Genomic DNA, 60,786 nt, shown 5'->3' with positions numbered 1-60,786 from the left:
CCTTATGCCGAGTTCAGAGTGCATGATTTTTAAAGTAGTCGTGTCACAGATCTTTTCACACTGCATGACTATCTGGGGTAGCATTCCTTCGCTGCTGTGTTCACACTGTAAGATGGATCGGCGACAAGGGGTTTCACACTGCATGACTTTATAATAGGGAGAATCACAGACAACTTTGCCCCGGTCTGCAAACTACGTCTCACAACCAAACACACACGAAAAGTGACATTGAAACAACACAAGGTCACGCGTACAAGACCGGAGTTCTCACGTGAGACTGAGATTATTATTAAAAATGGTTGCCTGCAAGAAGCTTGCCATGCAAATTGCATGTGCACTCATTTGCAGCGAAAAGAAAAAAAGAAAAGAAGCCATGCTAACTCCTCCCCCAACTTTCAGCTGGCCTGGATGTTGCTCTCTCATTGGCTGTAGGTAATCCCCGGTGTTATTTTCAGTCAGAACACATTTTACACGGCATGATTTTGAATCGCCGACAGGTCCAGATATTTAGCATGCCAAATATCTCACGGGTGTCGGTGACTCATCGGCGATTCTCTCAGATCATGTTTTTGATAGTTCACACTGTGTGATTGTCACTCGCATGAACGAGCACCGATTTGCCTGTGATTTCGGGCATTTGTCTGCGATTTCTCAAAACCTGTCAGAGAGTCAAAATCGGGGCTAAAATAGTGCAGTCTGAACTTGGCATTAATGTATATACCATCGAGACCATGACCTGAAATAATTCAAACGTTTTGAGACAGCGCCACCTGTTGGCCAAAAGTGATAAGCCATTAAATCATAGTTCTAGGAGTACTACGATATTTTTGTGTTTGACTAAATTCATCTTAAAATGGTTTCTTTTACTCATTGTTGTGGTTGGTCTGGTGCTTCATCAAATAAAAAAACATATACTGTATATAGGCCACAACCAACTCTATTTAATTCACTGTGTTTAATGTAAGATTTAATTACATTGTTTTAAGATATTGCACTTTCTACTACTAATGCATTCAGTTAATCAGCAGTTTCTATGCAGCCTATCTATCTGGTTTTATTACACCTACCTTTTATGGTTATTAGAACTTTAACATTTTTAGAGTTATTAGAACATCGGACATTAAACTATTGTTAAACTATACTATAACAATCTAAAATGACACTTTAAATCATTAAAAACACTAAATTAAAAGTTAAAATCACTCAATTCAAAAATAAAATGAATAAAAAACGGACTACATTAATTACAGTTTATTATAAGATCTGATTAAACAACTAAAACAGCATTACAGCTTCACAATACTAACCAGACTGATGCTATTTCTTTCAGATGTCTACAGAAGTGCTTACCGAGAGTTAGCAGATGTTTAGATGCTTTTGTTTTTTTGGACACTACAATGATGGTGAACTTTGTAGTTTTAACATTAGCTTTTCATTGACTGTTGTAACTGTGATTTTAAACAGGTCTGTTGTGACAAAACAGGACTAAAACATAATGTTATATCAGTGACTACATTTTGCTAATGACATAATCATTTTTAAACACCAGGTTCATTGTTTTTTTTTTCAGTGTTTCTTCTCTTACCAAAGCGATGCTCTATTACCATATTATAATATTATGAAAAACCCAGCATGCATTGCAGCATGAAGCTTTGAATGTCACCATTGTTGAGATTCATATGCTGATTCTTGATGCCTGTGTGTTTAAAGGTTTTATGCATAAGATATATCATAATAGTTTCATTGCAAAGTGTTATACAGCCATTGTAAATAACATGAAACTAATAAAAAGCACACCATGTCATTATAAACTAGCCACTGAATGATGCAGATGTATTTTTTAGTAGTTAATGAAAACTAAAGTTGTTAACTAATGTTAACAAATTAACTTTATTGTAAGTGTTACCAAAAGTTAAAAGCAGTAAACAATGGATGATCTGAAATCTATTACAAATAATTTAAAATTTTAGTTTAAGCTATAATTGAGGCTACTTTCAAATATGACATTAGATAGCCATACTACAGTTGACAAGTTCATGTAATCTCACTTTCTTGCGCAGTCAGATACATTTTGGTAGTGTACAGGTCATAGTTATTGCCCATATTTTAAAGCTTATTACTGATAAATGTGGAATTCATTCAAGCTATTGTTTTCACATGCCAATTATAATGAAAATAAACCTTTTAATTGCTGTTCTATTGCTAAAAAGACATTATCTACATAAAGCTTTAAAACATTTACTTACTGTTCTTGTGAATCCTGGGTCTTCAGCAAAAGCACCACACATACAGTATAACAACACAGCAGACGTTGTCTCTCTGATTGGGCTGAAGATACTCTTTTATAGGGCTCTGAAATGAAACTGTAAGTCTGTCATCATGAGAAGTGGAGGTGAAGAATGTTAAGTTACACAATCATTTACAGAGACCATGAAAAATGTGATCTTTCCTGGGAAATTAATCATGCAAATCCCTTGAAGACAACTGATCAGATTTATGTTGGTGTGTTGGGGGAAGAAGTTTGTTGAACCTCACTTTTGATAGAAGGTTCTTTTCTAAGAAAAGAAGAAAGGCTTAATGTACGTTAGGTTACCAAAGACTAATAACATTAATTATAAAATAAAAACATTTAGGTGGATATTATTACAGTAATACCCTCAAAACTATCAAGTTTGTGGGTGAAAACAGATTTACATATTGCAAAATCATGAGATTAGTTGTGATTGCTTATGTTGATGTATTGACTTCCACATTATTTTAAATTCTAAACAGTGTCAGAAGTGATCTTTTTCACATATGGGGCAATATTTTGGGTCAGAGGACCAAATTACTAAAAATTTAATCTTTAAATAAATGTTGAAATATTTAAATAAATAATTGTTAATACAACATAAAACTCTTTAAATTAATTATTAAATTACCAAATAATAAATACTGGCACCTATTGCATCCACTGGCATTCTTATTATCCATTTGTATCAGTTCGATTTCTTCTTCTTTGTCTTATGTTTCTTTCACTCCTGAGTCTGACAGCCCATAGAACATTTGCAGGAAAGTTATGAAATTTGGCACACAGGTGGAGGACAGTCTCAAAATTAACCATAGCAAGTTTGGTGTCTAAAACTCTCTAGTGCCTCCATTTAGTTTCAATCATGCTTATGCTAATACATTTTTTGGCTATTTTTAATAGTTCATAAAACCTACTTTTTCTAACTTGCCCTACACGGTTTGTCTGATTTCCACCAAAATTGGCTCAGATCATCTTCAGACCGTGCTGGCAAAAAGTTATAGAAATCAAGTTGATTAGTCAATCCGTTCTTGAATAACATGTGAAAATGAATGTGGGTGTGTTTTTGGGGGGCAGTCATGGCCTAATAGTAAGGGAGTCTGACTTGTTACGCGAAGTTTGCAGGTTTGAGTCTCAGACTTATCTTTAAATTTTTACATTAAAAAAAATAATTTACAAACTCATTGGTGTATTGTTATACGGAACTCAGCATGTGTCTGACAGTACACCAAAAAGTTTGGGGCAGCGTCACCTTGATGCCAACAGTTATAAAGAAATAAAAAAAACAAAAAGCTAATAACATTTTATTAAATTGCCCTATTTTAATTAAAGTGTTCTCAATATATTCAAAGTCCCTTTAAGGCGTCATGTCACTCGGTGGCCATCTTTGAAACGCCTCTCGGGCATGCAAGAATAAATCCATGGTTAATTTTGGTAAGCATTGTTGGGTTTCCCACTGTTGTGGTCTGTGCATATTTGGGGGCCACAGGAGGCCTCTAGGGCGGATGAGGGAGCTCAGGGCACCATGGCGAGGCAGGTAGTAAAGGGAGCCATGGCTGAGCAGCCTCCATATCCTTGGCCTCAACCCTCAGCCTGGCCACTACGGCTGTATATTGTCCCCTCCGAAAAAGTCTGGGGAAGTTTACAGGACTTGGCCGGGTGGCTAGACTCGGGAACAGGCGGCGGGCTTGAGTAGGCAGCTGCTGTCAAACTTGACCTGCGAACGTCCGGCGGGCTTGACTTAGAATTCGGAACAGTTCAAGAAAAGGAAGGGATTAATCAGCTCGATCAGGGAAGAATCACAATCGGGAACTAACTTTTCCTAACTTTGTCACACATGGTCTTTGTGATATGTCATGTGATGATGTTAATCTGAAGATTTATTTTCCAAATTTTAAGACCTGCCAAGGACCAGATCATCTTTTATAATGTCCTGATACAGAAAACCATGGAATTCAATAGGGTGTCCTAACTTTTTCATATGACTGTGTGTGTATATATATATTTATTAGGGCTTTCAACATTAACACGTTAATGCATGCAATTAAAACAAAGCCCTTATGGCGTTAAAATAATTTAATGCAAATAAAATTCTGTCACTAATGTAATTTGCGTCACGCAGATGATGTTGGGGGCTGGGAGTTTATCTAGCATCTACATGATAAACTTAGGGACAGCCATGGCCTAATGGTTAGAGAGTTGGATTTGTAACCCAAAGGTTGCAGGTTCGAGTCTCAAGTAAGGCAGAGATTGTAGGTGGGGGGAATGAATCACCAGCACTCTCTCCACCCTCAATACCACGACTGAGGTGAGTCCCTTGATCAAGGCACTGAACCCCCAACCGCTCCCCAGGCGCCGCAGCAATGGCTGCCCACTGCTCCGGGTGTGTGTTCACTACTGTGTGTGTTTTTGCACTGTTCAGTAATGTATTATGGACATATCTCACAAATTCTTTCAGAAAGTGTAGATTGATTGATTGATTGATTTTATTTGACTACTTAAATATAAAATAAAATATGAAAACAGTACTCTGTGTCATACATTAAAATACATAAATATTCAGGGATAACACAATAAAGCCCAAAGACTTATTTCCATTGTGGTCCCTAACCCGACCGACCGCGGGGGGGAAGCTGTGGTTTTCCGCCTCGCGCGTGGATCCCACGTGCGGGTCTCGCTCCTCCGCCGGGTGGGGTCGCCCCCCCCCCCGGGAGTCACGGCCGCTCATGGGGCTGCGTGCGGTAACGTCACCCCCCCCCCGTTGGAACTTTGTGAGATTGCGATGAACTAAGATGAGTGACAGCTTTTAATTATTTTAAGGGAGTTTGAAAATGAGTTAAACAAACAAGAAGTTAATATTAAGTGACATACATTTTCTGACTATTGCCTGATTTTGCTCTATTCCGTCAAAAATAGTTTGAAACAAGTCACAAGTGCACTGCAGCGCATCTCCATTCAAACACAGCGTTATGCATGAACGTGCATTTGTAAAAGAATCGAGTGAGTCAACGATCCAATTACCCATTCATAAAGACAGCCACTTGCTTTATTCCTGAATGAATCAGCCATTCGAACAAATCAAATTAATAATATGATTCAGTAATTAAATCAGTGACTTGGCACCTTCTACTGGCAGTTTTAGTTTCATTTTTAAATTAGCCTATATACGAAGGACCAGGCTTAGACAGAAAAGTGTCCATCACGGCTGTTGCGTACAGTGAGACTTGGAAACACTGGGAAAGTGTACCCCATGTAAGGGAACGCTACGGAGACCACATCCTACATGTAGGAGGTATTGTGTGGAAACTACACATGGACTAGCCAACCAGGCAGTGCAACATATGGAATGTCCCTGTGGTAGACTCAGTCTAGCCTGGGTGAGACCAATACTGAGCAGAGACAGCAGAACAGTTCTGCCAGGAAGACACAGACTCACCAAGAGGGGAGTCATACCGTGAAAGAATATACACGTGGAATTACCCGTAGGGGGTATCGCAACACATGGGTACCTAGTCTAGTACTAGACATGACTTTTTGGCATACACACAAGACGGGGTGACTTAAAAACCCATGCGAAGCCAACACTAAAGTGGTCTCACCTGGTAGACCTGGAGAAGGGCCATAGCATGCAGGGAAGCCTGTCCAGCAGATCTATAAGCCTTGGCTCAATTCGCATCGCAATAGCATGCTCAACTGGGGGGATCTCCATGTAACCGTTTGCTTCGCCATCAAGGGTGGTGAGGATGGAAGAAGCACTAGCTCTGTTTTGGGCAGAATAAGGTGCTCTCCAAGACCTAGTGACTTTTTCATGCACCTCCAGGAAGAAAGGCACTGGGAATGGTTGCTGGCAATCAGCATGAGGCACCCCCAGGTACCAATCGTCCAGCCTTGAGTGTTCAGGCAATGGCGGAGCCTGACACTCTTGGTGGCCCAGGAAAAAGCATGTATGTACCAACAGCACCTTAAAAAAGCACAAAACATTATTTGTGTGTCTGTGCACACTTGGGGAATAAAGCTAATTTTGATCTGATGCCTAATTCTGATTCTGCTTATTAGCTGAGCAATTTAGTGGCACCAGTTTTAGGTGCAGTGGCAAAGTCGCGAAATGTGATCATTTAGTCGCAGTCTGAAGCCCTGATTCAAAACCCCAATAATCCTGACTCGACTTGTCTTTAGACTTACTGTAGGTGCTTTAATGTACTCAAAGGGAATTCATAGCATAAACATCTGATAGACATTTTGCGTTCATGGCAAATTAAGTTCTCTGGTATAAACCAAGGGAATAAATTGAGAGATGGGTTTGGATTGGCCAAGTGTGGCATTGATGAAGACGGTTTGAACATGATCTGTCTGAACATGCAATCACAAACAAACACATTTTCTCTTGAAGTTCGTGTGAGAAAAAAAATTATTCTATGAGTTACATGGAATGTTGATGTCTTTTGTTTAATGCAGTGGTTCTTAACCACGTTCCTGGAGGCCCCCCAACATTGCATATCTCTGACACACCCATTTAAGGTCTTGGAGTCTGTACAAATGAGCTGATGATCTGAATTAAGTTTGTTTGATTAAGGAGACATGGAAAACATGGGCTGTATCCGAAATCGCCCCCATACCCTCAAATAGGGCACTATTTGAGGAAACGGCCATTTTAAGTGGTGTGCTGAACCGTAGTGGACGCTCTCAAGTGCACTCATTCAATCCCACAATGCACTGCAAAAATGAGTGTACAACCGATGTACACTCAACAGCTAGAGATAACCCATAATGCACTGTGAGAGTCGCGCCCTCTTAGCATCAGCCAACAAATTATTATATTATTTTTTATTTCAAGCTAAAACTGCCTGTACTCTGATTTTGCTGTAAATGTTTAAAGCAAATTGCTTTGTCAGGCTGGCTATACACCATAGGTGGGGTAAAATGCCCCCTTGGTACAAATCTGGTGGCTACGGTGACCTCGGAATAAGAAAGAAAGAAACTAATATTAGCGTAGATGACATTCTTCTTCTGATGCAACAAGTACATCAGGTGTTATGGAAAGTGTTCCCAGTTCCGGTTGACCTAATTACTGCAGCCTAACAATCCTTTAATGGTTAAAGAGATGGGTCTTTAATCTAGATTTAAACTGACAAGAGTGTGTCTGCCTCCCGAACAGTGTTAGGCAGATTGTTCCGGAATTTGGGCACTAAATATGAAAATGATCTGGCACCAGCAGTTGATTTTGATATTCTAGGTATTATCAAATTGCCAGAGTTTTGAGAACGAGGCGGACGTGAGGGACTATAATATGATAAGAGCTCGCTCAAGTACTGAGGAGCTAAAACATTCAGGGCTTTATTAGTAATTAGCAAGATTTTAAAATATATGTAATGTTTAATAGGGAACCAGTGCAGTGTTGACAGAACCGGGCTAATATGGTCATACTTTCTGGTTCTAGTAAGAACTCTAGGTTCCTAACTGATGACCAAAAATTGACCGAGCAGCCATCGAGTATTCGACAGTATTTTAGATTAATTACATGCAGAGGTTTTTGGTCCAATAATTAACACCCCTGTTTTTTCAGAATTTAGCAGTAAGAAATTACTTTCCATCCAGTTTTTTGTGTCAACTATGCATTCTGTTAGTTTTTCAAATTGGTATGTTTCACCAGGCCACAAAGAAATATAGAGCTGAGTATCATCAATTAGAGCAGAGACTGAGAGCCAGGCCTTCTCGTCCAACATCAGTGTGTGATCTCACAAATGCACTTCTGGAAGAATGGTCAAAAATTCCCATAAACACACTCCTAAACCTTGTGGACAGCCTTCCCAGAAGAGTTGAAGCTGTTATAGCTGCAAAAGGTGGATCGACGTCATATTGAACCCTATGGATTAAGAATGGGATGTCACTTAAGTTCAATGCGAGTCAAGGCAGTTGAGCGAACACTTTTGGCAATATAGTGTGTGTATGTATGCACACATTTATGTACCAACAGCACCTTAAAAAAACACACAAAAAAATTCTGTGTGTCTGTGCACACTTGGCGAATAAAGCTAATTTTGATCTGATGCCTAATTCTGATTCTGCTTATTAGCTGAGCAATTTAGTGGCACCGGTTTTAGGTGCAGTGGCAGGAAAAATATGTTGCAAAATATGACCATTTAGTTGCATTGTGAAGCCCTGATTCAAAAAAACACCAAAAACCCTGACCCGACTTGTCTTTAGACTTACTGTAGGTGCTTTAAATGTACTCAAAGGGAATTCATTACATAAACATAACGATAGACATTTTGTGTTCATGGAGTTCTCTGGTATGAACCAAGGCAATGAATTGTGAGCTGGGTATTGATTGTGCCATTGATGAAGACGGTTTGAACATGATCTGTCTGAACATGCCATCACACAAATACATTTTCTCTTGAGGTTTGTGTGAGAGAAAAAATATTCTATGAGTTACATGGAATGTTGAGGTCTTTTGTTTAATCTAATGTACATCAATCATTGGCATTAAATGAAAAATGCCTTAAGTGTAACTGTCATCATCTGGTGCATGCAGAGATCCGATTCAGTCTTGATTGACCTTAACTCCTATTACATTAAGACATTCAGATTAAGTATCATTACATTAAGTACATTATAGGTTTCAGAAACATTTAACCGCACTTGACTCCACCACACTGGTCTTGACAGTTCTTTCTACATAACATTGTATGTCAGAGTTTAAACACAATTCACATAAGTTTTAAAGGTTAGAAGGCCACAGTTCATTATATAAAATGCCCCCCCCCCCCCCCCCTACTGTTTTTCCCAAAATAACCACAAGATTAAAACAAGATTTAACACTTTTTTTATTGTAACTATAGACTACACTGACATGTAGCTTACAATGGTGATGTACCGGAGAGAAAATGAATTTCACAGTAAATGATCTCATTTTCAGCAGTAAGAAAAAAAGTGTTTTGAAGCTTGCTGTTTTGTAGAGCATCAGTTATATATAATATGAGAACAGTAGGGCCTCTAGATGGTGTACGTGTTTATTAAATAAAAATATAATTATATTTTCAGATTGACATTTTTTTCCTAAAGGGCACTGGCCAATTACTGTATTTATTCTGTTTAAATACAGAATAAATACAGTAACTCAGGCAGACCAGCTTGTTCACATTTTCTGGTGACAAACTAGATCTCCTCTTCTGCACAATATGGCCTGCTAAAGAAAAAAGTCTCTTGCATGGGACAGTTGTGGCAGGAGTCCCCAAGTATTTACCGGCAATGTGGGCCATCTTACCATAGACAGAAGTGTGCTCCGACCACCACTTCAGTGGACACTGATCTAGACTGGCACTGGGCTCTACCTTGTACCTCTCCACAGTATTGTCCTCTGGTGTCTCCTCATCTGATTCTGAGTCTGATCCTATCAGTAGCAGGGCTGTTTTCTTCTTGGGTGGCTGAGGGTTCTCCTCCCTGAGTGGCTGCAGAGCAGGTTCTTCTCCCTTCATCAACTCACTTAGCTTTGCCCACACTGGCTCCCTCTCTGCTCTGGGCAAGCACTTGAGGTCCTTAAATCGTGGATCTAGAGCAGTCGCCACCTTTGATGATTAAAAAATAATTATTATTGATAGAAGAAAATTTCACTTTCCAAATCCAACCTCCATCTCTTCATGACTCATTCATCTATTCACTGACAAATCTACTGGCTTAACAGTCTATAATGGTCAAACAATGCAGTTATCTTCTGGTCAGGCTGACATACCTTAAGCCATTCCAGGTTTATATTCTCCCTCCGCTGGTTGAGGTCCTTGGTGAAGGCAGCCTTGAATCGCACAATATAGGCAGGATCATCATCTGAGATCTTCATCGTGTGCTGGAGGTGGCACAGGGCAGGTAGAACCACAGAGCAGGATACATACTTATCCCCACCAAGGAGCTCAGTGATGTACCTACACACACACACACACACACACACACACACAGAGAGAGACAGACAGACAGACAGAGACACACACACACACACACACACACACACAGACAGAAACAGAGCAATAAATAATTCATGACTGATTCATTTAACTCAGATGACATTTAAAAGAACTTGTATGCCAATTCATGAATACGCTATCTTTGTAGACCATACCTGCATGGCTCCAGCAGTTTCTCTAGCTTTGCCAACTTCTCATATTCAGCATTTGTTGGGAGGGCCAGATTGTGCTTCTGCTGAGATAGCGTTGGGTGCAGTGCGTCTCTGTTGCGCCTCACACGCTTGATCATCTCAAGGGTGGAATTCCACCGTGTTGGAACATCTTGCACGAGTGGCTCCTGAACTTGTCCAAGGGAGGCTTGCTGGACATTCAGCTTGTCTGAGTTGGCCGGGCTGTGTTTGAAATGTCCGACCACTTTACGGCACTATGCCAGTGCACCATCAAAACCACCTTCCCGAAGTGACATTACAATAGCTCTCTGTACAACATGCGCAACACAGGGCAAATGCTCGAACGGCAGTATCCTCCCTGCTGCCACCATATTAGGAGCGCTGTCTGTTCCAATAGTGCTGATTTTGTCAGCTATCCCCCACTGATTAGCAACGTCGAGAAACTGCCTGGCACACGCTTCTGCAAAGTGCCGCTCCTCTGTTTTCATCACACCTAACGGACAGACAAAGTAGATCAGAATAAGTTCATTACTAGTAGTAAACAACTAGCAAACATAATGTGGTGGTAATTCGTGGTGTCGTGGTAATTAATAGGCTTAGTAATTAAATTAAATTATGTCATTTAAAATTACATAACGTAGCCTACCTAAAGCGAAGGAGTGTAGTTCCCAGCTGGCATCGATGAAGTGTACAGTAACGCCAAGGTAGTTATCGTTGTTGACAGATGTCCAACGATCCCCAGTCAGTGCTACACACCTCGCCTCTACCATCTTCTCTTCTTTTGCGGCTTTCTCTGCGGCGTGCTGGTCATATATTCTCCTCATGATAGTTCGCCTCGCAGGTAGTTTGTAAGATGGGTCACCTGTGGCAGCCTGGAGAACAAGCTCGAGCCCATCGTCTTCAACCACGCTGATGGGCCGGCACTTGGTGGCAATCCACTGAGCGAGGAGATTAGTTAGCTTGGCTGATAGAGCTGTGCTGACGGGCTTGCCTCGGTTGCACTCAAACATAGTAGTTTGACGATGACTCTTCCCCCGCACTACAGTAGTGCTTGGCCCGGCATCTTCTGCATTAGCTAAGGGATGCTTTGCGTTTAGGTGGTACTTGAGACTGGAAGAACTCCTACAGTAAACTAATTCCGCACTGCACAAGGTGCAAACAACCTTAGTCTTGTCGAGGTTTCCATTGGGAAGCTTTTTAAAAATAAATTTTCCCTGAAGCAAACCCGGCGACTTCATAGCTGCATCCATTTTAGCACATCTTGTTTGATGTGGTAATTTTTTCACAGTAGGCATACACACAGGTTCGAAGGCCCGTTCTCGCCCCCTACAGTGCAATTCGGCTAGGTATACATACGCACTAAAATATCAAGGTGAAAATCATCATAGCTTGCGTAGTATAGACCCAGCTCCCAACCCAACTTTGAGAATAGATTAACGGCGATATTTTTTTTATCGCCCGATAAGAGTCTCACGTTAACGCAGCACGTTAATGCCGATAACGGCCCACCACTAATATATATATAATATATAAATAAATGTTGGTAACTGTAGTTTGACTAAAAGTTAACAAAAAAAAATGCAATGACTTTTCGTTGACTAAAACTAGACTGAAACTATGAAAGATTCAAATGACTAAAATGTGACTTAGACTATTTTTTTCTCAAGATAAAGACTAAGACTTCAAAATTAACACTGCTCATGTCAGATATTTATGTATGTATGTACAGTCAGGTCCATATATATTTGGACAATGACACACTTTTCATAATTTCGGCTCTGTATGCCACTAGAATAGTTTTAAAATGATACAATCAAGATGAAATTGAAGTGCAGACTTTAAGCTTTAATTCAAGGGGTTGAACAAAAATATAACAAAAAATGCTAAGAAATTACAACCATTTTTATACACAGACCCTCCCATTTTCAGGGGCTCAAAAGTAATTGGACAAATAAATATAATCATAAATAAAATGTTCATTTTTAAAATTTTGTTGAGAAACCTTTGCAGGCAATGACTGTCTTAAGTCTGGAACTCATGGACATCACCATAGATTGGGTTTCCTCCTTTGTGGTGCTTTGCCAGGCCTTTACTGCAGCTGACTTCAGTTGTTGTTGGTTTGTGTGTCTTTCTGCCTTTAGTTTTGTCTTCAGCAGGTGAAATGCATGTTCAATCAATTTGAAATCAGAAGATTGACTTGGCCATTGCAGAATATTCCACTTTTTTACCTTTAAAAACTCCTGGGTTGCTTTTGCTGTATGTTTTAGGTCATCGTCCATTTGTACTATGAAGAGCCGCCCAAACAACTTTGCTCCGTTTAACTGAATCTAGGCAGACAGTATATCCCCATACACTTCAGAATTCTTCCGGCTGCTTCTGTCTTCTGTCACATCATCACTAAACAGCGGTGACCCAGTGCCACTGGAAGACAAGCTCATGCCATTACACTGCTCCACCATGTTCACAGATGATGATGTTGTAGGCTTTGGATCATGAGCTGTTCCAAGCCTTCTCCATACTTTTTTCTTCCCGTCATTCTGGTACACGTTGATTTTAATTTCAGCAGTCTAAAAAAAGCTTTTCCAGAAGTGCTCTGGCTTTTTTAAATGTTTTTTGACAAAGTCTTATCTGGTCTTGTTTGCACCTTGTGGTAAACCTTCTCTATTTTGCTCTGGTGAAGTCTTCTCTTGATTGTAGAATTTGACAGTGATAGCCTACCTCCTGGAGAGTGTTCTTCACTTGGTTGGATGTTGTAAAATCTTTTATTACCATGAAGAGGATCATCCAATCATCCACCATACTGTCGTCTTTTGTGAACATCCAGGCCTTTTTATGTTGCTGATCTCACCAGTGTGTTCTTTTTCTTCTCAGAATTCACCAAACTGTTGATTTGGCCACTCCTAATGTTCCTGCTATCTCTCTGATGCATTTCTTTTGTTTTTGAAGCCTAACAATTGTCTGTTTTACTTGCATGCAGAGCTCCTTTGACCGCATGATGGGTTCAGAGCAACAGTTTCCAAATACAAATGGCACACTTAGAATCAACTCTAAACCTTTTACCTGGTTAATTGATGTAGAAAAAATGAAGGAATAGCCCACAACTGTCCATGAAACAGCTTTTGAGTCAACCCCCAACTTGAAAAAGGGGGAAGGTACATATTGAAGAGCTGTAATTCCTTAACCTTTCTACCAATTTGATGAGACTGCCCTAAAATTAAAGCTCAGAGTGCGCACCTTAAGCCCATATTCATTGTATAACTGTAACTTGAATATGTTTTGGTCAACAGCTAAAATAATAAAAAATTGTGTCAGTGTCCAAATATATATGGACCTGACTGTATGTATGTATGTATTCATGCATGTATGAACCAAGAGCACCTTATAGGGAACCCTGGGTATTATGACTTTTATGGCATAATATAATGTAAATAATGTCTCTAACTGAAATATGTAGTAGAAAGGCACTGAGCAACACACAATGCTATTTCTACTATTCTACGCTATTTGTTCAATACGATGACCACAGCTAACTGAAAGTGCTTACTGGTGGCAATGGATATAAGCTAAAAACCAATTAAACCAAATACCATTGATTTTCCCCACAAAGAGTCTAAACACACCCAGATATCAAGTAAAATCTGCACTGAGAAACTCCTTCAGTGGCTGCGGCATTATGACAAGCGGCAGCAGTAGCTGTGCTCTACTAAAAGCCACAAAGACATCAGGTCGAACATGAAGGGAACACAGATGTGGGTCTTTAGGAAGTTTTATTTGTCCACAGGCATCCTCCTATTCTTTTCTACCCTTCTTATCTCTAGGAAAGCAGTGAATAATCACTTCTCTTGTTGAATACAAGATGGAAAATAAAATACAGATACAACTTCACATTCAGCTTTTGGTTGTAATTAAGACATTTTGTAATATAGACATTTTGTGTTCATGGCAAATTAAGTTATCTGGTATAAATCAAGGGAATGAATTGAGAGCCGGGTTTTGTTTGGCCAAGTGTGGCATTGATGAAGACGGTTTGAACATAATCTGTCTAAACATGCCATCACACAAATACATTTTCTGATGAAGTTCATGTGAGGAGCAAAATGAATAAATAATTGTGTGAGAAACAAATCCACAAGTTCTTTTGTTTAATGCAGTGGTTCCCACCCACATTCCTGGAGGCCCTCCAACAATGCATATTTTGTGTCTCTCCTTTGTCTGACACCCATTTCAGGTCTTGGAGTCTGTACTAATGAGCTGATGGTCCGAATTCATAATATTCGAAAAACAGTAGGCGAGAAGAACCCGGATGACTTACTGCTTTCCCCTGAATTCTACAGTTCGTATATCATGAACACAGTCATCATATTCGAAAAATCAACAACGTCAACATCAACATCAATGAGGCCATGTTGCACTGCTTTAGAGAAGAGGAAGAGTAATATAACATATTTAAAAAATATAATAATCACTTTAATCTAGCTTGCACTAACTCTGGGCAGATGACGTAGGACATCGGCGTTGTGCATGTGCCGATGAGTCTCGCACAAACCAGTGTTTGTTTACAGGAGCAAAGGGAGCAAAGTTTTCTTACTTTAGCAAATGAAAAACAGTCTCCTCTTGGTTTATATCGAAATAATCAAACAGTCCAAAAGGGTTTGACAATGGGTATGTAAATGATGACAGATTTAATTTTTTTTGGTGAACTCTCCCTTTAAATAATCATGATTGTTATTATTATTATATATAGCCTATATATATATATATATATATATATATATATACTTTTTTTTTTTTTACATACTTTGCTGGTTGTTTCAAAACCTTTGGTCTGTGGCATCAGTCTGATAAAAACCGTTTTGCTGCAAAATGGAAGCTTTATTTATTTATTGAATCTGAGGCATAAAGCACTTCTCAGTTCTCAGTTTACGCATTAATCTGGCTAAAAAATCAAAAAGTACAGTACAATATACAAGTTAAATCAAATTCTCAGACAATTCAATATACCTAGTCTTCAAACTGAACAACTGACTCAAATCAAAACATATATCCTCATTGTATTGCTTCATATACAGTTTTGCAGCTTCTTTATCTGGAAAAATCTTCTGATGTTTGCCTCCAGTGAGCTCTGCAAATAAAAAGAAACATACATTGACTTATTGATTGTCAAGGATCTGTTCTGATCACTTTGTCTCCTTAGTTTTTAATTTCTTATTTGATGTGGCAACTGCATTTTGCTGATTGTGTTTTGTTCTTTAGTCTATGTAGCCTTGTCTCTTACAGCCTTGATTTTCCCCAAATTTTCCTCAAATTTTTTTTTTCTGGAAAATTATGTTTATAAGTGTTAACTTTTTTAGACTGTGTCTGTTCAGAAACTGAACCTTGAGAAATATTCACTGTAGTAACTGTAGATTCTAAATAAACTAAACTAACAAAAATAGAGAAAAAAAAAAAAAAAAAAAAGAGCGAAACTAACAAAAATAGCTCACCTTTCAGTGTTTTTCTGATTTTTTTGATCAAAAGCAGAAGGATCTTTGCTATTTAAGAAGGCAATATTCATGTCTGCAGGATCCATGAGCACCTGGTAACACTTGTATATATACACATGGGGTGTTTGGATCTTTTGAAGAAATAAAAACACATTAAACAAGCATCAGCACAATGCAAAATTGAATGTACATGCTTTTCAACCCTAAATTTATTAGATATCAGGTGTTTCCCACAAACAAACAAGTACACAAAACAGTCCAATCTAAGATGCTTTGATTTGAAGCTAAAAAGAAATTGATGTCATTCTCATGATCTGTTTACAGTAAGGTGCATTAGCAATACATGTGACAGCATTTATTCATCTTTATTGATGTTAGTGCTGCCAGCAGTTCAGTAGATGCAAAAGATACAACTTGTCAATAAATGAAAAAATGCAAAAAATGCTTTACATTTCCTCTGTTCACAGAGGTAATCAGTTCACATGATAATGAAATAACTGTCATCTTTAGGCAGAACTGGATCTTTAAATGCAGCTGCACCTTTAAGTTCTCAATTTCATCTCCATCAGCTAAAGAACCGCTACACAGAGCTGCAAAAAAAATGTTTTTTTTTTTTAATTTTCAATAAATGAAACAAATTAATAATTTTTGACAAAATGTATAATAGTCTAATGCATCAATGTCAAAATGATTGAGATATAATTATTTAATATAAGTCATGTTTTATCATCATGCTGCGACTTACATAGGCGAATGCAATTAATGTCAAGCGCAAAAATGAGCACATACTTATAGCCTGTTGGAGACACATGATCACGTGGCCTTTTTATATAATAAACCTATTTAAATATTTTACTTATTTGATTCCTTTAATAGTCCATTTAAGATTAATAAGAACCATTCAAGACATGGTTATGGCCTTGTGCTAATTAATATATTTGGATTTGGATTTTAGATTTGAAAGCAACTAACTAAAGTTTATTTCACAAAAATGATCCAGTTTGTAATAGATATCAATTGGTAGTACAATACTTTTGTATAATGTATTCTGTAATGTGTAGTGCACAGCTTTCTTCATTCCATAAAACTGAGCAGGATTACAAACCTTGAAATTGAAATTAAAGTTAAAATAATTAATAAGCCAGTGTTTTTAAGCTATTCTTTAGCTTGCAGGTTGTTAGTTAAATTCATTATTGTTAAGCTTTTTAGTTGCGCTGTTAAAAAATATTTTACAGGATATACTTACTGTTCTTGATTAGTCTTGTAAAATCCTGAGATGCACCAAAGTTGAAGAAAAAATTATTTTACTTATCTGCTTATGAAACATTGTGTAAGTGTCTGCTTCATCTAAACCCTGTGTTTCTGATTGACTGACCTTTCTTGCAAGAAATAAACCTTTGAAAAGACAATAAGAGTGAATTTGTCTCTTATGCAGTGAGACCATTAAACATGAAAAATAAATAAATACTGTATAGACATTAAAAAGCAGTAACTAATAAAAATGGCAGAACACTACATTATTACTAAAACTTTCACATTAAAATGGAAAAAACAAAAATTCTAAATGTTTCAAATCTATAGGCCCATTTCAGTGAGTGCGACACTTTTGTTGCCACATCTGTATCATCCAATCTCTGAAATTTTTGCATTTATCTGGTACAGATTAAAGTCGATAAGTGTTTGTTTAAAACATTCTTAAATGTGCTGTTTTGTATAGTGAGATAAAATGCGTATTTGTTTATTTCTACATGTTACAACAGAGTTATTTCTGCCAAACTGCAGTGTTTCTCTCAACCGGTCTCTCCAGAAATCTTATTATAATACCACAATTATTTCTCACGCAATTTCACTTCATGATTGTGGTAACATTGTTTCATTTATAGAGCCTGCCTTATGCAGTATGTCTGATAAATGCAGTGAAGCTTTCTGACATATTAAAAGGAAAGTCAACGCCAGACAAAACCACTGCATGTTTAATGTACTAGTCTAGAATTAGGAAATATCTGCACTAGTGAATATGTGTCTGCTTAGCCAATTATAAAATGTATAAAATACACTAACCTGAATTCGCTGTAAATTCACAAAAGGTCTATAGTTATTTGTCATACTTGTTTTACTGGCATTGGATTAACAAATAAATGAGTTATACCTAAAATCATTTTCCTTGATTTTTCTGTTTTGTCTTGATTTTGTAAAATATGTTTGAAAAAAAAAATACGCAAAAGTGCATATGTAATATATGTGATGTGACTTTTCCAAGCAAGGATTTCAAAAGGCCAAACGGTAAAATCTTACATTTTAATATTTACAAATAAATGAAATCAAATCCCAGCAAACAAATAAATAGTCTAACATTAATATTCATGACATAGATATTAAGTCACTTTTCACTTTAATATATTTATCTGTAAATATTTGAATAAATGTACAAATATGTATTATATCCTCCTGAGACCCAAAGAAAAAAAGTGTATTTTTTGTTGTTGTTGTTTTTTGTGATTTCCTACATCCTTTGTGTTAAAAAAAACTCTACAATTTAGAGTTTTTACGTTTTTTTTTATTTATTTTTTTTTGTTTTTTTTTTACAGCATGTCCACCAAACTCAGATAACAAAACTGTACAGAATATGGCTGTAAAGGGATATTAATTCAACATTAATGTAACAAAAACAAAACAAAAGCCATTTTTTGCTTTTGTATTTGAAATTTTTCCTTTTGTGTTGAAATTCCTGGAACAGTTTAGTCTGAAAGAGAGCCGAAAAAAAGTGAAGTTGGACTCCAGTAGGGTCATCTGTACAGTCAGGAAAAGCAGGCAGCACAGGTGTGAATCTATTATGATGGGGAAACACCAATAAATGCAAGTTAATAGGAATTATAATAAAACTCCAAAGAAATGTATTAGGTCTTTGTGTTATGAGTTTTACTGAACACTTAAGTGCAAGTACAAAGTTTGCATTTTTAGTCATTTTGCATGTACATATTGCATTTGATCCCATGTGGTTAATCTTTAAGTCTCATAAATTCATCCTCATCTCTCTCCTCATCTGAGTCAGAGTCTCTCTCAACTGTCTTATAAAGAATCCTCTCTGCTTCAGTTCTGCCTCCTACAACATGCAGTCATTAGTTACATTAAGACGGTCCTGGTGTCCACTATAGTTGACATTTAAAAAAATGATATTTTGAAACACAATTTAACCGCTTTGAAAGCTAAAAGTATTGTTCCTGACACTTTAATAAACAAATATATATGTGATAATAATAGTATAAAAAAAAAAAACATTTAAAAAGCAAAATTTTACATATCTCTCTCCTTCCCATAAAATGTGCTCGTTTGTATGCTGGCCATTTTGGATGCAGTATAAGAAGTGGTTCTTAGCATGCCAGCCAATCAAATGACATATCACTAGAAAGCCCAGGATGTCCTCTACACAGTACAACAGGACTTGACAGAGTAGCTTAAAAAAATCAAAGAAAATTCATGAAAACACAAGGTCCACAACAGAGGACACAAGTCAATGGACGGGTCTCAGGAATATAATAGTTATTTTTGTTTATTCTTTAAATTCGTTTCTATTTATTATTATTATTATTATTATTATTATTATTATTATTATTACTTTTTAAAATGTTAATATATATTCACATTATTTAATTTGATCATAAGGTTTATTTAGCATGGTAAAAAAAAAAATACAAAATTAAAAGCAATTTCTAGTTTATCCAAGCTGAGGAAGTTGTCGCCCTCTTGTTGTCATCAGATGTAACGTCGTCTTTTCGCTTTCGCGTTTTGTGGACTGTCCCTCGCGGGCTCCCGTCGCGCGTCCGTATTGAGTTGAGTTCGCTGCAGAAACACGTGTGTTTCCTCACATCATGGAGTTTGAGGGCTGTAGCTGCTTCAGACAGAGACTCGTGTTGTCCACGCTGAGCGGAAAACGAGTGAAAATACGAAACATCAGATCTAAAGATGACAATCCCGGGATGCGAGGTGCGTTTTTATCACAACATCAAACATGACACACGTGACGTAGTATGGAATCAGTCAATAACACAGCTCTTCATCAGCTTCAAAACATGTTTACATACATTATATTAAATACATGATCATTACACAATCGTTTATCTACAGCATAAATTGTCGTGATGTACTTTTGAGAGTCAGAATCAATTTATGATTCCCTCTCTGATTCAGATTCTCGATTTTTCGTCTTCAAATTTGTAAAAATGTTTATTCTTTGCATTTTCTGCGTTCTTTCATCAGTGTGTTTACTTTTTTATTTATTTTGTTTTTATTCATGTATTTTTATTTTTAAGTAAAATACTGCTGCATGTTTGTTTATTATTTATTTGTTTGTCATTTGTATTCTATGTATTCTAGACTTATTTAGTTGCCTTTTTATTTTCTTAATAAAATAATACTCCATGTTTTATTTATTTATTCTCTCATTTATTTGTTTGTCTTTTTGTACTCTATTTATTCTAGACTTTTTTTGCCCAATTTATTTTTAAATAAATTACTTATCTATGTCCTATTTATTTGTTTATTTATTTATTTTTATTTGTCTTTTTGTACTCTATTTTTCAGACTTATTTGCCCAATTTATTTTTAAATAAAATACTATTCCACGTCCTATGTATTTATTTATCTATTTATTTATTCTCTCATTTATGTATTTGTTTGTCTTTTTTTACTCTTTTTAATCTATTCTTATTTGCCCAGTTTATTTTCTAAAATAAATACTACTCCAATTTATTTATTTATTTATTTATTTATTTATTTTTTTGTCTTCGATTTATTCTAGACCTCTTAGCCCAGGCAAAGTTATTGTCGCCATATTTTGACTAGATTTTTAAAACATTAAAATAATAATCTTCATTGTGAATGTATTATTTATTTATTTCAAAATGTTTTTTGATACTTAAATGGATGATCCCCTTAACTTCACTTTCCATTACACCTCATCAATCTAAAAGCATTGTATTACATCATCGTTTTGTAAATAATAATAAAAATAAATACATATGCAAATGTATTTTTGACTATAAAACTGGTTTCAGACATTTAAGCAGAAGCCTTTATATCAGCAACTTTGGACAATACCTTACATTTTTGTGTTTCAAACTGTGCATCTGTTTTTGCTCTGTTTTATTATTTGATTGACGTCTAAACATCAGATGTGTTTGTGTTGATCAGATTTTGAAGCGAGCTTCATCAGGCTCCTCGACAAGGTGACCAACGGCACCAGAATCGAGATCAACCAGACAGGTGAGTTTTACTGAACATCGATTGATTGATTGATTGATTGACAGGTGTATTGGTTCTGATGGCATGTGTGTTTGGACACAGGAACGGTGTTGTTCTATCAGCCGGGTTTGCTGTACGGCGGCTCCGTGGAGCACGAGTGTCACATCCAGCGCTCTATCGGATATTATCTGGAGGCTCTGCTCTTGTTGGCCCCGTTCATGAAGACGCCTCTCAGAGCCGTGCTGAAGGGTGTCACCAACGACCCCACAGACCCATCGGTGAGTGTTTGTCCAATAATCAGTGCCGTCTGGTCAGGGATGGAAACCTCTCACCTTTAGATTTACTTTGTCTCTTTAAGGGCAGACACTGCAGGCAAAAACAGTTTTTTCATGCACCTGTCCATTGTGAGATTTTGGGCTTTTTGGTGTTTCATAAAGTGTTTTTTTTTCAGACTAGTGGAAAGAAAACATCCAAAGTGTTTCTTCTATAGCACTTTATCTATTTGTGTCAATAGATATCAATTACAATACATATTTTTAAAGACCAAGTTTTTTTCTCCAACACTGAGCCATAAATCTCCACTTCAGTAGCACTTACACCAAACTTTACATTTTTATTCCTGTTTAACCTGAAGGTTTTTACAGAGGCATTTGTTTAAATATGATTTTCTTGATTTTGTATAACATTTTATTCTCCCATAATTGTAAAACAAATACATTGTTTTCTGTCTGTTCTGATTTTTTTCTGAATTATGGAGTGACAATATGAGAAATTCAATATCCCCTCTGTAAAAACATTATATATAAATAAACAAGTATTTTGAAACTGGCTTCATCCAGTGTTTAGATTTTTTGTACTAGAAATGTATGCAAATTAGCGCATATTTCATTAAATAATGCCTTGTTTGCATATTTAAACCTAACATTTAAAAAAAATTGTAAAACAAAATATAAATTACAGTTGAGTTGATTTTACTTCTAGCACTATAGAAATATATTTTTCTCCATTTCTTGTTACATTTATAAATTTCATGATGATAAAAATGAAAAAAGGGCTGTGATGAAGTATGAAGCTGTTTATTATTAAAAAAAATTATGCAATTACATTTTTTATGTTTTCATTTTAATTAAATTTTTTATTTTTATTTTTTATAATTTTATTTCACTTTCAAGACATTATTGTTTATCTTTTAATAAATTACATTTTTGTTCATATAACACTTTTTTTAGCCAGATTTTCCTAATTTCCCTAGTTTTCGTCACAATCCAGTATCGGTTGACTTTTGTTGTAGTGTGCATGTGTGGGGTAATACTTTAGTAATCACATTGATGTCTAATTATCGGTATAAATTGTCCATGTTTTCTAGGTGGATCTTCTGAAGAACACTGCTATTCCTTTGATGAAGAAGTTTGGCATTGATGGAGATGGTCTGGAAATAAAGGTCTGTCAGGAGTGTGTGCCAAACAAAAAAAATAAACATGTGACCCTGGACCAAAAATGTCTTAAGTAGCACAGGTATATTTGTAGCAATAGCCAAAAATACATTGTATGGGTCAAAATTATAATTTTTTTCTTTTATGCCAAAAATCATTAGGATAGTAAGTAAAGATCATGTTCCATGAAGATATTTTCCTGCTGTAAATGTATCATTTATTTTTGATTAGTAATATGCACTGCTAAGAACTTAATTTGGACAACTTTAAAGGTGATTTTGTGATTTGTGTGAAGTTACTTTTAGAAGTAATGCGTTACAATATTGAGTTACTCCCTAAAAAAGTAACTAATTGCGTTACTTTTTATGGAAAGTAATGAATTACGTTACTTTTGTGTTACTTTTTAAATCTGAGCTTTTTACAACAAATCTATTAATTTGCCTGCTGCATTAGTTTCCCAGTGAATGAATTTACATTAAATGCATCTGCCCCAAGCATTAATGTTGCTGTATTGTGTTCAGGTGGTGAAGCGAGGCATGGCTCCAGCCGGAGGAGGTGAGGTTCTGGTCACCTGTCCCGTTCGCCGCACCATGAACCCCATTCAGCTCACAAATCCAGGAAAAATCAAGAGGATCCGAGGCACAGCGTATCCTTTCACTGAGATCGGATTATAAAATCGGTTACCAGGAATTATGCTTCTAGTAAGGTTGTCACAATAGCACAATACAAGTCAAATCTCTACAAGGGTTTCGTCTTCAAACTAATTTACAAAGCTGCTGCGAGTAACTTTTACTAAGGAATGGATATACATGTGATTTGTGCTGGCAAAATCACAATGGTTGAAATCACAGATTTTCACATTCTTCATTAAGGTGAGACACTGCAGGTGAATAGGGTAAAAAAAAGCCTAATAGATAACTAATAGTCATCACCATACTTACTCAGTTGATTGATTACATTGATAATTGCAAACATTTTTTGTATTACAGGTTTTCTAAAATGCAAATGATTTAATGAAAAATGCGCTAATTTGCATACATTTCTAGTACTGAAATTTTAACACTTTAAAAAATTTTGGGTGGAATAAAATGTTCTATATAATCAAGCAAATTATATATGAACAAATCCCCCTGTAAAAACCTCCAGAATATAGACAGGGATGAAAATGTAAAGTTTAGTGCTGCTGAAATGGAGATTTATGGCTCAGTGTAGGAGAAAAAACTCGCCTTTTACAAATATGCATTGTAATCGAAATCTAATGACACAAATAGATAAAGTGCTATAAAAGAAACGTTTAACAGTGTCTTTTGGGTGTTTTCTTTTCACTAGTCTGGAAAAATACTATGAAAAACCGAAAAGCTCAAAATCTCAAATTTGACAGGTGCATGAAAAAAGTGTTTTTGTCTCCAGTGTCTCCCCTTAAATGATTCAGTGCTAAATCAATAGTAGTTTTTAAGATTTATATGCATTCCGAATCATTTTGCCAGCACTGGTCATATATTTAGTGTGCAAAAATTTACTTTTTAAAATACTATTAGAGGGAAAGTTAGAAGTATTAAAATTAGGAGTTAAGAGTTTCTCTTAAATTGGCGAGTTAGGGTCTACTATTTGCCTTAAAATGTTTCGTGAGTATGGCCCCAGCTTTTGATGAACCCTTAAATATTAACTGGCTAAATTAAAGGAACACTCCACTTTTTTTGGAAATAGGCTCATTCTCCAACTCCCCCCGAGTTAATGAGTTGAGTTTTACCGTTTTGAAATCCATTCAGCCGTTCTCCTGTTCTGGCGATATCACTTTTAGCGTAGCTTAGCATAGATCATTGAATCCTATAAGACCAATAGCATCGCGTTCAAAAATGACCAACGAGTTTCCATATTTGTCCTATTTAAAACTTGACTCTTCTGTAGTTATATCGTGTACTAAGACCGGTGGAAATGCAAAGCTGTGAGTTTCTAGGCTGATAAGATTAGGAACTACACTTCCATTCCGGCGTAATAGTCAAGGAAGTTTGCTGCTGTAATAAGGCCGAAGCAGAAATGAGTTCCCAGCTAGTTTAGCATTTGCACATGTGCTGCGTGATATTACTGCTCCTGCTTCAGCCTTATTACGGCAGCAAACTTCCTTGACTATTATGCCGAAATGAAAGTGTAGTTCCTAATCTTATCAGCCTAGAAAATTGAAGCTTTGCATTTCCACCGGTCTTAGTACACGATATAACTACAGAAGAGTCAAGTTGTAAATAGGACAAATATGGAAACTCGTTGGTCATTTTTGAACACGATGCTATTGGTCTAATAGGATTCAATGATCTATGCTAAGCTATGCTAAAAGTGATATCGCCAGAACAGGAGATCAGCTGAATGGATTTCACAACGGTAAAACTCAGCTTATTAACTCGGGGGGAGTTGGAGAATGAGAGTGAGAGTGTTCCTTTAAAGCAGTGCGATCTAGCCTTCGAGTGGTGTTTGTTGATGTCTCTCATCACTGGTGTTTAGTGTTGATCCTTGATCGGCGTGTGTCAGATTCTCGGTGCGAGTTTCTCCTCAGATGGCCAACAGGATCGTGGACTCGGCCAGGAGCGTCCTGAACAAGTTCATCCCGGATATTTACATCTACACCGACCACATGAAGGGAGCCAACTCTGGGAAGTGAGTAACTGCAGTCAGTCTGAGTCTGAGCTGATGGTAGGCTTGCCACGATAGACGGTGTTGACGGTGTTACCGGTTTTAAGACGGAACACCGGTGACATCACTTTTCCACCGTGACACCGTCTCCACTTTTTAAATTTTTTTTTTAAAGTATTCGTTTTTTTATTAAATATTTATTTGAATTGAATGGAAAATATCATTCTAAATAATTTACTTAAGACGAGAGCATGCAATATAATTAAAAACTGAACATAGCTAAAATGCGTCATATTTCATTTATCACGTGAGGAGTTCGCGCTTACATATAATAAACAGCGTAAAAGTTAAGCATGTTTGGCCGAGCCCGGGGCACTCCCCCTGCCCAGGGAGAGGGATGCTGAAAACAAGAGATGATGAAGGTAAGACTGCTTGGCTATTTAAAGGGATTCTCTTGTAGTGCTTGGATACGGAGTGTGATTGCTGATGGTGAATTGGCCGTGTTAATTATCTGTACGAGGAGTCGAATTTACAGAAATAGAATGGCGGACTATTTAGTGTCCAAAAGCTTATAAATGCGTGCGTATTATACTTTCACTTTCAGTTTTGCGGGAATTGGCAATATTTTGGGTTCAAAGTTTTTTTTTTTTGTAGTTTCGTTGTCGTCCATTAAAACAATTGACGCCGAATTGCCAATTCCCGCAAAACTGAAAGTGAAAGTATAATACGCACGCATTTATAAGCTATTTAAAAGCAGAAAAAAGAGCAAACCCCCACCCCCAGGGTGATACCGGTATTACCGGTGTTGTCACGTGCCGATTAACCGGTGGGGAAATTTCCTCATCGTCACAACCCTAGCTGATGGCTTAAGGGATTATATCACTTCCAAAATAAAAATTTCCTGATAATTTACTCACCCCCATGTCATCCGAGATGTTAATGCCTTTCTTTCTTCAGTCGTAAAGAAGTTATGTTTTTTTAAAGGATAACTATTGCCAAAATGCAACCTGGGCTGTTTTTTTTTACTGTAAACGAGACAAACTTATATCTAAAAGCATAATTACGACAAACGAGCCGTTTTTGAGATTGACCGTGATTTCGTGATTTTGTGATCAATGGCCGGTGAATGGGAGTTCTAGGGGCATAACTTTGAGCGCATCAAAATCGATATTTTTACGACACTAAGAAGGCTCGACACACCATGAAACTTTGCTGGAAGTATCGCCTGGGTCTCTACACATGAACTCCAGCATTGAGAACATTGTTTGTGCACACAGAGTTTACTAAAAAGAAAGGTTTTGAACAACTCACTTTCACTGTTTGGGTTTCCGCTCGCGGCCGTCTCGCCAGTCAAGAAGTGTCCATCTCCGAATGCGAATGAATGGACTCCATAGGATGAAATATTAGGCTTATATGAGGCTCTTTTTACAACTAGAAGGTTAATATTGTTTTTCACTTGCGACAAAACAACGAATTAGCCGTGCATTTATATGGAAATATGCTTTAGGAGCTATCCATCCTCGCATTCGGAGATGGACACTTCTTGACTGGCCAGACGGCCGCGAGCGGAAACTCAAACAGTGAAAGTGAGTTGTTCAAAACCTTTCTTTTTAGTAAACAGTGTTCTCAATGCTGGAGTTCATGTGTAGAGACTCAGACGATACTTCGAGCAAAGTTTCATGGTGTGTCGAGCCTTCTTAGTGTTGTAAAAATATCGATTTTGATGCGCTCAAAGATATGCCCCTAGTTCTCCCATTCACCGCCCATTGATCACAAAACGAAATTACGGTCAATCTCAAAAACGGCTCGTTTGTCGTAATTATGCTTTTAGATATAAGTTTGTCTTGATTACAGTAAAAAAAACAGCCCAGGTTGCATTTTGGCAATAGTTATCCTTTAAGGAAAAACATTTCAGGATTTCTCTTCATATAGTGGACTTCAGTGGTGCTCAACTGGCTAAGGAGCTGCTGCAGCCTTTTTGCTTATTCTTAATAATTTCAGTACAAACATTCGGTTCCTCCCTACTTTAAAGCTGAACTGTTTGTCTATAACTAAGAGTTTTTTTTTGAATAAACATAGGCTTTAGAGCAGGGTTTAGTTGTAAAACCAACTTCAATGACCTAGCAACCACCCATACCTCATACGCCATAGCAACAACCTACCTAGTAACCAATGAGTAAGCGGTTATGGTGAAATGACTAATGCTCTGTGTTTTGTGTGCAGGTCTCCGGGGTTTGGCCTGACGCTGGTCGCAGAGACGGTGAACGGCACGTTTCTCGGCGCTGAGGTCGTGTCCACGCCGCAGGGTCAAGGAGATCCAGTGCTGCCAGAGGACTTGGGCAAAAACTGTGCCAAACTACTGCTGGAGGAGATCTATAGGGTGAGCATCACCAAATACACACTAGGACATGGGAAGTGTCCTCATAAACCATGTTCATGTTGTAGTACCCATGTCATTATACACATTTGTCTACTCATACATACGTACAACCATACGTACCAAAACACACACAAAGATTTGGGTCTGTTTTTGGCTTTTTTGGAGTTTCATTTAATATTGATTAAAATTTCTGTATTTTTTTTTTGTCCTAATTTAGATTTTTCAACAGAATTTTTGTTTATTTTACACTACATTATTAATATCAAAATATATATCTTTGATTTAATATTTATAATTTAAGTGTATTTTGAATAATAACAATAATAACTATTATTATAAATATTATTTTTTTATTAATATATTTTTTAATTACTATTATAGGCAGGAGTCGATACAATAAAGATTTATTGAAAAATATATAACTACCGAGTAATGTTTACAACAATATATAATATACACTGCTGTTCAAAAGTTTAGGATCACTAGGCTTTTTAATGGTTTTAAAGAAGTTTCTTATGCTAATCAAGGCTGCGCTTATTTGACTAAAAATACAGAAAAAACTGTAATATTATGAAATATTATTGCAATTCAAAATAACAGTTTTTTTATTTGAATATACTTTTAAAAAGAATTTATTTCTGTGATGCAAAGCTGGATTTTCAGCATCATTACTGCAGTCTTCAGTGTCACATGATCCTTCAGAAATCAAAAGGTAAATCACAGGGTGCAAAAAAAAATATTAAGCAGCACAGTATATTAGAATGATTTCTAAAGAATCATGTGACACTGAAGACTGAGGTAATGATGTTGAAAATGCAGCTTTGCATCACAGGAATAAATTACATTTTAATAAGTATTTTAAAAAAAGAAAACCACTATTTTAAATTGCATTAACATTTCACAATATTACAGTTTTTTTCTGTATTTTCAATCAAATAAACGCAGCCTTGATGAGCAGAAAAGCATTAAAAAGCATTACAAATTTTACTGATCCCATATATATATATATATATATATATATATATATATATATATATGTATGTATATGTGTTTAAACATTGCTCTTTGTTTTATTGTATGTTAACAAATGAGACTTAACATATTATTGTTAATTAAATTTAATTAAACTGATGTGTGCAATTCTTGTATCACTAGCTGCATCAATATTATTTTTGTTTGAATGGTTTACGTAAAATTATAAACTCAACCAATAGGGTGGCTTGGGAGGCGGGGCTACCCATTGGTTTAACCAATCACAGATGAGAGGTGTTTCAGATTCTAAAAAAATTCTAAGATCTGACCGTTACTTTGAAAAGTGTTTGTTCCCACTCACATTTTGATTCCAATATTGAAAGCGATGCGATATTTTACAGTGCCCTGGTGCAGAGGCATGCTAGGAAAATGTAGGTTTTTGGATGAGAAAGTGTGAGTTTGTGATTGAGAGCGGGCTGAGAGAGCCGGCGGGCCGCAGCGATTAGATGTGCTCTGCTAAAGGAGATTACAAACATCTAATCCACTGTAACTCACTGTACTGACACCAGATAAACACTCAGCATATGCTCCCTTCATAGTGCGCACATGGGGAAGACAAACGCCACCAGTCTCGCTCTGAGGCATGTGAGTTGAGTTAAAATGGGCTGATTGTGTGTTTTCAGGGGCGTTAGAGGGCGTCTCTTTAGGGCTGTTAATATTTAAAGACGCTGACTGATTGCACACACAACCACCGTGTTTATGCATGCATTTGTGTGTGTGTGTGTGTGTGTGTGTGTGTGTGTGTGTGTGTGTGTGTGTGTGTGTACTTGCACGCGTGTGTTTGTGTTGAGGTTAATCAGTATAGCTGGTGGTTGGTCTCTGTAGTAAACAACTCCTGAATGCAGACTAGTTCTGACTGTGGTCTGGTTGGATAAACTAGAAAACATGATGTGAGTTGATTCCTTTTACAGTCTTCAAATTGTAGATTTTTTGCTAGTGTGTTTTTAATGGCAAAAATGTTTACGTACCATGTTCAGCATGTTTTGCTTTTATTGCACTTTTTTTAAAATGATCACTAATGTTTTACCATATTCATGTTTTGCTTATTTGTGACTCTGGACCACAAAACCAGTCATAAGGTTAAATTTGACAAAACTGAGATATATACATCAAATGAAAGCTCAATAAATAAGCTTTCTATCGATGTATGGTTTGTTAGGATAGGACAATATTTGGCTGAGATGCATCTATTTGATAATCTGAAATCTAAGGGTGCAAAAAAATCAAAATACTGAGAAAATCCCCTTTAAAGTTGTCCAAATTAAGTTCTTAGCAATGCATACTACTAATCAAAAATTACATTTTGATATATTTATAGTCAGAATTTCACAAAAAACTTCATGGAACATGATCTTTACTTAATATCCTAATGATTTTTGACATAAAAGAAAAAACAATAATTTTGACCCATACAATGTATTTTTGGCTATTGCTACAAATATATCCCAGCGACTTAAGACATTTCTTGAAGTGAGTAGCATTTTATTAGTACTTTTACTTTTTTATATAATTTATTGTATGATTTTTATTTTTGTTTATTTCTTATCTTTTTATTTTTGCATGACCAAGTTGCACATTATTCGTACTTAGTTATTAATATGATCAAGTTCTTTTTATTTTTTGTATTGCTAGCATTTTTATATAATCTTGTTTATGTATTTTTTATTTATCTTATTGTATTTGTTTTTTTATTTAGCTCATAAAATGCATAACTAAGTCACAAGTACGTCTAGTGATAACACAAGCAAGTTATTTTTATCATTTATATTTATTATAAATTAGTTTATTTAATGTAATTTTTTTTCATGTTTGTTTCTTTTATTTTGATTGTGAAATGCAAGTTACTAGCACTTTTAGTTATCAATAATAGCAAGTTCTTTATATATTTATGCATTTAATCCTTTTATTAATTGTAGTTATTTTTTAAATGTAATATAAATGTTCTGCAAATAAAATGCATAGCTAAGGCGCAAGTTATTACTTTTAAAGATTAAATGAGCATGTTCTTTTCATTTTTGGATTATTATTTTATGAATTTAGTTTTTTGATTCATTTTATTTTATATTTTGCATGTGAAATGCATAGTAGCAGGTTACTTGCACTTTTAGTTATTAATAATAGCAAGTTCTTTATATATATAACACATTTACGTCCATATATTAATTGTTTATTTTTTTAAATGCAATAAATGTAAATATTCTGCACATTAAATGCATAACTACGTCGCAAGTTTTTAATACTTCTAAAGATAAAACAAGCATGAATTAATTTATTCATTTTATTTTTCATGTTTATTTCTTTTATTTGCATTGTGAAATGCATAGTAGCAAGTTACTTGCACTTTTAGTTATTAATAATAGCAAGTTCTTATGTATATGTATTTAATCATTTTTTAAATTATTTTTTAAATGCAATAAACAATATAAACATTCTAAATAATTCAATGCACTACATACAATAAGAAGCAAGTTATTCTTAAAGTTTTTTAGAATTTTTATTTCTTAAATGAATTTATTTTTATATTTTTAAAAATATGTATTTTTATAAAAACTAGCTGTTAGTTTTTGTAATGGGCTGACAGGACACATCAGCCAATGCGGTGTTGTTGGGGGCGGAGCCACTTGTTTGTTCAACCAATGGCAGACAGGTGAAGTGTTTAAACCTGTTTGAAACCAGTCATTATTTTTAATGGTGCAAAAACTCAGCTTAAAAAGGCAATTATTACAACCAGACATGGATGTTTTGAACCTCTTATTTTAATATGAGCAATCATTCAGTAATTAAACTGAATTTATGTTGGAGATGCAGAAAACATGGGAGTGTTTTAGTAAAATAAAACCTGTTCTTGATGCCCAATCCTGTTAATAACACGGTAGCATAAGTGCCAACCTGCATGAGCTCTTTTAATATTAGATGTTGGGTTTTTCATCAGTCAGTCACTGATCAGCCAACACTCATAGATATTGTTTTTGTGTTTTTGAGAATGAGTCAGGTTATTTTCGGCAGTTTTCTGAATGACGCATTGGCTTGTTTGTATTGAATGTTTTGGCAGAGCTGTAAGGTCACTGACACGCTCCTGTCCTTGTTTGTGTCAGTGGGACAAGAGCATTGACCGCAGCCAGTGTCCACCTGAATGACTCTCATCAAGATCTGTCATTTCACTGTGAGATCAAAAGGAAAAATTTATTTGTTTTGCATGAAAAATTCCATTACTAACATTATTTTTTCACGAAAATTTGAAACATTTTACCCCAAAATTCTGCAGTGTGTGTGTATCAGAGGTTGCGTTAGACTGTTACATTGCCCATCATTTTGACGGACAGGGCTGTAAAAATTCTGTCATAATTCATTATTACCCGTTATTTTAATTTTCATACTTTAATTATAACACATTTAATTGCATTTATTTTTGTTCAGGTTTGAATTTTCAATATGCTGAAGAGAACAGACGAGACTGTGACCCTGGACCACAAAACCAGTCTTAAGTCGCTGGGGTATATTTGTAGCAATAGCCAAAAACACGCTGCATGGGTCAAAATTATTGATTTTTCTTTTATGCCAAAAATCATTAGGAAATTATGTTAAGATCATGTTCCATGAAGATTTTTTGTAAAATTCCTACTATAAATATATCAAAATGTAATTTTTGATTAGTAATATGCATTAAGAACTTAATTTGGACAACTTTAAAGGTGATTTTCTCAGTATTTTGATTTTTTTTGCACCCTCAGATTCCAGATTTTCAAATAGATGTATCTCGGCCAAATATTGTCCTATCCTAACAAACAATATATCAATAGAAAGCTTATTTATTGAGCTGTATACATCTCAGTTTTGTAAAATTTAACCTTATGACTGGTTTTGTGGTCCAGGGTCACATATTCTCATTTTAATGAGCAATATAGATCAGTAAATCCAACAAAAAGCAAACTATGTTTATTATGTGTATATAAATATACACATATATGTGTATATATTTTTTTAAATATTTGTATGTGAACACTTTTATATTATTTGTTATTTTGCATACAAATTTAGCATATTTTTCCTTAATATATACATGTGTGTGTATTTATATATACATAATAAATATACACAGTGTATGCAAACATAAACTTTAAAACATAGTTTTTTTTTATGTCTATACATTTTTTTTAACCTGTTATTCATTCCTATTTTAGTACATCAATTTAAATTATATTACAGTGAGAAACATTGGCAGTTAGCTGAAATTAAAATATTCTTATATTTTATTCCAGTTAGCTTTGTTTTATTTAATGTAACAAAAATGTCCATTTAATGGTTTTAAATGTTATTTCAGTTTTAGTTAACTGTTATAAGCCTGGATAAAATATGTAATATGTAAATATATAATTTTTTACATTGCACTACTGAGAAATTTAGGGTAAAATGTGTTTAATTGTCATAAAAAATAATGCCACAATACATAAAATCATAATGAGCCTAAATTAGGCTTAATTTTCTGCGAAATATACAAAACAATGTTTTGACTGATATATTGCATTTAATAAAGTGTCACCTCAGTGTATTTTAGGATTTTGTTTTATAATAATCTTAAATGTCTTGCTAATTTCTGAGTCTTTTAGTTGCTTTTTTCTGCTGCTAATGAAGTGTTAAATAAATAAATACAGTTCTGCTGAAACATGATCTTCATGGTCTCATATGGCCGATTCTGAGCAGCACAGACGGTTGTTTCTGGAGAACTCATGTCTTAAAAACAGGCCGGTTGTTATGCAGGTTTGACAAAGACATTCAGTGTGCGGCTTCATAATTACATTTGATGATTCGTGCAGCCGCATATGACAGGAGTATCATGTGGAGAGCGTTGAGGTCTCAGAGTGGTTTTCAGGGGTCGAGTCTCACCTTCATTAACGCTCATGGAGCCAAATGTTTGGGACTTTTCCACCAGGTGTTATGGGAAAGTTTCAGAGCGTTCCTCATCCGTCATTAAACAGAAAATGAACATTAGATGCTCAAACCAAGCCGTTTATCAGGACGTAAATGTCTCTTCTGGATAATAGTGGCATGTCATTTCTTGGTGAGCATTGACTTGTTTAAAGTTTTTGTAGCTTTTCATTCTAAATGCAAATGTAGTAATGTTCCTAAATGTGTCACTGTCTCTTTAAATGAGAACATAGTTATGCTTTTTAGTGAATTGCATGTCCCAGTTCATGTACTGAGTTCATGAATGCATTTCATTTTGCACATGAAATGCATAACTAAGTAACAAGTCATTAGTACTTTTAGTCATTAATACTAGCCTTTTTGTTTTTGTATTTTAATATTTTATTTTAGTATATCACTTTTTTGTTTCAGTTTGTTATTTTAGTGCATCAAACTTTTTTTTTTTTTTCATCAAGTATTTAATGTTTTTATTTGTTTTATTTTATTATATTAATTTTTATTTTATTTTAGTTAAGTGTTTTTTTATTATTTCAGTGTTTATTTTAGCACATCAAGTCTTTATTTCAGCGTTTTTTTATTTTAGTACATCAAGTGTTTTTTTTTTATTCATTTTTATTTACATTTTTGTTATTTTAGTACATCAAGTGTTTTTTAAATTAATTTTTGTTTATGTTTTTGTTATTAATTATTTTATTGTTTGTTATTTTAGTACATCAAGTGTTTTTTTAATTAATTTGTTTATTTTTTGTTGTTATTTTATTGTTTGTTATTTTAGTACATCATGTGTTTTTTTAAATTAATTTTTGTTTACATTTTTGTTATTAATTATTTTATTGTTTGTTATTTTAGTACATCAAGTGTTTTTTTAAATAAATTTGTTTGCATTTTTGTTATTTATTATTTCAGCGTTTGTTATTTTAGCACATCAAGTGCTTTTTAAATCAATTTTTATTTACATTTTTGATATTTTAGTACATCAGGGGTCCGTTCTTCGTACCTTGCTTACTACATCCAAGATCAAATGACACATCCAAGATCAAATCATCACGCTAACTATGAGCTCGCTATTCCGGTTCTCCGAACGCACTTGTTGTTGATGATTAGTATAGCTGGATGAAGTTATTTGAGATCACTGGGTGGCTTAAAAGGGGCTACGTATCGATAGTAGAAACATTGATCGGCAACTCTTTGATTGGTCGGTGAACATGACGAAGGAGCGCGCTCAGTATTTTTCTGCAGCAGAGCAAGAACTCTTGATTGAGGGATTTCGGGAGTTTCAGAGTTTAATTAAAACGCAAGGGAATACTGCAAAGGCTGGAAAAGCAAGGAGAGAGGGCTGGCAAAAAGTAGTGAACAAATTAAACGCGTTAATGCTGCCCATGTTACATGTTTTTTCCTTGATATGTTATTTATATTTTTATACACTACCGTTCAAAAGTTTGGGGTCAGTAAGACTTGTAATAGTCTTTAAAGACGTCTCTTATGCTCATCAAGACTGCATTTATTTGATTAAAAATACAGAAAAAACAGTAATATTGCAAATTGTTTTTACAAAATAAAATATTTTTTTTTTGTTTTTTTAATATATTTTAACATACTTTGAAATAGAATTTATTCCTGTGATGAAAAGCTGAATTTTTATCAGCTGTTACTCCAGTCTTAAGTGTCACACGATCCTTCAGGAATCATTCTAATATGCTGATTTATTATTAGAATGATCAATGTTGGATAATATTAACAGTTGTGCTGCCAAATATTTTTTGGAATTTGTCATATATACACTTTCTTGCAAGATACTTTTCTTTACCCACGTGAGTCAGTCCGCGTCAGTCGTGCTCTTTAACCAATCAGATGTGACCTCGCCATTTCAACCAATCATAACCCGCTAGGAGCGCAGCCTAAATCCTGTTTACATGAAATAAACCTGCTCCCGAGCAGGTTTAAGCTTGCGCACCTGTTGCTATGACAGCAAGTCCAGGATGAGCTTCGAAGAACTGAACGATCCAAGATCACGCAAAATCGTCAACAATCAAATCCAGCTAACTGAGTTAGCGAGGTACGAAGAACGGACCCCAGGTGTTTATTAATTGATTTTTATTTACATTTTTGTTATTATTTCGGTGTTTGTTATTTTAGTACATCAAATGTTTTTTTTTTAATTCATTTTTATTTACATTTTTTGTTATTTTAGTACATCAAGTGTTTTTAAAAGTAACTTTTATTTACATTTTTGGTATTTTGCATGTAATTTCTTGGTGAGCATTGACTTGAAGTTTTTCTAGTTTTTCATTCTAAATGCAAATGTAATGTTCCTAAATGCATCACTGTCTCTTTAAATTAGAACATAGCTATGCTTATTAGTGAAATGCGTTTTTAATTTGTTTTATTTTAGTACATGAATTTTTATTATTTCAGCATTTGTTATTTTAGTAAATCAAGTGTTTATTAATTATTTCAGTGTTTATTTTAGTACATCTTGTTTTTTATTAATTTTCTATTTATAGTTTAGTACATCAAGTTTTTTTTTTTTTTTGCGTTTGTTGTTTTCGCACATCAAGTTTTTTTTAAATTAATTTTTATTTACATTTTTGTAATTTTAGTACATCAAGTGTTTTTAAAAATAATTTTTACTTTTATTTTTTATTCAAATTTTTGGTATTGGCATGTCATTTTTTGATGAGCATTGGCTTGTTTAAAGTTTTTCTAGTTTTTCATTCTAAATGCAAATGTAATGTTCCTAAATGCATCACTGTCTCTTTAAATGAGAGCATAGTTATGCTTATTAGTGAAATGCATGTCCCAGTTTTTTTTTATTAATACTAGCATTTTTTTTTGCTCTTGTGTTTTAATTATTTGATTTTATTTTGCATATCAGTCTTTTTTTAATAGTTTGGGATCAGAAAGACTTGTAATGTTTTTTTTAAGAAGTCTCTTATGCTCAACAACAAAAAAATTTATTACAGTATAAAATAATGGTTCCTATTTTAACATACTATTAAACTAATTTATTCCTGTGAAAGCTGCATTTTCAGCATCATTGCTCCAGTCTTCAGTGTCACATGGTCATTCAGAAATCATTCCAGTGTGCTGATTTATTGTTAGAATATCTATGTTGCATTGCATCCTTACATTTCTAACATTTATGAACCAGCTTGGTACCAAAATACCTTTGACATCCCTAATAATAACCCTACTTTGACCCCTTGATTATTTGTTCTCTCTCTTAGGGCGGCTGCGTGGATTCAACCAATCAGAGTTTGGCTCTGTTGTACATGACTTTAGGACAACAAGATGTGTCTAAAACGCTGTTAGGACCACTCTCACCCTACACGTAAGCACTCGTATATGTACAATCAACGAATAATAAAAGCAGATGAAGTGTTTTTAGGAATCTGACTTCAGTATTAAGTATTCAAGTAAACATTCAGAAATTAAAAAGCAAAATACAATCACCATATAATGTTTCTTTTCCACATGATCTTTACTTTTACTATTAGCTTGGTGCCATTTGACATGTATACTCGACATTTAATATTTTTTTTTTATGTACACTGCGGCTCAAAAGTTTGGAATCAGTAAGATTTGTCATGCTTTTTGACAGACTTTTCTGCTCATCAAGGCTGTGTTTATTTGATTAAAAATACTGAAAAAAATGGTAATATTGTCAAATGTTAATGCAATTTAAAATTGTGGTTTTCCATTTTAATATACTTTAAAATATAATTTATTTCTGTGATGCAAAGCTGAATTTTCAGCATCATTACTCCAGTTCTCAGTGTCACATGATCCTTCAGAAATCATACTAATGTGATTTAATCTGATTTATTCTCAGTGTTGGAAACAGTTGTGCTGCTTAATATTGCAAACTGTGAAACTTTTTTTTAATGATTCTTTGATGAATAAAACATTAAAAAGAACAGCATTTATTTAAAGTAGAAGTACTAGTTTTTTCCTTTCTTTCTCTCTCTGAAAGAAATTAATACTTTTATTCAGCAAGGATGTGTTAAACTGATAAAAAGTGATAGTAAAGACTTATATTGTTAGAAACGATTTCTATTTTGAATAAATCTGTTCTTTTGAACTTTTTATTCATCAAAGAATCTTGAAAAAGTATTTTTGATTGTGGACATTCTAAAAAGTCTGCATCTGCTTTTGAAAAAATATCGCAGTGTTTTTTTGTGTGCCCCTGTCTCAATATACTGTACAACAACGGCATGCATTCACTCACTTATTCCCAATCACAAAAGTACATTATGTGCATGTGCTTTAAAGCCTTGCCAGTTTAATAACATTATTTCTTCTGTTTTTTCATGAGCATGTAAACCTGAAGCGCATGCGCTAAAAACCTGTCAAACAGCGCCTGATTACTGAACTAAGCTATCTTTGGCGTCTGATTTGCTAATACTGTCAAAAACACTCAAGGATTACATATAAACACCGTTGGCTATGTCTAAAGCGAAAGTGAACATTTGAGAGAAAAACAGATGCACATCTGAGTATTAGATGCATGCAGCTCTTAAAGCGACAGAACTAAACATGCTGCCGATTGCCATTAAAGGGACAGTTCACCAAAATAATTACTGAGTCACATGTTGTCCCAAACCTCTATTCATTTTTTTCTTGTGCTGAACACAAAAGATATTTTGAAGGATGTGGATGACAGACTTTGACAGTAGAAAAAAAATAAATCAAATACTATGGAAGTAACTGGAGACCCAGCAACTGTTTGGTTACCCACTTTATTCAGAATAAGTTTTATGTTTAACATGTTTTACGCTTACAAAATCTTGAGAGTGAGTAAATGACAGAATTGTTATTTTTAGGTAATGGTAGGCTAATAAAACAAAACGCAAAGGAAATCTTGAATGCGACTGATAAATTAAAGCACTGTTTGTTTTATTTGTGTATTATGTGTATTTGTAACATATGTGACCCTGGACCACAAAACCAGTCATAAGGTTAAATTTTACAAAACTGAGATATATACATCATATGAAAGCTCAATAAATAAGCTTTCTATTGATGTATAGTTTGTTAGGATAGGACAATATTTGGCCGAGATACGTCTATTTGAAAATCTGGAATCTGAGGGTGCAAAAAAATCAAAATACTGAGAAAATCACCTTTAAAGTTGTCCAAATTAAGTTCTTAACAATGCATATTACTAATCAAAAATTACAATTTGATAGGTTTACAGTAGGAATTTTACAAAAAATCTTAATGTAACATGATCTTTACTTAATTTCCTAATGATTTTTGACATAAAAGAAAAATCGAAAATTTTGACCCATACAATGTATTTTTGGCTATTGCTACAAATATACCCCAGCGACTTAAGACTGGTTTTGTGCTCCAGGGTCACATATAGCCTATCTTTGTTCTTATTTTTTAATGCCAAAGATAAAATAATGAAAAAAGATTTTTATATTTGCCTACTTTGGCCTAAATATCTGCCATTCTTTTTATTTAATACTTTGTTACCTTGTAATGTTTTAGTTTTAAAATTGGGAAATTAGTTTGGCAATTCTGCTCAGACAACTTGTAAAATAGTAAAACCAACATGAACAAAGAATCGTGATAAAATCGTGATATTTGTCAAAATAATTACGTTATGATATGTGACCCTGGACCACAAAACCAGTCTTAAGTCGCTGGGGTATATTTGTAGCAATAGCCAAAAATACATTGCATGGGTCAAATTTTTTTATTTTTCTTTTATGCCAAAAATCATTAAGAAATTAAGTAAAGATCATGTTCCATGAAGATTTTTTGTAAAATTCCTACTGTAAACATATCAAAATGTAATTTTTGATTTGTAATATGCATTGTTAAGAACCTAATTTGGACAACTTTAAAGGTGATTTTCTCAGTCTTTTTGATTTTTTTGCACCCTTAGATTCCAGATTTTCAAATAGATGTATCTCGACCAAATACTGTCCTATCCTAACAAACCATACATCAATATGCTTATTTATTGAGCTTTCATATGATGTATATATCTCAGTTTTGTCAAATTTAACCTTATGACTGGTTTTGTGGTCCAGGGTCACAAATATGAAATTGTACAGATCCCAAACATTTGAGCTCCGGTGTATATAATATTGTGGCATCCAGAAATGTCTTTTTTTGCCATTGGTTTCCCATTGTGTAATATCAGAAATAATACCAAATCAAGCAAAATGTTATTATGTATTAACATTATAAACACTATAAACATAGCTGTAAGTTAGTTACCCTGACTCCAAAACGAATCATTTAAACGTAATGGAATTCAGAACAGAACAGGAATGAAACAAAATATATAAAGTTAAGAAACCAAAACAAAGCGAAACTAAAAATTACAGTAATAAAAAATACAGATCCCAAACCTTTGAGCTCCGGTGTGTATAATATTGTGGCATCCAGAAATGTCTTTTTTTGCCATTGGTTTCCCTTTGTGTTTGTGTCCGTATCCAGCGGTTTTCTGTCTGCCGTCATGAATTGTCCATGTTCAGTTATCATGGTACCGGTGCTGTGTGCCTGTCAAGTACAGTACTATGATAACTGAAGATTGACGGTGCCAACACGTGTTTCACCTCCGCTGGATCGACTTCTGTGGACTCCAGCTTCATTTAAGTGCAGGACATTTGTGCTGAAAATGGATAAAAAGTCGTCAGAATTTTGCCTTTTGATCAGTGTGTTTTTAGTAGCATTAAGATACTGTCATACATTTTTATTAATAGTTTGAATTTGTTTATTATTTGTATGTTTTTAATATATTTCAGTTATTATTCAGGTTAAATTAAATGAAAAAGGATTTTTTCAAATATGTGGTTTTATTTCAGTTAACATTTAACTTTTATTTCAAATAACAAAAATGTTTTCTGATGTTGTTTTTAATTTTAGTTCAGTAATTTTATTAAACTATTAACCCATTTTGATATTTTTATTAGAATTTTACATTTTATTAATGCTGGTTAAAGTGTATGTTTATTATAATTGTAGGTTATATTAGCTACAATGTAATTATTCAATTTTATTCAATATTTCTATGATTTATTTAATTATTAATTATTAAAAACAAAGAAAACATCCACAATTATTTTTTTAATACATCAAGTTTTTAATTTAGTAATTTTAGTTTAGTAATTTTTTTTTTTTTCATTTTTTTTTTTTTTTTAAATTATTTTAGTACATCAGATGTTTTTTATTAATTATTTCAGTGTTTATTTTAATACATCAGGTTAAACTAAATGAAAAATGAGGGGGGAAAAGATAAAAAAATGTAAATTAAATTTTTTAATATATTGTTTTATTTATTTTATTAAAAATATTTATTTTATTTAAATGCATTAAGATTTTAATTGTTTATTAGGTTAGTTTTTATTTCAGTGCAATTTATTTCCGTTTTTATTTACTTTTTTTAGTGCATCAAGTGTTTTTATTAAATATTTTATTGTTTGTAATTTTGATACATCAAGTGTTTTTTTAATTAATTTTATTTTAGTGCATCAAGTGTTTTTATTATTTCAGTACATGTTATTTTAATATATCAGGTGTTTTTAATATACATTTATATTTACATTTTTGTTATTTTAGTACATCAAGTGTTTTTTCTTATTTCAGCATTTGTTGTATTAGTACATTGTTTGTTTTTTTGCACATTTTTATTTTAGTACAAAAAGTGTTTTTTAAATTATTATTTTTTTATTTGTTATTAATTATTTCAGTGTTTGTTATTTTCGTACAACAAACTAAACTAAATATAAATTATTTCCATGCCAGCTAGTTAAATTCAAATCATTTTCCTTTATTGTTATTTTTGTTTCAAGAATTATTAAATGATTCGATTTAAATCAACTTGCAAAGCCCTTGTTTAGGAAACTTACATGCTCATATACTGTGGTAACAACACTGTTGTTGAAATTATCTTTTAACCATTTTCCACGCAGGATCGAGTTCCTGAGACACATCCGAGACTTCTTTCAGATCATGTTCAAGATCGAGCAACAGAATCCTGTAGAAGATGAACAGAAAGGAGGCGAGAAGGTCCTGATGACGTGTGTGGGAGTCGGATACAGCAACATCAGCAAAACCATCAAATAAACACTTGAGCATCTCCTTAGGACTGAAGAAGATTTAGTTCTATTCCATGTTTTATAGCGTTTTTGTATTTCAGCTGCTTTTGTACCAAATTGAGAAGCAATTTTGTGCTTCACAGTGCATTTCCAGATTGAGGTGTGAGTAATAAATGCATGTGCTGTTTCTTTGCTGATCTCAGCTGTTCGATCATCTCCAGTCATTCTGCATTTCTGCACCTTTAACTTATGCTTCATTTGGTCCCACAGAGGGTTATTGAGACCTGCACGTCTAATCTTTCTCTGTTCCCAATCCTATTTCTGGACATGTAATAAATCAGAACGCCAAACTACAATGACAAGAGCGTTTGCAGGATGTGTTTGCTTGCAATATGTGACCACTTCATGAAATCAGAATGGAAATTGTATGGGTTTGATTCGTGTCAGGAGTTTTGAGGTCAACTGCATTAGGGTTAGAACTAAAATTATTTTAAGAAATGTTAATAAACTCGAATAGAAATAAAATAAAAGCATAATAAATAAAAAGAAAAACAACCATCAGCCAATGCAGCTTATTTCTTATTTCATTTTAACTAAAATAACTAAACTGAAATTAAAAATGAATGAAAACTATATAGATATTTTTAACAAACAAAAATAAATAAATAAAATGACTAATAAAAATGTCAAGAGCAATGTAAATAATTTAAAATGATCTAATGTGTATGTATTTAAATAATATTTTAAAAATTATTTCTTAAAATGTTACAATTTAAAATAAAAAATGAAAGCATAAAAAAATTTAATGAAAAAACAAAGCAAAAAAAAATGAAAAAATAGCAAAAATAATGAAAACTATAGACATATTTAAAAAAAAAAATACTAATAAAAATGACAAAAGCAATGTAAATAATTTAAAATCATATAATGTGAATGTATTTTTAAATAAAACATTTAAAAAATAATTTCTTAAATAAAATATTACAATTTAAAATAAAAAAATTAAAGCATAAAAATTTATCAAAAAACCAAAAAAATTCAGCTAGTTGCCAAAGCAACATTTCTCGTTTCATTTTAACATGATGCAAAAATAATGAAAACTATAGACATATTTAAAAAAAAAGCTAAAAATTAAAATTACTAATAAAAATGACAAAAGCACAACAAAATTACTAGAATTCAAAATTTTAACAATTTAAAATCTGTATTATGTATATGTGTATCTATATATAAAATTAACTTTATGCCATGGAACCTGTTCATGTTGGCATTGCATAATTGGGCTTTATACGTTTTTTTGTTATTTATTTATTTAAATTTTGGGATTAGTTCTGTTTTATACAAATATTTTTTCTTTCTTACTGTTACTGACATTTCTATTAAAAATGTAGCTGTATTTAAGTTGAACATATTTCAGGGTTATCAGGGTAACTACTGTTTTAACTAGAACTATTAAAAACATTTTTGTTAAAGCTGAAATAAATAAATGTAAACAATACTAAAAATGTTTAAAAAAATTAATAATAAAAAACAATGTACTAAAATAACAAAAAATTTATTTAAAAAAAGTATTACTAAAAATGATGTACTAAAATAAGAAACACTGAAATAACACTTGATGTACTAAAATAACAAACGTTGAAATAAATAACAAATAACAAAATTAATATAAAAACTTGATGTACTAAAATGCCAAAAAGGTAAATAAAAATTACTTTAAAAAAATCATCATTGATGTACTAAAATAAGAAACACTGAAAAAATGAATAACAAATAATATAAATTTAAATAAAAATTAATTAATAAACACTTAATGTACTAAAATAACAAACGTTGAAATAAATAATAACAAATAAGAAAAAATGTATAAAAAACACTTTATGTACTAAAATACCAAAAAGGTAAATAAAAATGACTTACAAAAACACTTGATGTACTAAAATAACAAAAAAAATAATAATAAAATAAAATAAAAATAATAAAATAATTAAAAAAAAACTAGAAATATATATTAAATGAAGTGAAATGAAATTCAGCAATTTAAAAAGAACAAAAACTAATAAAAATGACAAAAGCCCATGACAAAAAAAAACTTAAATGTAAAAAATACCTGAGAATATAAGAATAAAGCTATAATTTTATTAATATTAATAATAAAAAAAAAAAATTCACACTAATACACAAGAGAAAGCGAATGCTTGTGTTTTGTGAAATCTGAGCCGCATTTTCCTCCCAGATCCATCAGCTTCCTCAGCCGTTTTTTTAGTTTCCTCGGATAATGCGAGAAATGTTCTTGTTTGGACGGATCGCTGATGTTTTTGTTCTGATCTCTGTTCAGGAATGTTTTAAGAGCTCTCGCTGCTTTTTAAAAGCTTCCTATTATTGTCTTTGGCTTTGGGTTGCCCTTGTGATACTCATCCGTTCTCCATCAGACCTTTATAGTGTTTTGGCCTTTATTCTCTCAGAAAAGAGTTGCGTAAAAGACTAAATATTGACAGATGATTAGCAGCGATTTCTCTGAATGGAATAAAAGCCTTTAGTCATGCTGGAAACATGTGGGTCAAAGGGAGACCAATAGTTTGATGGTTTTCAGGTCATTCCAGAAGAATACTGAGAAATATTTCTATATCTATAATACTATCTATATTAGAGCTGTCTATTAGAGCAGAATAAAAAAAAATGCCATTTAATTAAAAGCTTCCATTTTTAATCTTATTTTTTTAAATAAATAAAACTATTAAAAATAGTAATACATTTATTAATTAAATATTAATTAATTTATATTAATATGTAAATGTGTTTAACATAAAATAAATATAAATGTATTTAAAATTAAATAAAAAATACACCTTTAAAATAAAATTAATATTTAGAATGAAACAAAAATAAATACAAAATGATTTAAAATAAAAGAAATAGTGTTCAAATTAAAACATAAAGTAAACATAAATGTATTAAAAAAAATCAATGTATTTAAAATAAAATAAGTGTTATTCAAAATAAAATAAATTTAGTTATAATTACACAAAAATAATTATACATTTATTTATATAAATGTCTTTATAATAAAATACATATAAATTTATTGAAAATTTAATATTATGCAGAATAAAATAAAATATTTTTGGAATAAAATATATAAATTTATTTTAAAATAAAAATATTAATTCATTCAAAATAATAATAAAACAATAAATAATAAACAATAAAGTCCCTTTGTTTATTTTAATGGATAATATAATATGTTTTATGTTTTACGAAATGTACACTAATCAAAAAGAATATGCAGATATAGATAATTTAGATATAGAATTTATTTAAATTAAATATTATATTTATTTAGATTTATTTATAATAATATTTATATATTAATATATAAATGTGTTTAAAATGGAATTAAAATAAATGTTTTTAAAATAAATTGTATTCAAAATAACAAAAATAAATATATGCCTTTAAAATAAAATAAATATTTAGAATGAAACCAAAAATAAAAATAAAATTATTTAAAATAAAATAAATAGTATTCAAGTTAAATATGTTTTTTGTAAAATAAATAGTATTAAAAATACAAATTAAAATAACCATAAATGTATTAAAAATGAAACAAAAATAAAAATAAAAAAGCAAAAACAATTATGTGTTTAAAATAAAAAAAATGTATTTAAAATTTAAAATGTTAATTATTCAAAATTAACAAAAAAAATATATGCCTTTAAAATAAAATAAATATTTAGAATAAAAAAATATTTTAAAATAAAATAAGTCAAAATACAAATTAAAATAAAATGTTAAAATGTATTAAAAATGGAACAAATATAAATTTATTTAAAATAAAATAAATGTGTTTCAAAATAAAATAAATGTCTTTAAAATTAAACAAACTAAATATTAATTTATTTTAAAAATAAATATCATTAAAAATAAACTAATAAAAAATGTATGTCTTTATAATAAAATACTTATACATTTATTTAAAACAGATATAACATTTTAAAAAGAATTTATTCAAAATAATAACAATAATAATAAATATATATTTTACAAGTCCCTTTGTTTTTTCCCCTCAGATTTTAGAATAGATAATTTAATATGTTATGTTTTACAATGAGTGCACTAATTTAAAAGAATATATAGATATATACAATTTAGATATAGCCTTTTAAATTAAAGCATTATGTTCTGACTCCAACAACCAGAGAAGCGCAGCTGCTGAAGCATGGAGCGCGTTTGTGCGCGCGCCCGTGTCCATGATGGCGGCCGCAGCGGCGGTGGAGGTGAGCGGCAGCAGCGGCAGCAGCGACTCGTCCAGCACCGCGGAGGAGGAGCGGGTGCGGCGGCTCTTCCAGACGTGCGACGGGGACGGAGACGGGTACATTAACCGGTCAGAAACTACACCAAACTCACTCTGACAAGTTTACGTGCACAATAATAACTCTGGAGACTCGTTGGAGCTGAGCAGCGGGACGGCGCGGTGACGTCACGGGCGTTTAAGTTTGTATGAAAGATCGCAATGCGACGATATTACCGTTTAATTCTCGTCAGGAAGGCAAAACAAACATATGAACGCGTATAAAGTTTGTTTGGAGGCTTCTGAGGTGGTCAGAAGTGTGTTAGATGTGGCGTCGGAAGTGACAGGAAACGTTTCATCCTCATCCGCTAAACTTTGGGGTTTGTTGATGTTTCTGAATTGGTTTGAGTGTTGATAGTTTGTTCGTCTTCTTGGTGGGACATTTTGCCTATATTTCTGTCATCTGGTGAATTAAAAGTGGTTCTAAAGCGGTTATATTAGAGGCAGAGACCTGATGGCATCAGAACTGATTCACTCATTTGCAAAAACATCTGTTCTTTGCTAAAATAGACAACAAAATGCTCCACTGTGATTAAATAGGAAGGTTAACATTGTTAAATCTGCTCCAAAAGTCTTAAAAATGTCTAAATGTCATTGCATTAGTTAGGAAATATCAATGCAAATGTCATTTATTGTTAAGAAAGGTGCACAAACATAATTTATAAGCAAATAAATGAGAAATTTGTTCTGTTTCAGATGATTTTTGGATAGATCTAGTGTTGAAAATGAAGTTTTGCAACTTGTTCTGTCATTTGAATTAAAAGTGATTCTGAAGTGGTTATATTAGAGGCAGAGACCTGATGGCATCAGAACTGATTCACTCATTTGCAAAAACATCTGTTCTATGCTAAAATAGACAACAAATTGCTTCACTGTGATTTAAATAAGAAGGTTAACATTGTTAAATCTGCTCCAAAAGTCTTAAAAATGTCTAAATGTCATTGCGTTAATTAGGAAATATCAATACAAATGTCATTTATTTTTAAGAAAGGTGCACAAACATACTTTATTAGGAAATGAATGAGAAATGTGTTCCGTTTCAAATGATTTTTATATAGATCTAGTGTTGAAAATGAAGTTTTGCAACTTTTTCTGTCATTTGATGAATTAAAAGTGGTTCTAAAGCAGTTATATTAGTGGCAGAAACCTGATGGCATCAGAACTTATTTGCAAAAACATCTATTCTTTGCTAAAATAGACAACAAAATGCTCCACTGTGATTAAATATGAAGGTTAACATTGTTAAATCTGCTCCAGAAGTCTTAAAAATGTCTGAATGTCATTGCGTTAATTAGGAAATATCAATGCAAATGTCATTTGTTGTTAAGAAATGTGCACAAACATACTTTATAAGCAAATAAATGAGAAATTTGTTCTGTTTCAGATGATTTTTGGATAGATCTAGTGTTGAAAATTAAGTTTTGCAACTTGTTCTGTCATTTGATGAATTAAAAGTGATTCTGAAGCGGTTATATTAGAGGCAGAGACCTGATGGCATCAGAACTGATTCACTCATTTGCAAAAACATCTGTTCTATGCTAAAATAGACAACAAAATGCTTCACTGTGATTAAATAAGAAGGTTAACATTGTTAAATCTGCTCCAGAAGTCTTAAAAATGTCTAAATGTCATTGCGTTAGTTTGGAAATATCAATGCAAATGTCATTTATTTTTAAGAAAGGTGCACAAACATACTTTATTAGGAAATGAATGAGAAATGTGTTCAGTTTCAGATGATTTTTGGATAGATCTAGTGTTGAAAATGAAGTTTTGCAACTTGTTCTGTCATTTGATGAATTAAACGTGAATCTGAAGCGGTTATATTAGTGGCAGAGACCTGATGGCATCAGAACTTATTTACAAAAACATCTGTTCTTTGCTAAAATAGACAACAAAATGCTTCACTGTGATTAAACAAAAAGGTTAATATTGTTAAATATGCTCAAAGTCTTAAAAATGTTTAAATGTCATTGCGTTAATTAGGAAATATCAATGCAAATGTCATTTGTTGTTAAGAAAGGTGCACAAACATACTTTATAAGCTAAATAAATGAGAAATGTGTTCCGTTTCAGATGATTTTTCGATAGACCAAGTGTTGAAAATGAAGTTTTGCAACTTGTTCTGTCATTTGATGAATTAAAAGTGATTCTAAAGCGGTTATATTAGTGGCAGAGACCTGATGGCATCAGAACTGATTCACTTATTTGCAAAAACATCTGTTCTTTGCTAAAATAGACAACAAAATGCTTCACTGTGATTAAACAAAAAGGTTAATATTGTTAAATCTGCTCCAAAAGTCTTAAAAATGTCTGAATGTCATTGCGTTAATTAGGAAATATCAATGCAAATGTCATTTGTTGTTAAAGGTGCACAAACATACTTTATGAGGAAATGAATGAGAAATGTGTTCCGTTTCAGATGATTTTTGGATAGATCTAGTGTTGAAAATGAAGCCTTGCAACTTTTTCTGTCATTTTGTGAATTAAAAGTGATTCTGAAGCGGTTATATTAGAGACAGAGACCTGATGGCATCAGAACTGATTCACTCATTTGCAAAGCATCTGTCTTGTTCTTTGCTAAAATAGACAACAACATGCTTCACTGTGATTAAAAAACAAGGTTAACATTGTTAAATGTCATACATCTGCTTCAAATGTATTTGCACACTTAAAATGACTCCTAAAAATGTCTAAATGTCATTGCTTTAGTTAGGAAAATCATAGCAAATGGCATTTATTATTAAGAAAGGTGCACAACCATACCTTATAAGCAAATAAATGAGAAATTTGTTCCATTTCAGATGGAAATGAAGACATGCGACTTTTGAGTTGAGTATTTAGTAGTGAGCTACAGCATATCATGCATTCAAGTCATAAGAATAATACAGAAGCTTTATATTATATGCATTACAATTTATATTTTACATTTATACAATTTTAATTGTGCTTTTTTAAATATTATTTAGCGTTTTTAATAAAAACACTAAATAATATTTAAAAAAGCAAAATAAAAACTTTTTATTGCACGTCTTTATGCATGATATTTAACCATATGTTTATTTTGCATAAAGTAAACTTTGATATTTGAGAAATTTGTGTTGTCGGTGGGGTATTATTCGTACATTTTTGTCATTTGATGAATTAGTTTTTATTTAATTATCACTAATTTGCAAAAACATCTGTCTAAAATAGACAGCATAATGCTTCATATTGTTAAATGTCATAAATCTGCTTCAAAAGGACACTTAAAATGACTCCTAAAAATCTCTAAATGTCATTTTTTTTTAAACATTGGTAAATCTGATTCATCAAAGTCTTAAAAATGTCTAAATGTCAAGTTAGGAAATATCAAAGCAGAAGTCATTTATTGTTAAGAAAGGTGCACAGACATACTTTATAAGCAAATAAATGAGAAATTTGTTCCGTTTCAGATGGTTTTGAATAGATCTAGTGTTGAAAATGAAGCCTTGCAACTTTTGAGTTGAGTATTTAATACAGAGCTACAGCAAATCATGCATTCATATTATAAAAACAATACAGAAGCTTTATATTATTTTTATTGCATTGTATATTTTACATTTATACAATTTTAATTTAGCATTTTCAATGCATGTGTTTATGCATGATATCTATATGTTTATTTTGCATGAGGTAAACTGTGAAATATCTTCTCTCTCTGTCTGTTTCAGGAATGATTTGCTGATGGTCTGTCGGCAGCTGAACATGGAGGAATCTGTGGCGGAGATCATGGGTCAGCTCGGCGCTGATGAGAGAGGAAAGATCTCCTTCGAAGACTTCACACGCTGCCGCATGCAGATGGTCAATGAGATCCGCAAGGAGGAAGGACAGCTATCGCTTCTGTCCAGCGACTCGGAGAAGAGGAAACTTCACGAACGCGTGGCCTCCTGGCCCACCAGCAGCGACAATAGTCTAGGTATGATGTCTGCCATGATTTTTCTGTCCAGATCTACTAAATTTTTTTTTGTTTGCATTTTTTTTTTATTAGCATTAATAGATATAAATGACCTTTTTGCATTAGAAATCACACATTTGTATTAGCAATAATTGGAAAATATATTGAGTGCAACAGTTCCATTTTTTACATTAAAAATCATGCACTTTTATTAGCAATAATGGACAAAAATGTGCAGTGCCATGGTATAATTTTTTTAATTAAAAATAATGCATTTTATTAGCATTATTGGGCAAAAATATAAAGCGCAACAGTATATATTTTTTTAAATTACAAATCACAAATTTTTGTTAGCATTAATGGCCAGAAATATAGGGTGCAACTGTATTGTTTGTATTAAAAACCCACACATTTTTGTTAGCAATAATGGCCCAAAATCTAGACTGAAATAGTAAAAGCAATTTGTTAAAAATCGCATGTTTTTATTATTATTGAACAAAAATATAGAGTGCAAGTGTATTTTTTTTATTAAAAACATTTTTAGCATAATGTCCAAAAATATAAAGTGCAACAGTATTTCTTCGTATTAAAAATTTAATATTTTGGTTAGCATTAAAAGACAAAAATATAAAGTGCAACAGTGTTATTTGTATTAAGTATGCAAATGAGTATGACGGTAATAAAAAAATAAAAATCACAAATTTGTATTAAGAATAATTAGAAAAATAATTATTTTTATTTCTATTAGCAGTAGGGCTGGGCGATTTGGCCTAAAATCAAAATCTCGATTAATTGAACATTTTAACTCGATTACGATTAATGAACGATTATTTTATTTATTAATAAAATTGTATTTAATTATATTTATATAATATTTATATATTATTTATTTTTTTGCCCTCATAGTTCACTGACAAGTTTTGTACAGTAAATATGCTCACATATTACAAGTGAGAGATTTTTGAATTAAGGGTACATTACTTGATTTTAAAATAATTGAAGGAAACATACACTATCTACTATCTTTGATTATTTATTGAACATCAGTGTTGAACAACTGAAATTAAAGCACACATTGCTTAAAACGAAAAGGCACATTTTTCTTAAATTTGTGAAAATAAATAACTTGCACTTTTGGAAACAAAATAAATTATTTTCAATGTTTTTCATATTAAAAGTAGAAAATAAGCACCATCTCTTCTAAATAAAATTACTCTTGTATATCCTGTAAATACTTTTTACTGTATAAATACTGTTTAAGCTCTCCATCGACACGGAGCGGGGTCACGTGACTCCACAGGTGGTAGTGTTTTTAAAGGGAAAGTAATTGAAATAATTGACCTCGAAAAATTTGATCGATTATAGGTTCTGAATGTCGATTTCGATTACTTTTCGATTAATCGCCCAGCCCTAATTAGCAGTAATACTTTTTCAAATTAAAAATCACACATTTTTGTTAGCAATAATGGCCAAAAATATAGTGTGAATCACTACCATTTTTTGTTTAAAAAATGCTAATTTTTCTTAGATATATATTCCTACTGTAAACCTATCAAAATGTTATTTTTTATTAGTAATATGCAACTTAATTTGGACAACTTTAAAGGTGATTTTCTCAGTATTTAGATTTTTTTTGCATCCTTAGATTCCAGATTTTCAAATAGATGTATCTCGGCCAAATATTGTCCTATCCTAACAAACTCTACATCAATAGAAAGCTTGTTTATTAAAGCTTATTTCATAAGATGTATATATCTCAGTTTTGTAGAATTTAACCTTATGACTGGTTTTGTGGTCCAGGGTCACATATATATGTATTTAGCATTAATGGACAAAAATATGAAGTGCAACAGTGTTATTTGTATTAAGCCACACATTTTATTAGAATTTATAAACAATTATTGCATTAATTGCATTAAAAGTCACACATTTTATTAGCCTTGCACTAAAATTTAGGGTGCATCAGTAAAACTAAAAATATTTTAAAATTGCAATTTTATTACAGTAATCGGCAAAAAAATATAGATTTTTCTCTATATCTAAGTAATAACTAAATTGGCAATTTCATATTCATCCATTTTATTTTATCTTTTGCAATGCTTCATGGGATTAAGAACTAAGTCTTAAGTCTTGACATGCCATATTTCTGTTTTACAATGTAATGCAATCTGCGGTGTATTGTGTGTTTGTTCACGCAGGCGCTCGTGAGAGTTGGGAGTTTGATTCTGGAGCTCGAGACTTACAGAGTCCAGATCTGCAGTCTCCAACACAATCACATCCTCCGCAGCAGAGCTCACCTTTACTCCAGAAACTTCTGGATCAGCCCGGCGTTCTGGAGCCTTCGGCTGGATTTCACAAGCTCCTGTCCCAGCATCCCTCCGGCCGCAGCGGGGCTCTGGGTGGAAGCTACGTAGAATTGGCCAATGCGGTAAGTCTGATTGCTATTTAACAGCTGGCTTTGATTGGTTGGTTGGAATTAGCAGGAATTAGTTGATTTCATGTGGTTATTGCATGGCAGTGATGAACTGTTTATAATGTGTATGGGAGTTTTGGTGCTTTGTGAATTTGATGGATGGATGTGTTTTTTCTTGATACTTGTGTTCATGGGATTCAACGGCTCCGTAGTGTAATATGTCATAAATTAAGGCACTATTCAGTCAAAGTCATAATTTAATAATTTCAATCTAGTATGTCATCATTTCAACTTTTGATATGATAATGATGAATTATTATGTCATAATTCTAGCTTTTGATCTCATAATTATGAAATGATGTCATAATTTCAGCTTTTATCCTCATAATTATGAGATATAATTTCGGTTTATCGTCTCATAGTTATGAAGTATGATGTCGTACTTTCAGCTTTTGATCTCATTGTTATAAAATGTGTCATAATTTCAGCTGTTGGTCTCATAATTATGAATTTTGATGTCATTATTTAATTTTTTTATCTCATAATTATGAGATATAATTTCGGTTTATGGTCTCAAAGTTATGAAATATGATGTCATACTTTCAGCTTTTGATCTCATAATTATGAAATGATGTCATAATTTCAGCTTTTCCCTCATAATTATGAGATATAATGTCAATTTCTGTTTATGGTTTCATAGTTATGAAATATGATGTTATACTTTCAGCTTTTGAATTCAGGTTTTGATCTTATAATTAGGAAATATGTCATAATTTCATCTTTTGATCTCATAATAATGAATTATGATGTCATTAAATGGTATGATGATTTCAGGTTTTGATTTTATAATTTTAAAATGTTGTGTTTTTGACTTTTGATCTAATTAGTATGTCACAATTTTGACTTCATCTCACAATTGTGAAATATGATGTCATAATTCTAGCTTTTGATCTCATAATTATGAAATGATGTCATAATTTCAGCTTTTTTCCTCGTAATTTTGAGATATAATTTCGGTTTATGGTCTCATAGTTATGAAATATGTCATACTTTCAGCTTTTGGTCTCATTGTTATAAAATGTGTCATAATTTCAGCTGTTGGTCTCATAATTATAAATTTTGATGTCATTATTTAATTTTTTCATGTCATTCTTTTTGATCTGATAATTATTTAATGATCTGATGATTTTATAGCCTAGAATCTAGACGCGCCCCTAGCGGCAGCAAATTACATTTGCTTCCAAGGTCAGTCTAGTTACTCTCAATTCACCTAAAATTCCGAAAAATCCAAGATGTACCGGGCCAATCACAAGTCGGTTGGGCGGGCTTAACATGATGACGTCTGACTTGCGACCATAAGTTCCGTCAGACATGAATTCCTGGTTCCGTGAATTAAGCGTGGAAAACTGAACAGTATTTATATAATTTTTTACTTTTGATACACAGCCACGTCCATGTGTCCTGAGCAGGAGCTCGTTACATCTGAACGCGCTGTGGTGTAGAATACGCAAACACCGGAAGCGATCTGTGGCGTGTATACGACACTCATTGTTTACACAGCACAAGAGATTGTGGATATAGCGGCTATTCAAAATGGTAATTACTTGCGCTTGTCCTGGTTGTTCAAACCCATTTAAAGCTAAAAGATCCACGTCCACATGTGACGAGTCGAATCATAGATATGCTAAACTACCTTTTTTACCAAAGGTAAAAAGAAAATGATATAAATGCTGTTCATTTTCTTGCAAAACCCGATCGTTTCGTGTCTTAGGACATCAATGTATCGTCACGAGCCGCAGGGTGTAATTTGGATTTGTCTGTGCATGTTTACTTTTAAAAGTTTAGTGCCCATCTATGTCTATTATTTGGCTGACAGACTGCACAGTGCACTGATTTTTGTTAAAAAATCTTCGTCGCTCTGACCACGTCACCCGACCGACTACGTCTCTGATTGGTTGTAGCGCTATCCTATTGCGTGGAGAGGAGTTTGAAAGACAACTGTTTATCCCACCCCTCCGGTTGAGCCCTGTCTATGGAGAGTGCCCAGACCCTACATTTATGTGGGTCTGGCTTGCCAGGCTAATGATTTTAGGTTTTGATCTTAAAATTATGAAATATGTCAATTTCATCTTTTGATCTCATAATTATGAGATACAGAGTCATAATTTTAGCTTTTGAACTTATAATTATGACATATTTCATAATTTCATTTTTTGATCTCATAGTTATGAAATGATGTCATAATTTCAGCTTTTCCCTCATAATTATGAGATATAATTTCTGTTTGTGGTCTCATAGTTACGGAATATGATGTCATACTTTCAGCTTTTGATCTCATAATTATGAATTATGATGTCATTAAATGGTATGATGATTCCAGGTTTTGATCTTATACTTATAAAATGTTGTGTTTTTGACTTTTGATCTAATTAGTATGTCACAATTTTGACTTCTCATCTCACAATTGTGAAATATGATGTCATAATTCTAGCTTTTGATCTCATAATTATGAAATGATGTCATAATTTCATCTTTTTTCCTCATGATTATGAGATATAATTTCGGTTTATGGTCTCATAGTTATGAAATATGATGTCATTCTTTCAGTTTTTGATCTCATTGTTATAAAATGTGTAATAATTTCAGCTTTTGATTTCATAATTATGAATTATGATGTCATAATTTAATTTTTTGATCTCATAGTGATGAAATGATGTCATAATTTCTGCTTTTCTCTCATAATTATGAGATATAATGTCAATTTCTGTTTATGGTCTCATAGTTACGGAATATGATGTCATATTTTCAGCTTTTGATCTCATAATTATGAATTATGATGTCATTAAATGGTATGATGATTTCAGGTTTTGATCTTATAATTATTAAATGTTGTGTTTTTGACTTTTGATCTAATTAGTATGTCACAATTTTGACTTCTCATCTCACAATTGTGAAATATGATGTCAAAATTCTAGCTTGTGATCTCATAATTATGAAATGATGTCATAATTTCAGCTTTTTTCCTCATAATTATGAATCATTTTGAGTTGGTATGTCATAATTAAGAGTTTTTATGATGACAGAATTTTGACTCTTCATCTCATAATTCACTCACCAAAGCATGCTGAAATGTGACCTGGACTTATTTTTTGTGAGCTTTTCCCATAAAGAGCAGACTGGCCATGAAACATCTCGATGCAGTGTGTTAGTGAGTCTGTAGATGGCACTGTAAGGTTATTACTGATGAACATGAGTGCTCCCAATCATGTCCTGTAGTTTATCTGATCTCAGTGATTTCGCTCCTTTGTTTGGTCTTTTTTCATAAAAGCAATTTAATTTCCTTGATGATATCTTTTAACTTCTGATTTGAAGGCTTTGGCATGACGGAAACAGGTCTTTCCTGATCTCTTTGCTCATAAAGATGAGTAAAATGTATCATGCTGTTTTGTGCAAGAGTGCTTTGACATGAATGAAGATGAATGAAGCGATATCAGCCGGCGTTTGTAGTAACATCTGCTCATCAGTGTTCACTTGTTCAGCATCTGCTTTGAAGTGCAAGTGAAAAATGTACAACTGCTGTTTGCGTGTCTGTGCACAATATTTATATGTAATATAAATGCATTCTATAAAAATATGAATAAGCATTGTTTATTCATGTTTTTATTAAGAACATTTATTATTGTTGTTGTTAATAATTATTAAAGTAAATAATGCATGTATTGTTACTCAGCTGTTTTACACATAATAATAATAATAATAATAATAATAATAATAATAATAATAATAATAATAATAATAATAATAATAAATGTTTTTAAGCAGCAATTTAGAATATTAGAATAATTTCTGAAGCATTATTTGACTGAAGTAATGATGCTAAAAAATCAGCTTTGAAATCACAGGAATAAATTACATTTTAAAATATTTCATAAATTTACAATGCTTTGAATTAAATATATTCAGGCTTGGTGAGCAGAAAAAACATGAAAAATCTTACTGTTCAAAAACTTTTTACTGGTATATATATATCAAAAGTTATGAACAAATAATCAAAATTTTACATATAAATTTATATTTGCTGCCTTTTTTGGTTATGCATATATATTCCAATATAATAATAATATACATGGGTCAAAATTTACAAAAGTGCTTTTATGTCCATATAGAAAGCACATTAAATGTAAGTAAAGTGTCTACTTTTAAGGTTTCAAATAAGTTTCTGGAGAATAAAATGTCAATGTCAGGTTGAAATAATGTTACATTGTCAACATATATGTAAAAATTCAAACAACATGCTTATTCTGACTTGTACATATTAAAATATATATAGTAAAATATATTATATATAGTATTAATATATAGGATAGTGTCAAATTTAATAAATGTAGAATTACTACTTATTAGTATTTGGAATGAAAGTAATTTGTCTTTTTATATTTCATAAATTTTTGCTGTAAATAATAAAGGTTGTTACACTGAATGACATTTTAGTGGGTGTCTTCTGTGAATTAGGGAAAAATATATGATATTCATTTTTTGCTCAGAAAAACGAAAAACAAAAATGCAATTAAATTAAACGGAAAACTTTTAAATATTTTTTGGAGGAAAAACAACAAAAATTTACAGCAGTATTACACACTGTTTTTATGCTTAAACCATTTTTCGTCTTTGACCAATATATATTCCATTTATTATATAACATATATATATATATATATATATATATATATATGTGTGTATGTATGTATGTAAAATTAATAAATAAATATAATAATATAAATAATATAAATGGATTCTATAAAAATATTAATAACATAATTTATTCATATATTTATTAAAACATTTATTATTGTTGTTGTTTTTAATAACAATTATTAAAGTGTAAAAAATGCATGTAATGTTTGTTTATGTTAATGTAATGTCTCAGGAATAATTTTCTTTTTGCAAAATGTGTTTTTTTTCTTCATGTTATTGTATAGTAAAATATAAGCAGGACATGTTCCTGTCACGCTTCATGCGATTCATCGCTTTATCTTTAATGCACCAATATTCATTACAGCGATTGCACAATATGCAATTTGCCGTCATGCATTCTCTAGAGGTGTGTGTGTGTGTGTGTGTGTGTGTGTGTGTGTGTGTGTGTGTGTGTGTGTGTGTGTGTGTGTGTGTGTGTGTGTGTGTGTGTGTGTGTGTGTTCATCACTGTGACATATGGCATGTATTAATGTAAGTGACGTCAGAGAGTGTGTGCATTTATAGTGATGGAGGAATGTGTTCGGTGTCATGTGATGTTTTAACAGCTCCGCTCCGCTGATGTACGGCCGTTATACAGGCGATCAGGTTACCGCAGTTAAGCTTTAACGAATCATTAGAGAGGACGTTACCAGCATGCATTGGACCTCTGTTTGACTTTGTTTCATGCTTTGGCAGGTTTATATGTATTTCTCTCCTTTAAGAAGACATTTTTTTGTGTTTTATGTGTGGATGTTGTATTTCAGAAGCAGCGCTTTGTGATTTTTGTGCTGCTCTGAGTTGTTTATATTCTTTATTGTTAAGATGAACTCTTGTTAACTGCCCGTTTAACACACAAAGTGAGTTTGTGAAGGATGTGGTGGTGTTTTGTTAAGGTTGCTCTCGGGCTTGTTTTTGCTGTAGTTTACAGTTTTCTTCATTAGGCAGCATCTGTAGTTTTTATTGAGCAGTTAAAGGTGCTTTGTGGGAATGTGAGTGTGCGCTTTCTGTTTTATGTCCATCTGTTTTTCAGACTGATTAATGCTTTTAGGAACTAAGTGTGAGAGTGAGGGGGAAAAAATACACAGCACAAAGAGAAAATGAAAAGAAAAGAAAAACACAGCTATATATATCAGCATTTATCTGAAATGAAAAGCTTTTGTAACTTTATACACTATCCAATTTAAAAGATTAGAGTAAGTATAATTTTTTTTTTTGGGGGGGGGGGGATAGAAATTAATACTTTTATTTAGCAAGGATGCTTTTAAATTGTTGGAATGTTTTCTAGAATGCGCAGTCGGAATGTCTTCTAAAACGCGCAGTCGGAATGTTTTCGAGAACGCGCAGTCGGAATGTTTTCGAGAACGCGCAGTCGGAATGTTTTCGAGAACGCGCAGTCGGAATGTTTTCGAGAACGCGCAGTCGGAATGTTTTCGAGAACGCGCAGTCGGAATGTTTTCGAGAACGCGCAGTCGGAATGTTTTCGAGAACGCGCAGTCGGAATGTTTTCGAGAACGCGCAGTCGGAATGTTTGCGAGAACGCGCAGTCGGAATGTTTTCGAGAACGACCAGTCGGAATGTGTTCGAGAACGCGCAGTCGGAATGTTTCCGAGAACGCGCAGTCGGAATGTTTCCGAGAACGCGCAGTAGGAATGTTTCCGAGAACGCGCAGTCGGAATGTCTTCGAGAACGCGCAGTCGGAATGTTTCCGAGAACGCGCAGTCGGAATGTCTTCGAGAACGCGCAGTCGGAATGTTTTCGAGAACGCGCAGTAGTAATGTTTTCGAGAACGCGCAGTAGTAATGTTTTCGAGAACGCGCAGTAGGAATGTCTTCGAGAACGCGCAGTCGGAATGTCTTCGAGAACGCGCAGTCGGAATGTCTTCGAGAACGCGCAGTCGGAATGTCTTCGAGAACGCGCAGTCGGAATGTCTTCGAGAACGCGCAGTCGGAATGTTTTCGAGAACGCGCAGTCGGAATGTTTTCGAGAACGCGCAGTCGGAATGTCTTCGAGAACGCGCAGTCGGAATGTCTTCGAGAACGCGCAGTCGGAATGTCTTCGAGAACGCGCAGTCGGAATGTTTTCGAGAACGCGCAGTAGGAATGTTTTCGAGAACGCGCAGTAGGAATGTCTTCGAGAACGCGCAGTCGGAATGTCTTCGAGAACGCGCAGTCGGAATGTCTTCGAGAACGCGCAGTCGGAATGTCTTCGAGAACGCGCAGTCGGAATGTCTTCGAGAACGCGCAGTCGGAATGTCTTCGAGAACGCGCAGTAGGAATGTCTTCGAGAACGCGCAGTAGGAATGTCTTCGAGAACGCGCAGTCGGAATGTCTTCGAGAGCGCGCAGTCGGAATGTCTCCGAGAGCGCGCAGTCGGAATGTCTCCGAGAGCGCGCAGTCGGAATGTCTCCGAGAGCGCGCAGTCGGAATGTCTCCGAGAGCGCGCAGTCGGAATGTCTCCGAGAGCGCGCAGTCGGAATGTCTCCGAGAGCGCGCAGTCGGAATGTCTCCGAGAGCGCGCAGTCGGAATGTCTCCGAGAGCGCGCAGTCGGAATGTCTCCGAGAGCGCGCAGTCGGAATGTCTCCGAGAGCGCGCAGTCGGAATGTCTCCGAGAGCGCGCAGTCGGAATGTCTCCGAGAGCGCGCAGTCGGAATGTCTCCGAGAGCGCGCAGTCGGAATGTCTCCGAGAGCGCGCAGTCGGAATGTCTCCGAGAGCGCGCAGTCGGAATGTCTCCGAGAGCGCGCAGTCGGAATGTCTCCGAGAGCGCGCAGTCGGAATGTCTCCGAGAGCGCGCAGTCGGAATGTCTCCGAGAGCGCGCAGTCGGAATGTCTCCGAGAGCGCGCAGTCGGAATGTCTCCGAGAGCGCGCAGTCGGAATGTCTCCGAGAGCGCGCAGTCGGAATGTCTCCGAGAGCGCGCAGTCGGAATGTCTCCGAGAGCGCGCAGTCGGAATGTCTCCGAGAGCGCGCAGTCGGAATGTCTCCGAGAGCGCGCAGTCGGAATGTCTCCGAGAGCGCGCAGTCGGAATGTCTCCGAGAGCGCGCAGTCGGAATGTCTCCGAGAGCGCGCAGTCGGAATGTCTCCGAGAGCGCGCAGTCGGAATGTCTCCGAGAGCGCGCAGTCGGAATGTTTGAAGTGTCTCGAGAATAAAGTCGGAATGTTTCGAGAACACGCAGTCGGAATGTTTTCAAAACGCGCAGTCGGAATGTTTTCAAAACGCGCAGTCGGAATGTTTTCAAAACGCGCAGTCGGAATGTTTTCAAAACGCGCAGTCGGAATGTTTCGAGAACGCGCAGTCGGAATGGTTCGAGAACACAAAGTCGGAATGTTTCAAGAGTCTCGAGAATAAAGTCGGAATGTTTCGAGAATGAAGTTGGAATGCTTCGAGAATGAAGTCAGAATGTTTCGAGAACACAAAGTCGGAATGCTTCGAGAATAAAGTATTTTCTCTATCTGAGAATTTCTAATACTCTATTAGAAAGTGACTTTAGCGCCTGCTGTAAATTGGATCAGTATTGAAGATCTGCTGTCTGTCTGCTGGTATTTAAACCTCTCTCTCGCTGTCCATCTCTCTTTGGTTTTCTCTCTGTCACTTCATCCTCCACTTAGAGCCCAAATTTCATTATGGACATTATCTGCTGAGCACTGCGTTCTGCCCCGAGCGCTAATGTCCCCATCTCGCTAATGCATGTAGGCCATCCGTCAAAGTCACGTTTAGTGGAGCGCGTTGCAAATCATCTTCAGTTCGTCCAGTTTGGAGAAGATCAAATTGAGTCCAGATTGATT

General features: G+C 33.7%; 1 protein-coding gene across 1 annotated transcript; it reads left to right on the top strand.

Moving 5' to 3' along the window:
- Positions 1 to 19,734: 19,734 nt before the first annotated feature.
- On the top strand, positions 19,735 to 42,153 carry rcl1 (RNA terminal phosphate cyclase-like 1). The gene is made up of 9 exons (XM_073840693.1): positions 19,735 to 19,882; positions 21,089 to 21,160; positions 21,242 to 21,417; positions 22,506 to 22,580; positions 23,094 to 23,218; positions 25,096 to 25,221; positions 27,421 to 27,577; positions 36,763 to 36,866; positions 41,467 to 42,153. The coding sequence occupies exons 1-9, from the start codon at positions 19,768 to 19,770 to the stop codon at positions 41,618 to 41,620; spliced, it is 1,104 nt and encodes a 367-aa protein (XP_073696794.1). The 5' UTR covers positions 19,735 to 19,767; the 3' UTR covers positions 41,621 to 42,153.
- Positions 42,154 to 60,786: the final 18,633 nt, after the last annotated feature.

The sequence above is a fragment of the Garra rufa genome, chromosome 5 (genome assembly GCF_049309525.1).
Source record: "Garra rufa chromosome 5, GarRuf1.0, whole genome shotgun sequence".
Taxonomy (NCBI): domain Eukaryota; kingdom Metazoa; phylum Chordata; class Actinopteri; order Cypriniformes; family Cyprinidae; genus Garra; species Garra rufa.
The sequence above is the reverse complement of the archived record's forward strand: the minus strand, read 5'-3'. Positions and strand labels throughout refer to the sequence as shown.

What these genes read in the sequence shown, in the direction of transcription:
- rcl1 (XM_073840693.1), top strand. Translation starts at nt 19,768, where the DNA reads ATGGAGTTTGAGGGCTGTAGCTGCTTCAGACAGAGACTCGTGTTGTCC. An exon ending in AATCGAGATCAACCAGACAG is followed by an intron (nt 21,161 to 21,241) that starts GTGAGTTTTACT and finishes GTTTGGACACAG; the next exon opens with GAACGGTGTTGTTCTATCAG. An exon ending in TGCTGGAGGAGATCTATAGG is followed by an intron (nt 27,578 to 36,762) that starts GTGAGCATCACC and finishes TCTCTCTCTTAG; the next exon opens with GGCGGCTGCGTGGATTCAAC.